The 72,089-nt window shown below is 35.7% G+C and overlaps 3 protein-coding genes and 2 non-coding genes across 6 annotated transcripts; 4 read left to right on the forward strand and 1 right to left on the reverse strand.

Moving 5' to 3' along the window:
- Positions 1–608: 608 nt before the first annotated feature.
- LOC107915786 (ras-related protein RABC2a) lies at positions 609–5,454 on the forward strand. Of its 2 annotated transcripts, XM_041103486.1 has the most exons (7): positions 609–933; positions 1,793–1,861; positions 2,693–2,758; positions 3,054–3,175; positions 3,299–3,427; positions 3,538–3,670; positions 5,102–5,454. In XM_041103486.1, the coding sequence occupies exons 1-6, from the start codon at positions 777–779 to the stop codon at positions 3,649–3,651; spliced, it is 657 nt and encodes a 218-aa protein (XP_040959420.1). In that variant the 5' UTR covers positions 609–776; the 3' UTR covers positions 3,652–3,670; positions 5,102–5,454. The 2 variants fall into 2 exon arrangements, with proteins under 2 accessions (XP_040959420.1, XP_040959419.1); XM_041103485.1 differs by lacking the exon at positions 5,102–5,454 and having other exon boundaries at positions 3,538–4,038.
- Positions 5,455–5,874: 420 nt separating this feature from the next.
- Positions 5,875–5,948, forward strand: TRNAI-AAU (transfer RNA isoleucine (anticodon AAU)). The gene has a single exon. It is a non-coding gene; the product is annotated as a tRNA-Ile (tRNA).
- A 5,637-nt stretch (positions 5,949–11,585) lies between these two features.
- Positions 11,586–12,269, forward strand: LOC107915587 (centrosomal protein of 135 kDa-like). The gene has a single exon (XM_016844723.2). The coding sequence runs from the start codon at positions 11,586–11,588 to the stop codon at positions 12,267–12,269; it is 684 nt and encodes a 227-aa protein (XP_016700212.2).
- Positions 12,270–27,821: 15,552 nt separating this feature from the next.
- Positions 27,822–27,895, forward strand: TRNAI-AAU (transfer RNA isoleucine (anticodon AAU)). The gene has a single exon. It is a non-coding gene; the product is annotated as a tRNA-Ile (tRNA).
- Positions 27,896–48,120: 20,225 nt separating this feature from the next.
- LOC107915788 (zinc finger protein ZAT5) lies at positions 48,121–49,703 on the reverse strand. Its single transcript, XM_016844974.2, has one exon. It carries the CDS (start codon positions 49,613–49,615, stop codon positions 48,353–48,355), a length of 1,263 nt encoding a protein of 420 aa, XP_016700463.2. The 5' UTR covers positions 49,616–49,703; the 3' UTR covers positions 48,121–48,352.
- Between the last annotated feature and the right edge of the window lie 22,386 nt (positions 49,704–72,089).

Below are 72,089 nucleotides of genomic sequence, written 5' to 3' on the forward strand. Positions count from 1 at the left end.
TAAATTTAGTCCCTGGAAAGGGTTTTGAGAAAAAAAAAACTATGAAGAGTTCCGTTGAGACAAGCAAAATTTAACCGAGGTGAAGACAAAATTATTAAATGCCAAAAATCCGGCCACAGATTTTTTTTTTTTTTAAATTAAGTGATATTTGCAAAGCAATCTAAATGGGGAGCCCACATATTACACCTGCGAGGGGGGAGCGTGGAACAATGACAACCCGGAAAATCATGCTTTACCTAAATCAATTTTATTATATATATTATAAAAATTTATAAAACAGATTAAAGTCTAAATTGATGTCTAATTTTAAAATAATCCATATTTTATATATGCTTTAACATTTACATTTAGCCGACGATGATATTGTAAAGGTAAGAAAATGTGCGTTTGAGTGCGTTGAAGCATATTATTCTTTTATTTAAGGAATGATATTTGATACATAGGTCATGAAGAAATTGATAAGTATTATAAACGGGTATAATAATTAAAAAATAAATATTTAAAAATAATATTTTTTTTGTTTAAAAAAAATCCGTACTTAAAAAAATAAGCAAAAGAAAAAACAAAATTATATATTTGAAAGAAAAGAAGAACAAAATTATTAAGAAACACTCCCCGCCAACCCCACCATTGTCTCTATCTATTGTCTACTACTACCTGAGGAAATTTCCTTATTTCATTCAAAATATTTTTACTTTCTTTTTTCTGGTTGTTGATTATCAGAGAAGAACAAAAGGAGATTAAGTTTTTTATTTGTTGTACCTGAGAAAAAAAAAATGTTGGGTTCTTCTTCTTCTTCTTCAAAGGGAGGAGGGAACAACAACTGTGACTATTCATTTAAGATATTATTGATTGGTGATTCTGGAGTTGGCAAAAGTAGTTTACTTGTTACTTTCATCTCTAACTTTGTTCATGATCTTTCTCCCACCATAGGTAACTCCTCTACTCTCTCTTTCGACTCCTTTATTTTGTATTTTTGCCATCATTTTGTATTTTGCTTGTTGGTTTTTGCCTTTGGAATTCACACCCAGAATTTGCTTTGAATTTTTCAAAACTTTTTTTGACAATAATTTTAGAAAGGGTTGTTTTTATGTATTGGGTTGGGAAAGGATTGAGGAAAAGGGATTAAAAGGAATACTTTTTTTTGTTTTTCAATTGTTTAGGGAGTTAAGATGAGGGAAAAACAATGAACCAACCAACTTCCTTTCATTTAAGCTAAAATTCTTTCCAAGTAGTTATGTTAATTGTTAAGTTTAGCCTTATATTATTCAGGAAATAGGTTCAATGGTTTAGGTTTCATCATTTTCGAATGGACTAAACAGAAATTTCTTCATTTTTTGGGGGTCAAAGTGCAATTTTACCGTATATTAACTTAAATTTTCATTATCTATAAAAGGACTAAATTGCATGATTTTTGTTTTGGGGAATTCGTCCCTGGCTCTAGCTTAATTAGCAATGATGGAACAGTGAACAGATAATAGCATAGGCAATTGTAAATTTGTAACTGAGTAGATAATTGTAAATTTTAGGCATGGAAATTAATTCAATTATCCTTGGAGCAAATTTTTGCACTTAGGTTTGGACTCTGGGGCCCCTTCTTTGTCGTAGCAGAAAAAAGGTTTGAAAGGAAATGCATGGCTTGGTAGTGGTAAGAGGAAACTAACATGGGAAAAGCAATGCCTTTTCTTTGTATTTTGTGTTCATCATCTTGTCCCATGCATTAGAAATATCTCTGTTTCTATCTTCAGCTTTTATGTCATATTTTTATTGAGTTCTTTTGAATGTTTTCAAGGGGTGGATTTCAAAATCAAGATGGTCACAATTGGTGGGAAAAGATTGAAACTTACAATCTGGGACACAGGTAAAATTGATATGATAAAGCCAACACTTTGCAACTAGTTCTTACTTGGACCTATATTTTTTCTGCTGTTACCCTTGTGTATATTGTTAGTTGCACGGGTGGTTTGCATGCGATAGGCTTGGAGTTGATGCTACTGATTTGTTTTGCTGAACTCCTCTGGAGTCTTCATTGAGAGAAAGAAAGTGGGGTTTGTAATGGTTTCGTCCTTGTTAGAACACGGAATAAAGGTTTAAGAATGTGTTTGAGTATTTACTTTCGGAAGTTAAGGCCGAACATATTGCTGAATGATACTAGTAGGATAGCAAATGTCCCTTAAAGAGTGATAAAATCTAATGAATGCTTCTAAGGTGGCCAAAGAAAGCTTATTAAGTTGCATGAAAAAGGACATCCAGGCCTACAATTTCTGAAACTGATGTACTTGTTATCCAGTGAAAGAGCAAGCATACCATCCCCTAAAATATGCAGTCATCAATGCTATCTTCACTCCCATGAGCAGAAGATCAGTCGCGTATGCTTCAGCAGTAATTGCATCGGGATTATTGCATCCTCACAACATTTACAGCAGTACCAAAATTTATTTTCTTCCCGATAACAAGTACATCAGAAGCTTAGCCTTTAAGCTCGGATATATCTTCCGTACTTTCCATTAGAAGAAAAAGAATCATCTGACATGATCCTTGTTGTTCGGTATAATTTTATTTCTTAGAGTAACCTAATGATGGAGAAGTTCTTCCAGATTTTGTTCTACATCACTTCTTTTGCTACGGAATCAGAGCTCGCAACTTACATGCACCTAGTTCTCATTTTAATTGTATCTTTTACCTATTGCAGCTGGTCAGGAGAGATTTGGAACATTAACTAGCTCGTACTATAGGGGTGCACACGGGATTATCCTTGGTATGTCCTTGCAAATTTAAAACATTTAGTCCTGAATATTTGTTACTGATTTTATTTTGCTGAATATATGTCAATGGATGATACTTCGTAGTTTATGCATTGGGCAAACTACAAGAACTTTGAACCATTCTTTATGTGGTATTTGTCATTACGATTATGCATGCCGGGGATCTTTAATCATCATATGGTCGAAATAGATGTATTACTAATATTTGTGAGGGCTATTATGATGCCATTCCTGCTTGCATAGCTAAATTACGGGAACTTAAACCCTTTTTTCTTTGTTATTTTGAAGTATATGACGTGACTCGGCGTGAAACCTTCACCAACTTATCTGAAGTTTGGGCAAAGGAAGTCGAGCTCTACTCCACTAATCAAGAGTGTATCAAAGTTCTGGTTGGCAACAAAGTTGACAGGGTAAGCCCTATAAAATTGTTAATCATCGGAATAAGGCAGTGCTTGGTTATTCTTTTACTAGGTAAAAGATGCTTAATCGAATATATATCTTGTTCTTATGAAATAGAAATGTGCCATTTTCAGGACAGTGAAAGGGCTGTAACTCAAGAAGAGGGTATGGCTCTTGCGCAGCAGCTTAAATGTTCTTTTCTCGAATGCAGTGCTAGAACCAGAGCAAATGTGCATCAATGCTTTAAAGATCTCGTTTTAAAGGTAATTACCTGATGGAGAACTATTATATACGATGATGCTCACCGAGCAATTTCGAGTCCATGTTGGAAGCTTGGTTGTGACCTATGCTAATGCATTCTATCGGTTCACAGATTCTCGAGGTACCTACTTTATTGGAGAAAGGATCGACGGCGGTCAAGAAACAGATTTTGCAGCAGAAACAAGTACGGAAACCACCCGAAAGCAATACCTGCTGCTTTCAATGAACATTCTTCAACACTGGAGGTATAATCATACACAATAATATTACACCACTACATATAGAAAGTTCCACAACAGATGTTAATAGTCGCAACAAAGTTATTCCCGGACGCACCGATCGGACATCCGATCGTATGTTATAGATATAAAGATAGTTTCGTCGGAGACATCTTCATTTCTTCATTCGTAATTTTTCAAAATGTAGGGAGATGAGGTTTCATCTTAGGTTAAGGTAAATTTTTGTTTTACCATATGTTTTTTTTTTTATTATCTTATGCTTATTGTTATTATTTTTTGAAAATTAATGTTTGTTTGAGAATTTTCAAGGAGTGTTTGTGTGAGGGTTTATTAGAGAATTTACATTAAAAAGAAGATTACGTATAATCTTTCAATATCATCTACCCCCACACGACTTACATTCATTAAATATTTATTTATTTATTTTTATACCATATTTAGAGATGGGGGTAACATGGTTCGGATTTATGCCAAAGTAATAAACTAATTTGTCAAATTATGGTTAAAAGATTATAGTCCATATATGGGTATTGTCTATTTTTTCATATTATGCCCCTTATCCTATCTTGGAGATGAAAGTGGAGAGAATGTTTGTTATATAAAGTAAGAGCTTGATATGAATATCTCTCGTCCTATCCCTTAGGATTAGTAATAGGGCTTGCTCACGAAGTTATTTCATGCTTCACTTGTCTATTTTTAGAATTTACAAATTTTTGAATAAAAGTATTGAGTTATTTGTTTTGGAGATATTTGTACGAGTTAGAGCCTTAAACATGAAAATCAATTGAATTTAAGGTGAAAGACTTAAAAGAATGTTTACTTGAGGATCAAGTAAAGACATTGGATTATAGCGAGACTCTTATGGAATTATGTCGAGATAATCTTATGTCGAATTTTAGTTTTACTTTATAGAAAAGTGATTAGACCATAACTTTTATGTAAGCAAAACTTAAGTATTATCTAAGTTAAAGATATTCCAAGAGATCGAGAGAGCACAAATTTATTCAAGTTAGAAACGTTTTATATATGCATTGTTTTTATAAGCAATCAAGAGAATATCTTGTATTGCAAAACTGAACTTTTGAGGGGAAGCTTAGTGGAGAGTGATCTAGTCTTTATACAACGGTAAAATTGCTAAATTGGCGAGAGTTAACTCGATGTTAGGATATAAATCATTGGTTGTACTATGAGAAAAATAGTTGATCATTGTTCTGGATAAGGCCCAGCAGACGTATACTGAGATCAAACTACATAAATAATCTTAATATTTATCTTTACATTTATACATTTTTAGTTTTGTGGTTAAAACTGTGGCTATAGTTCCAAGCACTATTTTAGTTAATATTTTATTTGCTAAGCAAGTACCCCTCCTTTTTACCGGACTTATAAAACCTTGATAGGAAGTGGTTTAATGACGACTTCGGCAATAATGTGCAGAGTTGGTAGGAATGTTATGGAGAGTCTTATTGGAATAGGAAGGGACCTTCAAGTGGAATCTGATTGAACTTGACGTTGAGGCTTGACTTGTTGGTGGCCCATGTGAGAATTGAGGAGCACATAAGAATCTTTAATCGAGGGAATCCTATTTTAGGCGAGCTAATGATTGACCTGATGAGGGTTGGTTCCATAGTTTTTCCTCTCTTATATGTATTATAGTTTTTATAGTGACAAAGTTTTCAGAATTGGGTCTTTAGTCGAATTGATTAGGATATCAATTTTTAATTTTATTAGTTCGTCTAATTTATTTAAATAAATTATTGCAAATAAAAAAATTGATTCATGAATTAATTATTTTAACCCCTTTGTTTGAATCGATGTTTTACTGATTTCTACTTTAATTGATCCGATCGATGAGTCCAGTTTAATTATGAAAACATTGTAAAAGACAATGTTGAAATGTTTTTCTAAGAAGTAATTTAAGAATTGTTGATTCAACTAAACCGTCCATTTAAAATATTTAAATTCTAAAATATTTTCGTAAACATTTGTAATTTTGATGATTTTTTTATCAAAGATACATAATAAATTCAAACATTATCCATTGAAAACTAAAACACATAAACAGAACAGAATAATTTATTTTTGAAAAAGTTATTAATTTGATAACAGCAAACAAAATATATAATATCAAATTATTTAACAATTGTACATGCATGGTTCTCTTATTCCTAGTGTACTAATTTAATTATATGTTTGATGTAAAGCGTGTTGGCCTATTAGCTCAGTTGGTTAGAGCGTCGTGCTAATAACGCGAAGGTCGCAGGTTCGAAACCTGCATGGGCCATTTTTTACTTATTTCAACTCATTTACGGAAACGGTGTCGTTTTTTCTTCATTCCAGAGCTCCGTTTAAGGCCGGGCTCTGGTTGCACGCAAATCCAATCTATACTTTTTTGAAGTTCGTCTATTTTAGTTTCATAATGTTTTTTTTTTTAATTTTATTTTTTCAAATTCTCATTAAACATTTGACAACTTTTAATAACCTCAATTAGACTCTTCAAATATTTGCGTAAATTTTAATTAAACTTTTAAATTTCTTGAATATTTTAATTAAATCTATCAAAATTTTTAAAAATTATTATTAAAATTCTCAAACTCTTAAAATTTAATGTGAAGATCCATCAGTGAGTATGACTCCAACCTTTGTAAGGCTAATAGCATGCCCTAATCTTAGATTGAGATACCATCTTCTCACCTAAACTTTTCGAGAACAAAAAAATTTATAAATAATTATCATAACTACCTCGCACGTATCTATAAAAAAAAATAAAATTTCACCTTTTTTTTATAAATAATTAAATATGATATTTATATTTTTTATTATGATATCAAAATTTTTTATTTATATAAAGGACACAAAAACCTTATATTTTTCCTTAAATTTATGATTAACCCAACAAATAAATTTGACAAGTTTTTAAACAGAAATAAAAACTTATAAACTTTTGAAAATAAAAAACTACGTTTTCAAAAAACTAATACAATAATCGATTGAGCCTTAGTTTGATTAGAATTTGCATTGTTGTCAGTGTAGGTAGATGTGGGTTCGAGTTAGTTAAAGCGTATTATCCTTCTATTTAATGGTTGGGGAGGGGCTATGGACAATTTTAGGCATTGTATAAGAAAAAAACCGATATGATAAGAACCTATAATGAGATTAATGTTAAAAAAAAAGAGTTGGTATGATGAATGATATCGAATTTAATTACATTTTATACTATCTATTTCTGAATATTTATCAAATACATGTTGAAATAGGAATAAATAAAAGATTATCTAGAAAAAGAATAAATACTTAAAAAATTCATATAACATAAATTAAGATATTAAGGTTAGAATTTTATATCCTTAAATTGTCCTTTCTTTTTTTCTCAAATTTGATTCCACCTCCCTCAAAATTCGGATTTCAACTTCTGTTCAAGTTGGTCCATATATATAAATGGATAAAACGCAAATGAAAAAAAAATTAATTATCAAAAAAGAAAAAAAATATTTTTAAATTTGGATGGATAACTTGGTAAATGTCACATGAAACCTCAATTATTAGGAATTATAGAGTTAACTGTATCAAACATCTCTAGACTATGATTCTTATTTTAAATTGATCTTCAAACTTTAAAACATTCTAATTATATCTTTTAAACTATCGATGTTATACTAATAAAGGCCTTCAATTATTAAAACCATTAATTTAGCCTTTAAATAACATATCATATATTATGTGACATAATTTAAAATAAAAATTTAAAGAAAAGTAAAACAGAGTATGTAATAAGCCCAATCTACCCAGGCCCGCATGCAAAAATAAAGACCCAATTTTTTACAAACCCAATACCCAAATAGCCTAATAGACCCAACATTTAACCCTAGCCCAATAACTAAATAGCCCAATGCTTAAATAAAAAACAGAAAACCCTACTAGCAGCAAGTAGCGCCGCAAGCCCCCGCCTTCAGCGCCTCCAGCAGCATCCGGACGCCGCAAGTTTCGGCCTCCACGCATGCCAAACTCTCCACGCACCTGCAAACACGAACTCAGAGATTCCATTAGCGAAAATATAGTGTAAAACAAATAAGTTTTAGGTTATATAAAGCCGTTTGATTTTGTAAAAAGAGAGACAAAGAAATCAAAAGGAGAACTGAGAATACAAGTTTTTTTAGGTGAATCGCACCACTTTTTTTTTCTTTTGCATTTTACGTTTTTTATTGTTTTTGTATAACTAAAAGTAGAAAAAAGAGAAAAGGGGGTTACCCTCGTTTTGAATCTGCTCAAGGGCAGTTAAAAGCCCGTCGTGTCGCCTTTCCGATCACCATTCTCGGTGAAATCGCGGCGGAGGCGCATGGCGGCGGCGGCGCGAGGACGCTAAGGGTGAAACCCTAGTAGAGCAAAAAAGGGGGGGGAATTTATTTATTTTATTTATTTTATTTTTTTTTCATTCTGTTAAAATGGTTTTAGAAAGAAAAATCTGTTTTAAATAACAGATCGAAACGGCGCCGTTTTGAATGGCCAGACCCGTGCGGTGACCCGACCCGGAGGGGAGGATTCGCGCGTTCTGACGTCAGAGGGGGAATTTGCGCGATCAGTCCTCCCTCTTTTGCGCCATGTTTTATTAAACCAATTTTTGTTTTTTTTTAAGTTTAGCCCAAATGTTTCTGTTTCTGTTCACTTTAGTCTATGCCAATGCACAACGTTTTGGGAAGTTGGGTTATTGCCAATCTGGTCCCCCATGTCATTCGCGTGTGGCACTTTCATCCCTAATTTTATTTTTAATCCCCTTTGCTACCCGCTAACTCAATTTTAATCACAATGTGACCTTTCTTTTTTACTCAATTTATTACCCTTTTGTATTATTATTTTATTATTACTATTTTTTTGTTTTATTCCCGTTATTAATGTGTACATTAAGTTTCATTTGTCTTCTTACATATGTATATTACTTTTTAATATATATATCTATACATATATTGGTTTTTTTAAACATGCGCATTTTATATATAATTTTCTTTTTTTTCCTTTCATATTTTTTAGAAAACATATATTTTGTGAATTTCATTTTCAAAAATGTTTTTTTCGTAAAATACATGCATGCGCATTTGTTTTATAAAATATATACATGAATATATTTATACATATGTTTTTCCTTCTATCCTTATTTTATTTACTTTTTTTATATACTTTATATTATATATGCACTTATACGTTTTATTCTGTAAATATATATATATGTATTTTTTATATACTTTTATTTTATTTTTAATACATGTTTTTGTTTGTTTTATTGGGTATATTTCATTCCTTCCATTTGCATGAATACTCGTATATGTGTTAGATATATGTGTACATATGTTTGCAACTTTATTGTTATATTGTATTTGTATATATATATTTGCAAATATCTATCCGTGTATGTTGAAAATTAAAGGATCTGTATCATATTGTATATTAGCTCTTTATCATACCCTTTTGAAAATATATTTTGGTTTTAACCCTTCATCAAAGTTATTTTCTTGATTTAAAGGTTTTTTTTGATTAAAAGCATTTTTGGAAGTTTGGGATTTTCGAGGGAAATTGAGCCCTAACGTATTGGGTTCTGATTTTCTTTGTCAATCCTAAATGACCGAGAATATTTTTATTCAAAATGCATAAAAATCATTTTTGGGAACTTAACTTGTGGTGCCCTAACGTATTGGGTGTGGCATGTTACTTTCTCGAAATGAAGATTTTCGTATAAAATAAAAGTGATACTCAATTTTGGGGAATTATGAGGAATTGTACCATAACGTATTGGGACTCGATTTCTCTACATGACTTGAACAATTGGTTATCCTTTTGCAAATTTCATCATTCAAGCTTATTTTAAAATCTTTTTAACTTTCGACACTAAAACATCAAATAATCAATTTGGTACCGATTTTGGATGTTACGAGGGTGCTAACCCTTCCTCGTGCGTAACAGACTTCCGAACTCGTTTTCTCAAAATTCATAGACCAACATAATTTTTAAGGTGAGCCGATCACACCTTAATAAAGGATCGGTGGGGACTCCAGTTTTATTTAAAAAAAAAGTCAACTAAATTTTTTGTTTAAAAAAAACAGTTTCGACAGCTTGGCGACTCTGCTGGGGACTTTGAGAGTCGAGCCATAAACTGATTATGTTTGTCTTTGTGTCGAAAATCAAAAGTTTTAAAAATTCACGAGTTCGCTTCGCATTCATCGTTTTTTTCATTTTAATGTTGGCAACTTTGCATTTGCATTTTGCATTTTACCCTTTAAGTGGGAGCAAGAAACTAGTCCTTCGTGAGGTTTTCATCTCTGTGCAGGGTAGTGGACTGCTTCCGAGATACATTCGTACCTATGTCTTCGTGAGATTTTCATCTCCGTGCAACCATAGGGAAATGTGTCCCCCTGAACCGAACTCGATCCACATGAGCCTATAATGGGTGAGGATCGAGGAATCTGCTGGTTCGGGTACCCTTACTCTAGAAACCAAGCCTCATATAGTGAGCTTTAGGAACTTGACCTAGGTAGAACTATCCCAAAACCCTAGTGGATTCCTGATTAAGTGTTTCTTACTATTTCATGTTTGTATTTGATTATATTTCTATATGTGATACTGACTTGGGTTTCTTTTGTTTTGATTGCATGGCATCATTATTGCATAGCATTTCATCCTAAAAGGGTATTAGTTCATATTCGGTTGCTAAATAGAAAGCTTATCATGGAAAAAGAGTTTCTTGATAAGGTGGAAGATAATGCGGCTGTCCAAACTTGGTCTGAGACAATGCAGCAAGAGAAAGGCGATAGTTTGGCCGAGGGATATGTGTCAGAGTTATGAGACTTCACTCGTGTTAGCGTGACTCAGAATAACTTACAGGAATTAAAGGAAATTTGGGACCGGTGGAATGATGAGATTAAGCAGCTTTTTTACTCTAGCTATGGAGACCTACCTTACTTGCTCGACGTAAAAGTGGATAAGCACCTGTTCCGTGCCTTAGCCCAGTTTTGGAACCCTGCTTATAGCTGTTTCACCTTTGGAAGTGTTGATTTAGTGCCTACAGTGGAGGAATACACGGCATCGCTTCGTTGTTCAAAAATTCAAGTGGTCAAAGCCTATTCAAGAGCTGCTAATGTTCCAACCTTTTTGAAGAAACTGATGAATATTACAGGGATGAGTGAGCAATGGGTCGCAGCACGAATCAAACAAAAGGGAAATAGTAAGTGCATTCCTTGGAGGAACTTGAAAGATTTAATTCTGGCACACCCGGATACGAGGAAGAGGGTTGATGTCTTTGCCTTGGGTATTTACGGTTTAGTTGTCTTTCCTAAAGCTTTGGGGACATTTTGATGAAGCAGTCACTGACCTTTTTGACCGTCTTGACAAGGGGATTACACCGGTCCCAACAATTCTGGCAGAAACCTTCAGATCTCTGAATGGATGTCGAAGAGTAGGTGAGGGTAGATTCATTGGATGCACGCAGCTCCTTTTAGCATGGTTTCATAGTCACTTTTGGAAGGTGGATAAGGTTTCCTATCGGGTATTTTCTGAAAATTATTCGCCCTTGAAGGAAATAGTGGTATTACCGAGGCAGGATGATATCTCGGAGCAAAAATGGATGGCAACTCTTCAGAATCTTCAAGAGGGGGATATTGAATGGAGAGCTCTTTAGATGCAGTCAGATGAGATCTTATATAGGTGTGGAGATTTTGACTGGGTCCATTTACTTGGGATTTGGGGGGCTATTGGCTATGCACCGTTATTGGTACTGAGACAGTATAGGTTAAGGCAGTTCGTACCAACAACCCATGGATTAGCTCAGTGTGAATTCTCGTATAAGTGTGATGGTTACAAGAAGAATATACGAGAAATGAGTAATGCTTGGAGCTAGACTCACCGATTGAAGAGGTTGGTAGTAGGTCCATCAACGATGCCTGAATATATCGAGTGGCTTAATAGAAGGATTAATGATAACATACCTGTACCAGGTCAAAGAGACAGACAATTTGTGGAAAAGCGTGTACATATGGTCCCTTCTGAGTTAGAAATTATAAAGCAAGACTTTGAAAGAAGAAATTCTGAGCTTGAGAAGAAGATAGAGCAAATGGAAGAGGAGAAGATGAATTTAAGGCTGGACATAGATGTTCAGAAACTGGAAATCGAAGGCCTGAGAAAAGGGAAGCGCAAAGTCGAGGAAGACCTGAACAGCTTGAAGACGGATTATAAGAGATTACGTTTGTCAATGAGAACTGCTGGGTTGGGAAAAACCTCAGAGCAGTGGCGTCAAGAGGTTCAAGAAGAAAAGGCCAAGGCTGATAGGTGGGAAAAGAGATTTCAGGAGGCTCAAAAGCAAAATAAGTCATTTGAGAGGAGTTTGTCAGAAAGCCAGAATGAAAGAGATAAACTAAGGGCTAGAGTGGCCGAACTCGAGAAGATTGTTTATCAATACCGAAATCAAAATTCAGTGGCGGAACTGCAAGCAAGTTTAAGTAGGATCGAGCAAATGAAGAAAACTATAGAGGAATTAAAGATAGCATCGCAAAACTATGAAGCCAGGATTGAGCATTTGGAAGCAAACGAAGATCATCAAAGTGAACAGCTTCACTATCTCTAGGGTCTAGTTGCAAGAAGGGATCACATTATAGGAGAAGTTGTGGTTCAGATTCAAGGGGTAGCTGAGCACCTGCAGACTTTGGCAATACAGGCTGATATACTAAGTGTGAAGTACGAATCGGAATCAGATCAGGGGCAGAAGTTGGCATCATTACTTAGGGAGATTAAAGTTCTAAGTATTAGGGCAAGGCCTTATTTATAGCCATTTTATGTAAAGAAAATTTTTCTCTAGTAAAGTTTTCTGAGTGGAATTGAATTATAATTAACGTCTTTTTTGCATTCACCTCATGCATCGTATCATATGCATTAGCATCGCATCATATGCATTAAAGACCTTTATTAAATCCTAATAAGTTAAAATCATTGCTCAGTTAACCTGGAAACCAACCAACCAACCCGACACCGATACGGAACTCGAGCAAAGACAAAAGATATGGATCAGAGATTAGAAAAGCTCGAACAGTACTAGAAAGAGATGCAGGACCGGCTTCAGCTACAAATGCAATAGCGGTTAGACAAGATGAAACAAGAGATGTTTGAGAAGATGTGAGAATCCCAAGAAGATATAGTGGCAAAGTTAACCCAACTGATAACTAAGGGAGGTGATAAAGGAAAGGGCCCCATGGCAAATGTCGATGAGGGAACTGATGATGAATTTTTTTACCCTCCAGGTTTCACTCCTCCACATATGCGAGCCCAAGCTGAGTACCCGTGCAAATCTACTGTCACTATCATGCCTTAGCAGCTTCGGGCTGGTATTTCGAACCTCCAAACTAGGCCAGGTTCTAATCCCGAAAATAATCCTATTAAATCTACCATTCCTGACTTTGATGAAGTGCTTGAGAAGGAAAGAGTGAAGGAGGAGTTACCGAGACAGTTAGAGGAAAGATGCAAGTGGCTCAAGGAGAAGTTCAAGGCAATGGAGGTCACTGAGAGTTGTCGAGGCATTGACGCAAAAGAGCTGAGTTTAGTGCCAGATTTAGTACTCCCTCATAAGTTTAAGATGCCTGAATTCGAAAAGTACAATGGGACAAGCTGCCAGAAGCTCACATCACTATGTTCTATAGACGAATGGCGGGATATGTTAACAACGACCAACTCCTGATACACTGTTTCCAAGACAGCCTTGTAGGGGCAGCATCCAAATGGTACAATCAGTTGAGTGGTACCACGGTTGGTTCATGAAGGGACCTGGCACAATCGTTCATGAAACAATATAGTCATGTGACAGACATGGCTCCTGATAGAATCACCCTTCAAAACATGGAGAAGAAGCCGAGTGAAAGCTTCAGGCAGTACGCACAGAGATGGACGGAGGTTGCGGTCCAGGTTCAGCTGCCGCTCTTGGAAAAGGAAATGACCATATTGTTCATTAACACCCTGAAGGCACCGTTCATTACACATATGTTAGGAAGTGCCACAAAAAGCTTTCTTGACATAGTTATGAATGGTGAGATGATTGAGAACGCCATCAGGAGTGGGAAGATTGATGCGGGAGAGAGTAACAGAAGACCGACCTCAAAGAGGAAGGAAAACAAGATGAACAACGCGGGCATGTACAACAAGGGTTACTCGAAGTCAGTAACAGTGAGTCAGCCAGGAAAGGTGTCTGCCAATCAGCAAAGCTCGTCGAGACAGGAGGTCGATACAAGGCGAAATACTGAGAGGCCCCAATTCACACCAATTCCTATGTTGTACAGGGAACTATACTGAAATTTGTTCGACGCACACGTAGTTTCCCCTTTCTATCTGAAGCCCTTGTAACCCCCGTATCCCAAATGGTACGATGCGAATGCAGAGTGCGACTATCATGCGGGAATAACAGGGCATTCTATAGAAAACTGTACGGCCTTTAAGAAGTTGGTTGAAAAGCTCATTGGTATGGGTGTCGTTAAGTTTAATGACTCGACCAAGGTAGAAAACCCATTACCGAATCACACTGATGGTGGGGTAAATATGGTGGGTGAAGACAGAAGAATCAAGGCAGACATTGCGGATGTAAGAACTCCTTTGAGATTGGTCTGGAAGGAGATGGAGAAAAGGGGACTAATCGTCTCAGAAAAAAGTTGTGAAAAGAGGGAGAACTACTGTGAGTTCCACCATGAAGTGGGGCATGAAATCCAGGAGTGTACGGGGTTCAGAGCCCTGATACAAGGTATGATGGATAATAGGGAGGTGGAATTCTGTGAAGGAGTTCAAGAGGAGAGTTATGTATGCGCATCAGAGTTGGCATTGGGAGTCTCGAAGGCTAACCGTCCTGTGGTCATCATCTCACGACCTCAGAACAGTGAGATTGGGGCACGAATAACACCAAAAGTAATCATTCAAAAACCAACTGTGTTTGCATATAAGGATAACAAGAGGGTTCCTTAGAATTACGATTGTAATGTGACAATCCCGGGGAAGGAGGATGTAATCAATAAAGAGGAACAGGATGAAGGAAGGCACCACGAACAGATGAAAGCACGAGTAGAGCCAATAAGAAAAGAAACTTCAGTTGAAAAGAAGAAGAATGTGGTTGAACCCGAATTGTTGGTCAATGAACCAATCAAAGAGGAAGAAGCTAGAGAGTTCTTGAAGTTCATAAAGCATAGCGAGTATAGCGTTGTGGAACAGTTGCAAAAAACAACCAGCTCGCTTATCTGTGCTAGCTTTACTCCTGAACTCGGAGGGACATCGGAATGCACTACTGAAGGTGCTAAATGAAACTTATGTGGCCGACGATATCTCTATTAACAAGTTGGATAGACTGGTCGGCAATATAAGCGTTGATAACTTCATTTCTTTCAGCGACGATGAAATACCACCTAGGGGTATGGGATCTACTAGAGCTTTATACATCACTGCAAGGTGTAAAGGGTGCATATTACTAGGGGTTCTAGTAGACAATGGATCAGCATTAAATGTATTGCCCCTATCCACGCTCAACAGGCTACCTATGGATAGTTCGCATATGAAATCGTGTCAGAACGTGGTTCGAGCATTTTATGGTACTGAGAGGAGGGTCATGGGAAGAATTGACATTCCCTTGTTAGTTGGCCCAACTATTTATGAGGTGGACTTCTTAGTTATGGACATCAAGCCTTCTTACAGTTTCCTATTAGAAAGGCCATAGATTCATTCAGCAGGTGCGGTACCGTCATCGTTACATCAAAAACTGAGGCTGGTGTCAGAAGGCAGGGTTGTGACGATAGATGTTGAAGAAGATATCATTGCATCTGTGACCAATGATGCGCCTTATCTAGAAACGAGCGATGATGCAATCGAATACTCTTTCTGTTCCTTGGAGTTCGTAAATGCAACATTCATCCATGGGGGAAACAAGATCCCTATGCCGAAAATATCAAGGACCACAGAGATGGGTCTGCAGTTGACTGTTGGAAAAGGAGCTTTGCCGAGAAGAGGATTGGGGAAGTATCTTCAGGGCCGAGTTGAAACTCCAGTGTTGAAAGATAAGCAGGACCGTTTCGGCTTAGGATATAAGCCAGATGCTAGGCAGAAGAGGATAGAGCAGGAAAAGAAGCAAGAGAGAAGAAAGGCTCGTTTGACAGGTGATGAAGTCAAATGGGAACCCATGACCTTTCCACACCTATCTAAGACTTTTGTATCGGGAGGATTCGTCTATCAAGGAATGCTAGGAGTCAGAAGTATTAACACGGAGTTAGAGAGTATTCATGCCGTGTACGAAGAAGTGACAGGAGGAAGAACTTTGCCGGATATTCGTCCTTACGAGCTGGGAAGGGCGCTAAACAACTGGACTACAGAAGAAATACCTGTAGTTTTTAGGATTTCCTCAGAGTAATGTCCAGAACACCCTTATTGCTTTTTAGCCTAGAAGTAATAAGGATTCCTTTGTGAAATAGGCTCATGTCCAGAAAATCGTTATTTTAATAAAGTTCATGTTTGCAGTCATTTTTGGAGCAAATCTTTCTTTCCATAAGAGCAGTTATTTTAAGTTTCTCTCGAACTACACTTGCATTTCATTCATGACCATATTGCACCAAACAAATTCCTGAATCCATATTGTTTTTCGTAACAGGTCCTACGATATCAATGATACGAATGTCACTCTTACGAATTTAGAGTGTCCTTTTAAACGAAACATGTGTTTAGAGGGATCACATGTTTTTGAGGATGACGAAGACTGTGGTTTGTCTCCTGACTTGTTGAAAATGGTAGAAAGGACTGAGAAGCAAATCCTACCTTACAGGGAATCAATAGAAATTGTGAGCTTGGAGGAAGGAAAAGAGGTGAAGATCGAATCGGATATCTCTGCAAAGACAAGCCAAGACCTCATCGAATTACTCCGAGAGTTCAAGGACGTGTTTGCATGGTCATACCAGGATATGCCAGGGTTGAGTACCGACATTGTAGTCCATCGTCTCCCTATAAGAGAAGATTGCAAGCCAGTGCAGCAAAAGCTCAGAAGGATGAGGCCTGATATTGTGTTGAAGATAAATGAGGAGGTCCAAAAGCAGTATGATGCCGGATTTCTGCAAGAAGTCAAGTATTCTGAGTGGGTGGCTAACATCGTACCAGTTCCAAAGAAAGATGGAAAAGTATGAATGTGTGTGGATTATCGGGATTTGAACAAGGCTAGTCCAAAGGATAATTTCCCATTGCCCCACATCGACACATTGGTAGATAATACTGCGGACTTTTTACTGTTTTCCTTCATGGATGGTTTTTCTGGGTATAATCAGATAAAGATGCATCCTGAAGACATGAGAAAGACTACGTTCATTACGTTATGGGGGACGTTTTGTTATAAAGTGATGCCGTTTGGATTAAAGAATGTAGGAGTGACATACCAAAGAGCCATGGTAGTCTTGTTCCATGACATAATGCACAGGGAAATCGAGGTTTACGTTGATGATATGATCGCGAAATCTAGAACGGAGAGCGAACATGTGCGGGAAGTTATTCTTAAGATTGAGAAAGTTCCAGCTCAAGCTTAATCCAGCGAAGTGCACTTTTGGGGCCAGGTCAGGAAAGTTGCTAGGCTTCATAGTCAGTGAAAAGGGAATCGAGATTGAACCAGACAAAGTCAAGGCAATACGAGATTTACCTCCACCTCGCACTCAGAAAGAAGTTCGAGGTTTGCTCGGAAGACTGAATTACATCGCTAGGTTCATTTCACAACTAACTGAGAAATGTGACCCTATATTTCGTCTTCTGAAGAAACATTATCCTGGTACTTGGGATGAAGAATGCGAAGAAGCTTTTAACAGGGTGAAGTAGTATTTGTCTAACACTCAAGTGCTGTCACCACCTAGCCTGGATAGGCCGTTGATATTGTATCTGACAGTATTTGATAATTCCATGGGGTGTGTGCTGGGCCAACATGTTGAAACGGAGAGAAAAGAAAGGGCGATATATTATCTCAGCAAGAAATTCACTGACTGTGAAATGAGATATTCGCCTATTGAAAAGTTATGTTGTGCCTTGATTTGGACAACCCGAAGATTAAGGCAGTACGTGTTATACTATACGACTTGGCTAATCTCAAAGTTAGACCCGTTAAAGTATATGATGGAGTCAACTGCTTTGAGTGGGAGGATGACCCGATGACAGATCTTACTGTCTGAATTCGATATTGTCTACGTGAGCCAAAAGGCTGTGAAAGGGAGTCAATTGCTGACTTTCTAGCTAGTAGAGCTCTGGATGACTACGAGCCATTGAGTTTTGATTTTCCAAATGAATATTTGATGTGTATAGCGGCTATGGAAGAAAATTCACAAGAAGGTTACAATTGGAGGCTAAACTTTGATGGAGCCTCAAATGCTGTGGGCAATAGAATTGGGGCAGTCCTAGTGTCCCTGAATGGTGATCATTATCTTTTCACTTGCAGACTGGATTTTGATTGTACAAACAACATGGCAGAATACGAAGCATGCATCATGGGTATTCGTGCAGCTATAGAGCGAGGAATCAAAGTGCTAGAGGTCTATGGAGATTCAGCATTGGTGATATATCAGCTCAGGGGTGAATGGGAAACGAAAGATCCCAAATTAATCAGTTATCGAAAGTTGGTCCTCGAATTGATTAAGGAGTTTGAGGACATCACTTTTTGCTATCTCCCACGATATGAGAACCAGATGGCTGATGCACTGGCTACTTTAGCCGCCATGATCAAGGTGAACAGACATGGGAATATGAAGCCAATCCAAATGAGTATCTATGAAGACCCGGCTCATTGTTACAATATTGAAGAAGGAGAAATCGATGATAGTCCTTGGTATCAAGATATACTACGGTATGTAAAAAATCGTGAGTATCCTGGCCAGGCAACGGAGAATGAAAAGAGAACTCTAAGAAGACTAGCCATTGATTACATCTTAGATGGGGAGATCTTATACAAGAGGGTAAAGGATCAAGTTCTGCTAAGATGTGTGTACGCCGTGGAAGCAAAGAAAATCTTGGAGGAAGTTCATGAGTGCATCTGTGGAACGCATGCTAGTGGTTTCACAATGGCCAGACAGATTATGAGATTCGGGTACTACTGGTCCACCATGGAAGGGGATTGCATCAATTATTCTAAAAAGTGCCATAAATGTCAAATCTATGGTGATAAAATGCATGCACCTCCTTCACCTCTTCATGTCATGACTTCTCCATGGCCTTTCTCCATGTGGGGTATGGATGTTATCGGGCCAATATCGCCAAAGGCTTCAAATGGACATCGTTTCATATTTGTGGTTATTGACTACTTCACCAAATGGGTAGAAGCTGCTTTGTATGCCAACGTTACAAAGTCATCAGTTAGTAAGTTCTTGAAAAGAGAGATCATATGTCGGTATGGAATGCCTGGAAGAATTATATCCGACAATACGTTGAATTTGAACAACAGCTCAATAGCAGAGGTCTGCAGTCAATTCAATATCAGACATCACAATTCGTCACCGTATCGCCCGGAAATGAATGGTGCAGTAGAAGCGGCCAATAAAAATATAAAGAAGATTGTAGGGAAGATGATTGAGACTTACAGGGACTGGCACGAGAAATTACCGTTTGCCCTCATTGCTTATTGAACGTCAATCAAGACCTCCACCGGGGCAACGCTTTTCTCCTTAGTTTATGGCATGGAGGCAGTCTTGCCCATCGAAGTTGAAATCCCTTCTTTCCGGGTTTTGACTGAGCTACAATTGGATGAAGCAGAATGGGTTCAATCTCGATACGATCAGTTGAACTTGATAGAGGGAAAAAGGCTAAAGGCTATTCAGCATGGTCAGATGTACCAGAAAAGAATGATGCGAGCCTACAACAAGAAGGTCCGTTCCAGAGAATTTCACGAGGGGACCTGGTGTTGAGAAAAATTCTTCCTCTACAAAAAGATTTTAGGGGGATATGGATGCCGAATTGGGAAGGTCCTTATGTTGTAAAAAAGGCCTTTTCTGGAGGAGCCCTGATCCTGGCTGAAATGGATGGAAGAAACTTGCATAATCTAGTAAATTCAGATTCGGTCAAGAGATACTTTACCTGAAGAGGGGAAGGAACCAAAGTGAAAACCCGCAAAGGGCGCTTTGATTTCAAAAACAAAAAAAAAATTTGGAGAGGCTAAGGTGAAAACCCGCAAAGGGCACCTTAAGACCAAAGGGGATTTGAGTTGAAAACCTAAAAAGGGCGGCTCAAATTTTGATTTTCACGTGGTAGTCTTGTTGTACCTAAATCGACAGAAAGGAATAGACGACATCTTGGGGCATCAATAAAATACTGTGAATCTCCTAAACACGTGTTGAATTCAGAAGGGTCCTCGAAAAGCTGTATAAAGAAATTCAAGCAGAGATATCTGGGGCACCTATTCATAGCATTTGTGTTGAATTCGTTGTTTTAAAATATTTCATTCTTTTTCAATATAAATGTCCCCAGACAATTCCTCTATCATTGACAATTCATTGCGAGTTGTGCTCCCAAATTCATTTTGTTTTATTCATCGTTATGATCTTTTCGCAAGCATGTTGCATTAGAATGACGATTAATGGACTAGTAAAACTTTCACAAGGGAAGTTTTTCATATTACTCTAGAAATTTTTAAATAGCTCAGGAACCTGAAACAGGACCATTGTTTAGACCTTCACCGGGTTGAAAGATTGGAGATATCTAGGAGTCAAGAGTCAAGATTAGAATTTTCAAGTTTTGACGAAGCATTATTGTCACAAAAAAAACCTTAATGAGCAATAATGACTTTAAACATTCAATATTCATTTTTTATGGCATAACATCCAAATGTCATTCATACATGCCTAGTTAGGAGCATTTGATTCATTCTGATCATAACATCCTAATCATTAGGCATAATTAGGCTCATAAAGTGAATCATACAGGTCATGTTTCACAGAGAGCAGATTGGTGAAATCATAGAGCCTTATCTCCCTGAGCAGCAGTGGAACAGATTGAAGCTACGACAGTGGATCTAGTTTCCCTGATATTGCAATTAAAAAGATTGAAGCCACAACGGCGGATCTTACTTCCTTAGCAGTGCAGTGGAACAGATTGAAGCTACGACGGCAGATCTGGTTTCCCTGATATTGCAATTAAAAAGATTGAAGCCACAACGGTGGATCTTACTTCCTTAGCAGTGCAGCGGAATAGATTGAAGCTACGACAGCGGATCTAGTTTCCCTGATATTGCAATTAAAAAGATTGAAGCCATAACGGCGGATCTTACTTCCTTAGCAGTGCACTGGAACAGATTGAAGCTACGACGGTGGATCTGGTTTCCCTGATATTGCAATTAAAAAGATTGAAGCCACAACGGCAGATTTTACTTCCTTAGCAGTGCAGTGGAACAGATTGAAGCTACAACGGCGGATCTGGTTTCCCTGATATTGCAATTAAAAATATTGAAGCCACAACGGCGGATCTTACTTCCTTAGCAGTGCAGTAGAACAGATTGAAGCTACGACGACGAATCTGGTTTCCCTGATATTGCAATTAAAAAGATTGAAGCCACAACGGCAGATCTTACTTCCCTGACGGTGCGGTAGAACAGATTGAAGCTACGACGGCGGATCTGGTTTCCCCGACATTGCAGTTAAACAAATTGAAAATTTCAGCTCTTATCTCCCTAAGCAGTAGTGGAGCAGATCGAAGATGGCGGATTTTACCTCCCTGAGGTTATAGTGGAGTATATTGAAGCCAGTAATTCTATCTCCCCGGTCGGCAGTGGAATCGATCGAAGAAAGCAGATCTTGTCTTCATGTATTGGCGTGAAGTAGATCGAAGAAAACAGATCTTGTCTTCCCATACTGGTGGTGAAGTAGATCGAAGATACAAGTCTTATCTCCCTGAAGTTACAGTGGAGCAGACAGAAGTAACAAATCCTATCTCCTTGAAGTTGCAATGGAGTGGACTAAGACCGCAGATCTCATCTCTCTGAAGTTGTAGTAGAGCAGATTGCGTCAAGATTTATCCTTAAATTGTAGCAGAACAAGTTGAAGCTATAGGACTTATCTCCCTGAAGTTGCAGTGGAGTAGATCAAAGATAGCAAATTTTGTTCATTTGAGAAGCTACAACATACGAATCCTATCTCCCTGACATTACAATGGAGTAGATTGAAGCATTAGTTCCTATACCTCTGAAGATGCAGTAGGAAGGAATGATGCTACTTGAAGAAATGAAGCATTGAAGAAGTTGAAGCTTAGTAAGACCGGGCACAATTGGGCTTTTCAGTCTTTGCTCTGTTCCCGTTACACGACAACAAGCAAAGAGGGGCAGCTGTAATAAGCCCAATCTACCCGGGCTCGCATGCAAAAATAAAGACCCAATTTTTTACAAACCCAATACCAAATAGCCTAATAGACCCAACATTTAACCCTAGCCCAATAACTAAATAGCCCAATGCTTAAATAAAAAATAGAAAACCCTACTAGCAGCAAGTAGCGCCGCAAGCCCCCGCCTTCAGCGCCTCCAGCAGCATCCGGACGCTGCAAATTTCGGCCTCCACGCATGCCAAACTCTCCACGCACCTGCAAACACGGACTCAGAGAGTCCATTAGCGAAAATATAGTGTAAAACAAATAAGTTTTAGGCTATATAAAGCCGTTTGATTTTGTAAAAAGAGAGACAAAGAAATCAAAAGGAGAACTGAGAATACAAGTTTTTTTAGGTGAATCGCACCACTTTTTTTTTCTTTTGCATTTTACGTTTTTTATTGTTTTTGTATAACTAAAAGTAGAAAAAAGAGAAAAGGGGGTTACCCTCGTTTTGAATTTGCTCAAGGGCAGTTAAAAGCCCGTCGTGTCGCCTTTCCGATCACCATTCCCTGTGAAATCGCGGCGGAGGCACGTGGCGGCGGCAACGCGAGGACGCTAAGGGTGAAACCCTAGCAGAGCAAAAAAAGGGGGAATTTATTTATTTTATTTATTTTCTTTTTTTTTTCATTCTGTTAAAATGGTTTTAGAAAGAAAAATCTGTTTTAAATAACAGATCGAAACGACGCCGTTTTGAATGGCCAGACCCGCGCGATGACCCGACCCGGAGGGGAGGATCCGAGCGTTCTTACGTCAGAGGGGGAATTTGCGCGATCAGTCCTCCCTCTTTTGCGCCATGTTTTATTAAACCAATTTTTGTTTTTTTTAAGTTTAGCCCAAATGTTTCTGTTTCTGTTCACTTTAGTCTATGCCAATGCACAGCGTTTTGGGAAGTTGGGTTATTGCCAATCTGATCCCCTATGTCATTCGCGTGTGGCACTTTCATCCCTAATTTTGTTTTTAATCCCATTTGCTACCCGCTAACTCAATTTTAATCACAATGTGACCTTTCTTTTTTACTCAATTTATTACCCTTTTGTATTATTATTTTATTATTACTATTTTTTTGTTTTATTCCCGTTATTAATGTGTACATTAAGTTTCATTTGTCTTCTTACGTATGTATATTACTTTATAATATATATCTATACATATATTGGTTTTTTTAAACATGCGCATTTTATATATAATTTTCTTTTTTTTCCTTTCATATTTTTTACAAAACATATATTTTGTGAATTTCATTTTCAAAAATTTTTTTTTTTCGTAAAATACATGCATGCGCATTTGTTTTATAAAATATATACATGAATATATTTATACATATGTTTTTCCTTATATCCTTATTTTATTTACTTTTTTATATACTTTATATTATATATGCACTTATACGTTTTATTCTGCAAATATATATATGTATTTTTTATATACTTTTATTTTATTTTTAATACATGTTTTTGTTTGTTTTATTGGGTATATTTCATTCCTTCCATTTGCATGAATACTCGTATATGTGTTAGATATATGTATACATATGTTTGCAACTTTATTGTTATATTGTATTTGTATATATATATTTGCAAATATTTATCCGTGTATGTTGAAAATTAAAGGATCTGTATCATATTGTATATTAGCTCTTTAACATACCCTTTTGAAAATATATTTTGGCTTTAACCCTTCATCAAAATTATTTTCTTGATTTAAAGGTTTTTTTTTGAATAAAAGCATTTTTGGAAGTTTGGGATTTTCGAGGGAAATTGAGCCCTAACGTATTGAGTTCTGATTTTCTTTGTCAATCCTAAATGACCGAGAATATTTTTATTCAAAATGCATAAAAATCATTTTTGGGAACTTAACTTGTGGTGCCCTAACGTATTGGGTGTGGCATGTTACTTTCTCGAAATGAAGATTTTCGTATAAAATAAAAGTGATACTCAAGTTTGGGGAATTATGAGGAATTGTACCCTAACGTATTGGGACTCGATTTCTCTACATGACTTGAACAATTGGTTATCCTTTTGCAAATTTCATCATTCAAGCTTATTTTAAATTCTTTTTAACTTTCGACACAAAAACATCAAATAATCAATTTGGTACCGATTTTGGACGTTACGAGGGTGCTAACCCTTCCTCGTGCGTAACAGACTTCCGAACTCGTTTTCTCAAAATTCGTAGACCAACATAATTTTTAAGGTGAGCCGATCACACCTTAATAAAGGATCGGTGGCGACTCCAGTTTTATTTTTAAAAAAAAGACGACAACTAAATTTTTTGTTTTTAAAAAAAATAATTTCGACAGCTTGGCGACTCTCCTGGGGACTTTGAGAGTCGAGCCATAAACTGATTATGTTTGTCTTTGTGTCGAAAATCAAAAGTTTTAAAAATTTACGAGTTCCCTTCGCATTCATCGTTTTTTTCATTTTGATGTTGGCAACTTTGCATTTGCTTTTTGCATTTTACCCTTTAAGTGGGAGCAAGAAACTAGTCCTTCGTGAGGTTTTCATCTCTGTGCAGGGTAGTGGACTGCTTCCGGGATACATCCGTACCCATGTCTTCGTGAGATTTTCATCTCCGTGCAGCCATAGGGAAATGTGTCCCCCTGAACCGAACTCGATCCACATGAGCCTATAATGGGTGAGGATCGAGGAATCTACTGGTTTGGGTACCTTTAATCTAGAAAACAAGCATCATATAGTGAGCTTTAGGAACTTGACCTAGGTAGAACTATCCCAAAACCCTAGTGGATTCCTGATTAAGTGTTTCTTGCTATTTCATGTTTGTATTTGATTATATTTCTCTATGTGATACTGACTTGGGTTTCTTTTGTTTTGATTGCATGACATCATTATTGCATAGCATTTCATCCTAAAAGGGCGTTAGTTCATATTCGGTTGCTAAATAGAAAGCTTATCATGGAAAAAGGGTTTCTTGATAAGGTGGAAGATAATGCGGCTGTCCAAACTTGGTCTGAGACAATGCAGCAAGAGAAAGGCGATAGTTTGGCCGAGGGATATGTGTCAGAGTTATGGGACTTCACTCGTGTTAGCGTGACTCAGAATAACTTACAGGAATTAAAGGAAATTTGGGACCAGTGGAATGATAAGATTAAGCAGCTTTTCTACTCTAGCTATGGAGACCTACCTTACTTGCTCGACATAAAGGTGGATAAGCACCTGTTCCGTGCCTTAACCCAATTTTGGAACCCTGCTTATAGCTGTTTCACCTTTGGAAGTGTTGATTTAGTGCCTACAGTGGAGGAATACACGGCATTGCTTCGTTGTTCGAAAATTCAAGTGGACAAAGCCTATTCAAGAGTTGCTAATGTTCCAACCTTTTTGAAGAAACTGATGAATATTACAGGGATGAGTGAGCAATGGGTCACAGCACGAATCAAACAAAAGAGAGATAGTAAGTGCATTCCTTGGAGGAACCTGAAAGATTTAATTCTGGCACACCCGGATACGAGGAAGAGGGTTGATGTCTTTTCCTTAGGTATTTACGGTTTAGTTGTCTTTCCTAAAGCTTTGGGACATATTGATGAAGTAGTCACTGACCTTTTTGACCGTCTTGACAAGGGGGTTACACCGGTCCCAGCAATTCTGGCAGAAACCTTCAGATCTCTGAATGAATGTCGAAGAGTAGGTGAGGGTAGATTCATTGGATGCACGTAGCTCCTTTTAGCATGGTTTCATAGTCACTTTTGGAAGGTGGATAAGGTTTCCTATCGGGTTTTTTCTGAAAATTATTCGCCCTTGAAGGAAATAGTGGTATTACCGAGGCAGGATGATATCTCGGAGGAAAAATGGATGGCAACTCTTCAGAATCTTCAAGAGGGGGATATTGAATGGAGAGCTCTTTGGATGCTGTCAGATGAGATCTTATATAGGTGTGGAGATTTTGATGAGTCCCTTTACTTGGGATTTGGGGGGCTATTGGCTATGCACCGTTATTGGTACTGAGACAGTATAGGTCAAGGCAGTTCGTACCAACAACCCATGGATTAGCTCAGTGTGAATTCTCGTATAAGTGTGATGGTTACAAGAAGAATATACGAGAAATGAGTAATGCTTGGAGCTAGACTCGCCGATTGAAGAGGTTGGCAGTAGGTCCATCAACGACGCCTGAATATATCGAGTGGCTTAATAGAAGGATTAATGATAACATACCTGTACCAGGTCAAGGAGACAGACAATTTGTGGAAAAGCGTGTACATATGGTCCCTTCTGAGTTAGAAATTATAAAGCAAGATTTTGAAAGAAGAAATTTTGAGCTTGAGAAGAAGATAGAGCAAATGGAAGAGGAGAAGATGAATTTAAGGCTGGACATAGATGTTCAGAAACTGGAAACCGAAGGCTTAAGAAAAGGGAAGCGCAAAGTCGAGGAAGACCTGAACAGCTTGAAGACGGATTATAAGAGATTACGTTTGTCAATGAGAAATTTATTGTTATATTGTATTTGTATATATATATTTGCAAATATTTATTCGTGTATGTTGAAAATTAAAGGATCTGTATCATATTGTATATTAGCTCTTTAACATACTCTTTTGAAAATATATTTTGGTTTTAACCCTTAATCAAAGTTATTTTCTTGATTTAAAGGTTTTTTTGAATAAAAGCATTTTTGGAAGTTTGGAATTTTTGAGGGAAATTGAGCCCTAACGTATTGGGTTCTGATTTTCTTTGTCAATCTTAAATGACCGAGAATATTTTTATTCAAAATGCATAAAAATCATTTTTGGGAACTTAACTTGTGGTGCCCTAACGTATTGGGTGTGGCATGTTACTTTCTCGAAATGAAGATTTTCGTATAAAATAAAAGTGATACTCAAGTTTGGGGAATTATGAGGAATTGTACCCTAACGTATTGGGACTCGATTCTTTACATGACTTGAACAATTGGTTATCCTTTTGCAAATTTCATCATTCAAGCTTATTTTAAATTCTTTTTAACTTTCGACACAAAAACATCAAATAATCAATTTGGTACCGATTTTGGGCGTTACGAGGGTGTTAACCCTTCCTCGTGCGTAACAGATTTTCGAACTTGTTTTCTCAAAATTCGTAGACCAACATAATTTTTAAGGTGAGTCGATCACACCTTAATAAAGGATCGGTGGCGACTCCAGTTTTATTTTAAAAAAAAAGTCGACAACTAAATTTTTTGTTTTAAAAAAAACAGTTTCGACAGTGTAGCATAAGTTTTAAAAGTCTCTATCACATGAATGAAACAGTTTTTGGTTTACACACAATAAAATTTTGAATCGAGGACACGTTATTGCTCCAAGGAATTCTCCTTCAGTTAATTGGATTTATTTGCATACTGATTGAGTATAGGTGTTGCATTTGTAGGGGGAGTGATACGGAATCATCAACAGAACTGGATTTTGGTTTTAACCATTCTCTAAGGATGTGTTCAATTTTTTATGCCGAGTTGTGGGGTATATTTGATGGGCCAATTTTTCTACAAGATCGAGGTTTAAATAGCATATTGATTCACACGGATAGCCTTGAGGTAGTTCACACTTTGCAGAGGAGTAATACAACTAGTTCGAGCTCCACAATGGTTAGGAGGATCCACTAGAAACTATGAAGTTTTGTGATTTTAATAATGAAATATAATTTTGATAACTTAACAATGAAACTAGAAAATTTAATGTTTAGGGCCAATTTAAAATGAAAGTTATAATTTGGGGATGTTTGGTAGACTTGAAATTAAATATAAAAGTTGATCAATAGCTCCTAAGGAAAATGCAGAACTAAAATAAATCATTATTATTTTGAAAACAGATAGCAACGGCCTATTAGCTCAGTTGGTTAGAGCGTCGTGCTAATAACGCGAAGGTCGCAGGTTCGAGACTTGCATGGGCCACTTTGTTTGAAATTTTAAACTCATTTTCTAGACGGTGTCGCTTCTTTCAGAGCTCATTTTCGAAGTTCCTGTATTTATTTTGTCCTATTTATTTATTTGGAATATAGAACACGAAAATCTTTTAGTGACCAAACATTGGGTATTTTTTAAACAAAAATTTTGAAATAAAAATATTTTCTATTTTCTCTCTTGTTCTAAAAAAAGTGTAAAATGAAATTGAGCATTTAATCACAGATAATTTATGAGTATTGTTATTTTATTTTTCCTTTAATTAATTCAATTATTTGCAAAATTTATTCAATTATTGATTGTTTAGTAGATTGGGTTAAATAAATTTGTGATATTCTTTAGTTTATTTATTTTGAATATAAAGTTTAATATTTTAAAATAAAAAAATGGATAGAGTTTATATTATATTTTAAAATAAAAAAAATGGATAGAGTTTATATTAACTAAATTTGTACTGACGTGTAAAGTTGATTCATGTGCATATTATTGAGGACATACTTTTTTAATATAAATATTAACATTTTTTATTTATATTTGATAATTATTTAATTTAGGGCCAAGCGCGCATGCGCACACACACACAAGAAAAACAGAAAATCGATTCAAATCGTAATGTTGGATTCACTTTTATCAAATTCAGTTTGACCATTATTTAAATTTATTTGCTTTAGTTCCAATTTTTGGTTGTTATGATAAAAAACTGCTATTATTCAAACTAAATTGAATTTTATTTTATTTTCTAATTTTAATTAATTTATAATTTTTATAATATAAAAATAAATATTTTATATAAATCAATGATAATAATTTATAGAAAAAGTACCTAATTTTTATTAAAAAACCTAATGGACTAGATCCAACCGATATGATTTCGATTTGTTTTGATTTTTTTTGGGTGAAAGAAGAAAAAAAGTTACAAAGAACTACTTAGATAAATACACAAGCTTCCATGGTGGCGTTTCAAAAAATTGAAGGTCATCAATATAATCAACTGTCATTTTCGCTAGCCTATCAATATTTTTGTTGAGTTCTCTGGAAACATGATGAATCAACTAATGCACCATCTTAGCTATTAGCAGTCGGATTCTTCTGACCAAAACTGAATTCGAACCCTTTGAAGACTTGCTTTGTTAAGCTTGTACTGTCTTTTGACTGTCTGAAAAATTTATCAGCCTGTCGAATCCTCTATCTAGTGTAGTCATCAGACCCCCATAATTCCACGTCTAAGATAGAACAAATTCCAATAAACCGGTTATATCCAAGAATCCAACTCCCGTATTTGTCTCGTAACCCCCCTAATTGTGGTAACCCCAAAATTCTTTTTTATTGCACTATCAGTGTTTAATTGAATCCAATTCTCAGATGAAGGTTTGATTTTTTAAAAGTAAAAAAATTGCAAGATAATTGTAATTTTTTTCAAAACAGATTTGAACTAAACTGTTATCACTTAATTTAATTTTTAGACTTGTTAAAAGATAAAGCTTTTAAGATAAAATAATTTCACATAATATTTTACCTTTTTATTTGTTAGAAAATTAACCCATTTGATGAAATTGTTTTAATGTAATAAATTTTATCAATTATAAATGAAATAAATTTTGGTTAAAATGCCAAAAGTCCCTACACTTTTTTATTAAAAAAATTGGCCCCTCTGTTTAATTTGCATTAAAATAAATAATATCAAAGATAAAATAACTTTTTTAACCCTTAATATTTATATTTTTTACAATTTCATCCTTATCCTTTACAAGTATATTTTTTTTCTGATTTTAAATAAAAAATATAATTTAAAAAAGTATATATATTTTTAAAAATACAATAATATATGAAAAAACTCTTTAAAATTCAAAAATAAAAAAATAAAAAGTTTTTTAATATTTTAAAATATAAAAATTTAATGTTATCTAAATTGGATCGGACCGATTGGATCAAGAATCAACTGGAGTATTGGTCTAGTGAGAGGTAAGATACTAGTTGACCCGTGAATCGATACGAACTGGTTGAACTAGGTTAAAAAACTAGTTGAATCACTTTTTATAATTTTTAATATTTTTATTTTGGTTTTTAAATAATTTTTTTTTGATTTGAACCAATCAAACTGGTCGTTTTGGGAATCAATTGATCAGACTAGTTAAAAATCGATTCAATTGTTGTTTCAACCGATTTTTTAGTTCAGTCGAACCAGTCCATACCGGTTCGCTAGTCAATCGATTTTTTACCTCTCATTGAACTGATACCCTAGCCGATTCTCGATATGATTGGCTGGTTTGGTCCAGTTTAGATAATATTGAATTTTGAAATATTTTTTTATATATTTAAAGTTATTATTTTTATATATTTTTAAAATTTTAAAGAGTTTTTTGTTTTTATAATTTTTAAAAAAGTTATAATCTTTTTAATCTTTATGTTTTTTATTTAAAATATGAGAAAAAATAATTTTTAAACTTTTTTATGTATTTTGAAAGACTAATAATCAAAGTGGTAAAAAGCTATAAATGTTGGGGGATAAAAAAATTATTTTACCTTTGATGCCGGTAACTTTAATGGCAAAATTAGATTGAGGGACTAAAATTTTTAAATAAAAAAATATCGAGATTCAATATCTCAAAATTAAAATATAGAGATCAAATTTTAAAATTTAAAAAATTATAAACCATTTTAACATATTTAAACCTTGATTAACATGCATCCCTGAAGTAGATAAGTGAGTTCTGAGTTACATGATGGATGGGGGAAATCAGTTGAGAATAGATTTACTCTTAAATGCTGATACATTTACCAGAAATATTTATGTAAAAATATATTTATAAAATTAAATGACTTGATGATTTAAGAGATTTGTGTATTGTGTGTATTTGTAAGATAAAAATACATGTTAATAATATAATATATCTTATATAGGATTTAAATAGTAATTTTTTATTTCAGGGGTAAGGCTGCTTCCTATCTCTTTAAATTCGCCTCTATTTATTTTAGTTATTTTTCAATTGAGTTGTTGCCTAGTTGTATTGTAACATAAATTCGGGGAGCTTAAATATAGGTAGGTGTAGAGAAAATTAAAAATTTATAATTATTCATTTTCTATAAAAATACTTACAATGTCATAAAATAAATGTGTTTTTTCGTTCTTTCTTTTACATTCATTATAAGTATAACTATATTGATGAACTCAACAGTTAGATTATTTTAAAAAGATAAAAATAAACTCCAAATCTTTATATTTTTCGTATATTTAGAATTTAGGCTATTTACTTTTCGGATTTAAAAAAATATAAGTTTAATTGTTAACACCATTAAAATTCTTTTGTTAACTTCAGGTTCATTACGATGCCTTTTGTTTCGTTACATGGCTAATAAGTAAATTTTTTTTAAAAAATTTCAAAATTGCTTACCAACAAATTTAATAAAAAAATTAGTCCGAGTTAACATTTGTGCCTGAATTTTAAAATTTTAAAAATAGAAGAACAAAATTCTTGAAACTAAAGATAAATGGATTAAATTCACAATGATAAAAAAAATAAAAAACTTAAAATATATTTTAACCTTAAAAAAATCACACAAAAAGTTATAAAAACTTGTAATTTTTCATACGTATAAGTGAATTTCTCCTGTATATTTTACCACCTCCACTATGATTTTTATTGTAGTTACTGTTCAATGAACCAAATCATGTGAATGTACGTACTATAAATGCAATAACTGACATGCATGAGAATAGCATAGGCCATCCCATCATATGCATACATGTATGCAAATACATGTACTCAGCCAATGTATACTAATCAACTCACCCAAAATTTATTGAATTATTCAAGGCATATGGTACTCGAAAAAGGTGATAATGAGAGAGGGGAAATGGGTTTACATGGGATAGTGGCATGAATTAGTGGAAAAATGTGTGCCTCGTTATAATTGCTACGTATGAAGTCATACAATGTGTTTGCTTCAAGTGGAAGGCAAGGGTTGAATACAACTTTTTTTTTTAATAAAACAGATAAAATATATTAACTACACATGAATTCTCTGAATAAGATTACCACTTTCTTGAAATCTCCTTAAATATCTTCAGATCTTGGTTTGTATCAAAGGCTATTTTGGTCAAGCAGTTAACAATTTTATTAAAGTCCTTAAGAGAGTGTTGTATGACCCAAAGTCCTGCATTTTGCAGAAGATGATGATTACGTCTAATAAGGGCAGAGTTCAAACTTGTCAAAGAAGAATCCTAATGGTCCTAATTGCCTCCAAGCTACCTATTTGAATCATCACTTCAACATATCGCTTGTCTTGGATGACGACCAATCCTTCAAGAATACCCCACAATTCAACATCAAAGATTGAACATTCGCCCAAGTATAACACTCTAGAATAACGTATTTTTATGCATTAATTATGTATTTATTCTGAGTATGATCGTCCTAATTTGAGCTATTTATGATCTTTTATCTCATAAGGACTAAATTTGAGGCAAAAGCAAAATTAAGGGCCAAAAGCGTGAATTTAGAGATAAAATGGGCCAATGTGCGACACAAGGAAAAGTTGGTGCCAAAAGTGTAAGCATGGAGGACACAAGGGTTGAAATGCAAAAAGAAGAGATTTTATTCTATTAAACTCTATTTTAATTATATTAGGATAATTAATATTGAGATAATTATTAAGGATTATTTTTAGGATTTTATTTTATTTATCTTTATTTATCTTCAATTAAATGTATTTATCTTTTATGAATTTAAGTAGGATTAGACTATCTCCCCTAGCACTATAAATAGGGGGTAAAGTGACTCAAAAGAGATCCCATCTCTCTCCTTAAAAGTCTAGGCTTTTGTTCTTCTCATATTTCATTTCAATAAAATCTCTATTTTTATTTTTTTTATTTTTTTCTACCACAACCATGAGCCACTAAACCCATCTAGCCAAAGGTCGTTGAAAATCCCCAAAAGGGTTCATGAGGCTTAGAATACGTACTTAGCCTTCTGAACGAGTATTCATCGTTTCTCCGCACTACGGGGCTGACGTTTCCGTCCATGTCCCTTAAGAAGTAAGCTTTTCAACATATGCAAATGCGACCGCTTTGTATGTTTTGGGAAGGTTGCATAGTCGGTTCGTTAGCTTACTGCGTCAGAGGTTGGCGAGCCTAAGAGACAAAATGGCGTGGGATTTGCCATTGAGAAGCGTTGATCTAGCATAAGACGATCCCACAGAAGTGATTGTTGGCTAGAGTTAGGTTCCACCAAATCGTAAGTCTAAATCCTTGGAGCTGGTGGTCGTAGGCGTCCTCTTCCACTATAACTGGCTTATTCGATTTGGGAAGGATCATCTAAAAGTCGAGGATTGAACCCAAGGCGGAACGAGACAACTAGAGGATGGAATCTCCTATAAGAATTTCCTTTCTCTCAACTCGATTTTTAATTTCTCGAATTTTCGATTCAATATTCTTAATTCTGTTTTTATTTTATTTTTCATTTCTAGATCCAAACATTTAATTCAATTATTTTCTTATTTTTTTTCAGGAACCAGGTTTTCTTGGGCAAGATTCTGCCTGGGATTTCACAGAACAAGATATTGTGCAAATCCAGTCCCTGATGATTTGACCCTACTTCCCTTTTACTATTCCTTTTCATTATTTATTAGGGATAGGATATTTTTGGTGCTTTCAACGATCGCATCAAATTTTGGCGATGTTGCCGGGGACTAGCAATGTAATAATCTTGTTTTTTTGTTTTTTATGACCAGATCTGCTCTAGGTACTCTTGCGTTCGATTCAGAAATTGAGAAGACTGTTAGAGCCAATCGTAAGGAGACAAAGTTACGAAAAAAGTAATCAGCGGTGGTTGGAACTCAAAGTAACCCACCGCCAGAAATCGAAGTCAACGACGAAGTTGAGTCTAGGGTTAACGAAAACCTTACTCGAACACTTGAAAGTGAAAAAGTAAAAGTCGACTCACCAGAAGAAGTTCTTAACGCTAGGGTTAACGAAAACCCAAATCTAGCACACCAACCAATGGCTCAAACGATTCGGCCACTGGCCGAAGCTCCGACAGAATAACCCCCATTGTGCATCGCGTATCCTACTGTGGATACTAATTTTGAGTTGAAGTCAGGTTTAATCCAATTACTGCCAACTTTTCATGGGTTGCAAAATAAAAATCCCCACAAGCATCTGAAAAAGTTTCATATGGTTTGTCTTAGCATGAAACCTCAGGGGGTAACTGAGGATCAGATTAAATTACGTGCTTTCCCTTTCTCCCTAGCAGATTCCGCTAAGAAATGGTTATTTTATTTACCCACTATATCTATTACAACTTGGGCTGATCTATCTCGTTTGTTTCTGAACAGGTTTTTTTCCAGCGTCTCGAGCAGCTGAGCTAAGAAGAGATATTGTTAGAATAAGGCAAAAAGAAACTGAGTCCCTTTACGATTATTGGGAGCGGTTTAAGAAGTTGTGTGCAAGCTGCCCACAAAATGGTATAACGGAGCAATCTCTCCTCCAATACTTTTACGAAGGTTTGAAGCCCATGGAGATGAATATGGTAGACACCGCTAGTGGAGGAGCATTGGTCAACATGACTTCCCAACAAGCGAGAGACTTGATCTCCACGATGGCTGCAAATTCTCAGCAGTTCTGAGCCAATATTGAACCCCCTAAAAGGGTTCATCAGCTAAGTAATTCAACCTTAGAGGATAAAGTTGATAGACTTACTAATATTATGAACTCTCTTATTACAGAAAAAGCAAAGACAGCCCAATTATGTGGAATATGTGCTACACCTGATCATGCAACTGATGCATGTCCCAGTTTGTATGATGATACCATAGCCTATCTGGATACTGTAGGAAATTTCCTTGGGCCGCCACAAAGGCAATACGAACCCTACGCTAATACCTACAACCGAGGGTGGAGGGACCATCCTAACTTAAGTTATGGGGCCAATCCACGAAATAACCAGCCATACCAAAATCGGTTTCCGTAACAGCCGCAAGGTTTAGGTAATTTTCTAGAAACCATAGTCAATAAGTTAGCAACTAATGTTCTTGATTTTCAACAGTAAACTCTTAATTTTCAAAAAGAGATGAAGGATTTTTAACAGAAAATCGAGGCGTCCATCAGAGAGTTAACCACATCGATCGAGAAATTAACCTATCAAGGGAAACTGTCGTCACAAACAGAACCAAACCCTAGACAAAATGCAAATACAGTAACGTTGCGAAGCGGAAAGATACTAGAACCAATTCCTGACAAGAATCTTGGCCAATAAATCGCCCAGGAAAAACCCGAGAAAGACGAACAGGTCTGACTGAAGCTTCCATTGCCTAAAATTCAACCTCCATTTCCAGAACGATTCAACCAGTGTCGAAGAGGTAAAGAGGACAAGGAAATCCTCGAAACATTTAGGAATGTTGAGATCAACATCTCGCTGTTGTACGCCATCAAGCAAATACCGCGGTATGCTAAATTTTTTAAAGAGCTTTGCACCAACAAGCGAAAATTAACAGGTAATGAAAGGGTGAATATTGGTGAGAATGTATCCGCAGTGTTACATCGGAAAATGCAGGGAAATGCAAGGATAGGGGCATGTTTGCAATACCATGTAAAATAGGCCATCTGGGAATTTAGAAGGCTATGTGTGATCTAGGGGCTTCTATAAATGTAATCCCATATTCTATTTATGAATCACTTAACACGGGTTTTTTTTAACAAAAACAGGTGTTATAATTCAATTGGCGGACATATCTGTTGTACATCCAAAAAGAGTCATTGAGGATGTTTTGGTAAAAGTTAACGAGCTTATTTTCCCTGCAGATTTTTATGTGATCAAAATAAAGGAGGATAGCACTCTTGGATTTTCAGATCTCCTGCTGGGTCGACCTTTCTTTAGTACAACCAATACTAAAATCAACGTTCGAAGTGGAACTCTCACGATGGAGTTTGATAGGGAGATTATAAAGTTTAATGTCTACGATGCCATTAGCCATCCAAGCGAAATCTTGAGCGTAAATCGTATCGACATAATTGACTCTTTTGTGGAAGAGACTTTTGAGTCAATTTATGGAGATAATTCTGAACTTGATGAATTTGAATTTGTTAATGAGTTATTATCTCCAAATTCTAAACTGTTACCTTTTGTTATACAGGCACCAGAGTTGAAGTTAGAACCCACAGGAAAGGCAAGGAAATTAGACATCCAAGAGTTAGAAGAAATTCGCAATAATGCCTACGAGAATGCTCGTATTTATAAAGACAAGACAAAGTTGTTTCACGATAAGAGAATAGCTCAGAAGCATTTTTCGGTAGGACAAAAAGTTTTACTTTATAACTCCGTGTTAAAGTTATTCCCAGGTAAGCTTCGATCACGATGGCAAGGACCTTTTATTGTTGTTGAAGTGTTCACACATAGAGCGATTGAAATAGAGAGTGAAGAATCTAGAAAGCGGTTCGTAGTCAATGACCAGCGGTTGAAGCCATTTTATGAGAATTTTCAAGCCCACACGGTTGAGAAAATCCATTTGGAACCACCATAGAACCAATAACGGTGTCGAGCTAACGACGTTAAACAAGTGCTTGTTGGGAGGCAACCCAATTTTTATTTTTATTATTTTTATTATTTTCTTTGTTTACTTTATTTATTACTTTATTTTATTTTATTATTTATTACTTATTTGGATATTAATAAATTTTTCTTCTTTTGTTAGATAAAATAGAGCGAAAATGCGAAGAAAACCGTTGAGCAACGCTTAGAGCGCATTGAGGGCCGGCTTGAAACCTTTGGCCAGTAACTGACCGAGCTCATTGCCATTATATGCGATCGACAATAACAACACGAGGAGTTTTTCTAAACTTTTCTACCTATTTATTTCTTTTCGTCCACATTGAGGACAATGTGCTTTTAGTAGGGGGAGGTACTCTTCGTTATTACTGTAATTTTCTGCTGTGATTTTGGTTGTTGTTACTGTTGCTGTGATTATTTTTGGCTGGTGTTGCTGCTTGAGGCTCCATTTTTTCCATATTTATCTGCCTCTTTTCATGCTCAAGATTTTTGCCAAAAATTGCCTACTGTTTGACCTACAAGCATGATTCTTGTTTTCTGAGGAAATTACGGATTTTCCATAATTGATGTCATCTCCACTATTTTATTCTTATTAGGCTAAAAATAATTGTGATTCATAGAGTTAATTTTATCTTGCTTTTCGTAAAATTGATCAAGTTTAATACAAAGTGGACACTTAATATGTTTGCATGCTAAAATATGTTCATGACTATTAAGGTAATTACTGAAACTTATTTTTGACACTTGATTTTTTTTCTAAAGTCCTCACAAAAATGAAAATCTCACGAAGACATAGGTACGGATGTATCCCGAAAGCAGTCCACTACCCTGCACAGAGATGAAAACCTCACGAAGGACTAGTTTCTTGCTCCCACTTAAAGGGTAAAATGCAAAATGCAAATGCAAAGTTGCCAACATCAAAATGAAAAAAACGATGAATGCGAAGGGAACTCGTGAATTTTTAAAACTTTTGATTTTCGACACAAAGACAAACATAATCAGTTTATGGCTCAACTCTCAAAGTCCCTAGCGGAGTCGCCAAGCTGTCGAAATTGTTTTTTTTTAAAACAAAAAATTTAGTTGTCGACTTTTTTTTAAAAAATAAAACTGGAGTCGCCACCGATCCATATGTCTTCGTGAGATTTTCACTTGATTTTTCATATGCATTTTTGACTAATTTTTATAAAACTTTGGAGTGATATTTCTTTTATGGCAGAATCTAACTTTCACAGTAGATATGAACCATACTTGAGGGCAAGCATGGGCTAAGTAGGGGGAATTTGATAACACTCTAGAATAACATATTTTTATGTATTAATTATGTATTTATTCTGAGTATGATCTTGCTAATTTGAGCTATTTATGATCTTTTATCTAATAGGGACTAAATTTGAGGCAAAAGCAAAATTAAGGGCCAAAAGCGTGAATTTAGAGATAAAATGGGCCAATGTGCGACACAAGGAAAAACTGGTGCCAAAAGTGCAAGCATGGAGAACACAAGGGTTGAAATGCAAAAAGAAGAGATTTTATTCTATGAAACTCTATTTTAATTATATTAGGATAATTAATATTGAGATAATTATTAAGGATTATTTTTAGGATTTTATTTTATTTATCTTCAATTAAATGTATTTATCTTTTATGAATTTAAGTAGGATTAGACTATGTCCCCAGCACTATAAATAGGGGGTGAAGTGACTTAAAAGAGATCCCATCTTTTTCTGTAAACACTCTCTCCCCAAAAGTCTAGGCTTTTGTTCTTCTCATATTTCATTTCAATAAAATCTCTATTTTTATTTTTTTTATTTTTTTCTACCACAACCATGAGCCACTAAACCCATCTAGCCAAAGGTTGTTGAAAATCCCCAAAAGGGCTTATGAGGCTTCAAATCCGTACTTAGCCTTCTCAACGAGTATTCATCGTTTCTCTGCACTATGGGGCTGACGCTTTCGCCCAGGTCCCTTAAAAAGTAAGCTTTTCAACGTATGCAAAGGCGGCCGCTCTGTATGTTTTGGGAAGGTTGCACAGTCGATTCGTTAGCTTACTGCGTTAGAGGTTGGCGAGCCTAAGAGACAAAATGGCATGGGATTTGCCATTGAGAAGCGTTGATCTAGCATAAGACAATCCCACAGAAGCGATTGTTGGCTAGAGTCAGGTTCCACCAAATCGTAAGTCTAAATCCTTGGAGCTGGTGGTCGTAGGCGTCCTCTTCCACTATAACTGACTTATTCGATTTGGGAAGGATCATCTAAAAGCCGAGGATTGAACCCAAGGCGGAACGTGACAACTGGAGGCTGGAATCTCCCATAAGATTTTTCTTTCTCTTAACTCTATTTTTAATTTCTCGAATTTTTGATTCAATATTCTGAATTCTGTTTTTGTTTTATTTTTCGTTTCCAGATCCAAACCTTTAATTCTATTATTTTCTTATTTTTTTTCAGGAACACAGGTTTTCTTAGGCAAGATTCTGCCTGAGATTTCACGGAACAAGATATTGTGCAAATCCAGTCCCTGAGGATTTGACCCTACTTCCATTTTACTATTCTTTTTCATTATTTATTAGGGATAGGATATTTTTGTTGCTTTCAACGATCACATCAATCCATTATATCGCAAAATCCACTCTCCATTTGCATTTCTTATGACTCCCCTCGCTGCAACAATTCTAGAAACTACCTGAACCACCTATCAGTACAATGACTGATCTAATTTTTCGGTACCTGGGCTACTGACCTTGGTTCGTCCTGTCTAGACACGTCCTCCCTGTAAAAAGAAACAAACTATTTTGCCCAAGTATATGATAGCTTGACTATCTCACCTATATTCCAAGAGACGCCCTGAAAAAACAAAAGGTTCCGATTCTTCTAAATTCACCAGGAAAGTAAACCAAATAAACTCGACCAATTTACCTCATCAGCAACTAGTTTAGCAGGACTCTGCAAATTAGAATTTATTCACTGAAGAAGGTCACATGCAAAGAAACACCCAATGGCTCCATCCGGAAGGACTTGCATCCAAATTTCTTTAGATGTCGAGCAGTCACTGATAACATGCAATATATCTTCGAATGATGTCCACATATACCACAAGAGCTGTCATACGCTATACCCCTCTTAACACGCTCTAGATTAGTAAGCAAACACTGTTTTAAAACAAGCCATATGAAGAATCTAACTTTTTGGGGTCCCTGAAATTTCCACAGTACATTCCACTGCGCTTCCCTTGGCTTCCACAACCTTTCTCTTGGCATTAGACATTTGAGCGACCAAAATACCTCATTTATGATGAAGCTGGGGTACAATTTAGTCTCTAAATTGGATGCCTTGTGGGTTTGAGTTCTTTAGTCCAAATATGGTATGAAGGAGGCTTTATCGGATAATATCTCGCGAGGGAGATGCTCCTTTCTATAGAGGGCCATTCTAAGGTTTGGACCTTAATTCGAGAAAATTTGCTTTAGTCTGTTTAAAATGCGAACAATATAAGATGTTCGAGAGACCTGTGAATTCCGAATATATGACCTTTGTTTCATCGAATACCTACCCATGCTAACATTAATTTGGGCTGTCTACTTAGTGAAATGATCAATGAGGAGGGTTCTTGGAATCTGGATCTTTTTCGTCTTTCGCTACGGAAAGAAATAATTAGACATATTGTGGGTATTCCCCCACCTCATATGTCTGCAAGTCTTGATAGGATTATTTGGGCTCGGACTTCAAATGGTTGAATACAAATCTTATGCCCATTGATAGTTAAATTGGTTGTAGTGTAAGTTTATTTAGTTGTAAGGTTATTATATATGATGATTGGTTAAATTGAAAAAAATTGATCGAATCGATAGAATTAACTATTTATTAACTTCTACTCATTAGTGATTATAAATTTACTCATTTAAGATATTTGTTTTGAAAGAATTATATAAATCAAATCGTTTAATTATATCATCTAAAATTAAAATACTAAAATGAAATGATTTTTTACCTACAAATTAATATGGATAATAATCCTTTAAATCTATCATTTAAAATAAAACAAAATATAAATAATATTATATTTTATAGTTAAAAATTAATCTTTTAAACTAATTTTTAAAATAATATTATGTAAATGTTGATTGAGTCTTAGCTTGATTGGCATGAGTATTGTTGTCGATGTAGGAAGATGTGGGTTTGGGTACGTTGAAGTGTATTATCCTCCTATTTATAGGTTAGAGAGGGATTATAGGTAATTTTAAGCATTATGTCAAAAAAGAGTAAGTATAATCAAAATCTATAATAAGAGAATAGTCTTGTGAATATTATGTGCAAGGAGGCGGGGCACCTCAATAGAACAGAGGATTTTTATTCGCAACAGATTTACTCATTTCTGATTTCCCCATTTTAATCATTCTACTTTTTTGAGTACACTTTATCTTTCTACTCTAAAAATTTTAAAATAAGATCAAAACAAGGTTTTTCTTTGTTTTAAAAAAAATTATGGTTGGATTAATTTTTAATAAAAAATAATTATTTGTTATATTTGATTAAGTTTGAAAGCTAATTTCATTATTTAAAAAGGAAATTACTGTATAATATTTTTTGGAATTCTTTTGAGTTAATTTTACTATTGAGGTATTTTAGAGAGTTAGTAATAGTGAATTATATGTAAAGATAAAATGATTATATGAATATGATATATTACATAATTTTTCTTCTTTTTTAATAAGAGTATGTCACTTCAATATTTTCATCCTAAATTTCAGCAGATTATGTTGAATTTGATTTTTTTTCAAGATGAAAATGCTGAAAGTGATATGCTCTTATTTGAAAGAAATACAAATAATTCTTCTCGTAAAGATAATTAAGAGTTTCTTTATTTTTTTTAATTTTTTTTTGTTTTTACCTTTGTATGAATTGTGAATGTAATGACCCAAATTTGCCCGGCCCGATACAGATATTAAAATCCAAATATAACAATAAAAAAATTTTAAAAGTCCAATAAAATCAATCCAGTTTACAAACCAAAATAAATTAAACCTAAACCCAAGTTACCAGTCCAAAATTAGACCCAAATACAACCCTAGCCCGAATGCCCACTAGCCTTAACCACAAATCAGAAAACCCTAACAGCTTGCAGCAAGCCATCGCGCCGCAATCAGGCTTTGCCCTCTCACGTGCGCCATCGCCTCCATTCCACGCGCCTCCAACTGGTCTTCGCGCCGTGCCACGTCACTGTACGGCCTCCGTACACCTGCAGAAAACCAACAGCACACAAAAAAGCAGGAAAAAAAGAAAACAACAAAAATAGCGAAAAAGGACAGATTTTGGATTTTTTCCTTCTTTTTATTATTTTGTATTTCTTCGGTATATAAACCGATGGCAAATAGAATAGAGAACAGAGGCTTACTGTATAAAAAAAACGAAATCAATACACAAGAAAAAGTTTTCTTTTTTCCTTTTTTGATTGTGTTCTTTTTTTCTTTTTCGATTGCTCTTCCTTCTTCTTTCTGTTTTGTTATTTACCACACATATAAGCATATATATAGAGCAAATAAAAGAAAAAAAAGGGGGAGTTAGAACTCATACCTGGTAACGCCTTTGGATCTGCGCGAGGAGGAGCTAAAAAGCCCCTAGGGGTGCAGCTCCAATCATCGTTGACGGTGTAATTGCGGTGAGAGCGACGGAGCCCCCGAGCGGCGCGAAAGCTAGGGTCAGAAACCCTAGCAAAGAGTTTAGGCTTTTTATTATTATTTATTTTATGTTGATGTAAATGTTTTTTTACAGAAAATTTAGTTTAAATAATAACCCGGAACGACGCTGTTTTGAGGCTTGCGACCCGTACGGTGACCCGACTCGAGGGAAGGATCCGCGCGTCTTTGCTCAACGGTCTATTTGCACAATAGGCCCCTCTGTATTCGGTGTCGTTTCAATTCAGTTTTCTTCTGTTTTTTTTTTAATTTATACTGTGCATTTAATTTCGATTGCATTTAAGCCCTCTATTAAGTGACATCGTTTTCACTGTTTGGACTTGAATGTCTGAACCTTTGCGTTTAATTTTCGTTTCGGTCCCTTAGATTTGACTCAATTAATAATTTAGTTCGTTTTTTTAATTCTAGTTGTAACTTATTATTTATTTATTTATTGTTAGATATATTTAATTATTATTTTGACATGGTTATTTCTAACATTATTTTAATATTTAAATTTAATATTGTTTTTTAAGCTTATTATTAGTATAATTTTAAAATATAATATTATTTAAATTGTTAATTATATTATTTAAAGTTATCATACATTAGTTTTTTATTCACTATATGTTTTTTTTAGTATAGTAGTATTTAATTTATCATTTGTTAATATACATATTTTTGAAGACTCGATATAATTTTATACTTATTTTGATGTTTTCTCTTTGTTTTTAAATTTACCTTGTTAATATGTTGTATATCAAATACTTATGGGATAATATATTTTTATATATAATGCTATTATTCATATACACATAAATTATTAAACATTTAAAAAAAAAGTATATGTTAATGTTATGATATTAGATATTATTATTAAGATTATTAATTTCAAGTGTTTTTAATATGTTTATATATGTATTTTAAAATCGATTTTATTTATATGTAATTTGTTTTTTACTTACTTATGTATATAACTACCTCATTTTATATATATATATGTATGTATTGTGTTTTTATATGGTTATGCTATTCATGTTAAATTAATAAACACATATTATTTGTTTCAAATTCATTTCAAAATACTATCATACAATGTTGTTATTCTTTTATTTCAAGTTTATTTTGGAGTTCATGGGTAAAACTTTTTAGAATTTTTGTATTTAGGATTCGTTAAGTGTAATTCCTCTTTTATTATTTTGAGTCTATTTTTATGATGTTTGCTCATTAATTTCTTTGATGTTTGGTTGTCAAGAATGGCATTTGTATAATGTGTTTAGAATTTCTGTTGTTGTTCATCTTTGTATTTACCTTTCGCTTACTTGCTAATTCTTAGTATATGTTTGGATTATATAGTATCTTTTACGTCATACATCATTATTCAATCATGATACATTTGTAAAAATTGTGTTCTATTAAAGCACTACAATCATTCTATTTTATAATTTTCAAAACCTGGTTTTCATAGTTCTCGAGATAATTGTGCCCTAACTTATTGGGCTTCAATTCTTCCCGATAAATTTAAATAGCCAAGTGTATATTTTGTTAAAACCATGAAATTTTAAAATAAAGCTTTTAAAACTTCAAAATATTGGATCCTAACTTACTGGATATGTCATTTTGTTATTTCATTTTTAAAATAAAGGCAATATTCAGTGTTTAGAAATTTCGAGAAATTGAACCCTAACTTATTGGATTCTGATTTCTCGATTGACCTAAATAACCAAATAACCTTATCAAAACATCTGAATTTTTTAAAATTTAAAAAAAAAGAAGGGACGAATCTAACTTCAAAGATTAAACTGTTGCACTCTAACTCACTAAGTGTGGCAGTTTATTTCTTTCAAATGGATACGTCTTATCATCCAATTCAATTACTTAGGTTTTTTCCTGGGATCGTATTTGAAAACCTTTTCAAAATTTAGAAATTAAGACATTAAACAATCGATTCGGTACCAATTTTGGGCGTCACGAGGGTGTTAACCCTTCCTTGTGCGTAACTGACTCCTGAACCTATTTTTCTCAAATCTCGTAGACCAAAATCGTTTTAAGGTGAGCCGATCACACCCCAATAAAAGATCAGTGACGATTCCCATTTCATTTTCAAAGTCGATACCCATTTTTCAAATACATAAAAATGGTTTCGGCAGTGAATGCTTTTCTGTTGTCACTATCCAATGCTTAATACACTCAATTATGTTATCTTTGTAATTTATAATCAACTTAAATGATGATGCATTTTTTGTTGTAGTTTATTCTGATTAATATTGGATATGAATGTTATTAACTTTGACATTTTGTATGTAGGTGTGACACGTGTGCAAAATATTACAATACAAGTCAAAAAATGAATTGTCGTAGAATTAGTAATAAATTGATGTGATCAATTGAATGAGTGGTTGGATTCGTCAGGGGAGTTAGTGGTTTGGTTTAAACGACCTATGTAGTCGAAGTTATTGACTTGAGTTGAGTTTTTCTAATTCGCAACGTTACCGAGTAATTAAAACTTGGAAGTTGCTTCACTTGGTAAGAGTTAGCTTGTCAGGTTGTTCCTACAATTAATTTGATACTATAGAAGAATTGAAGGTAAGGCTATTCTTTGATTTCTATAACGTCTTATTATCGAGTGGAATGAAATATATAATTCGTATTTGAATTTAATTATAAAAATTTTATAAAAAAAACAAAATTACTATTTTTACTATTTTTTTAAATAATGAAGTAGACTATTTGCATTGGTTTGATGCTTTGGTTGTCCACAAAATAACCTTTGTACAATCCCCAATAGAAAAGGTCATTGTTCCTAAAACAAGAGAGATGTGTTGAATGACTTTCATCACTTCATTAGCTCCCTTTTCATTTCCTCCTTTAATTATTTCACCAAACGTTCATTCATTATCATTGTAATGTTGCAATCCGTCTCATATATTATGTTTCAAGCAACATGGACTTTTGCTAATGAAAAATGAGCTCACTCAAACCTCAAGAAAGGCAAGCTTCTTAACATATGTATGAAGGCACATCCCAAACCAGCTGCTGTCTCCCTCATGAATGCTGATACCCTATTCATATATTTTTAATTTTTTGAAAAGAGTTATGTTGTATGTAAGCTATGAATAGGATGGACTAGATCGGTTTTCAAATTTTTAAATTAAGTCAATTTTTATTTGTGGGTTTGGGTAAGTTTTTGGTTCAAGTCATTTTGGGTTTAAGTTGTTTGGGACTTGGGTTATTCATATTTAGATTTACCATGTGCTATGCAACTTGTCAATTGGGTAGGGTAGATTGGTTTCAATGTGGGTTGAGACAAATCATGTTTCAAAATATTTGAATTGTTTTGGATTTAGATCATTTGGGTTTAGGTAGTTTCATGTTCGCGTTTGTTAGGATTTGGGTCACTCGGGTTTACTAGTTGAATTTTTTGAGTTTGAGTCATTTTGGTTTTATCATTCATGTTTGACACTTAGGTTTGACCATTTGGGTTAGTGTAAGTTGTTTTATCTAGTCATTTTGGGTTTGAATTATTTTAGGTTTAGGTTTAGTGTTGAAATCATTTTAGGTTCAGATATTTTTTGTTCGGATAAAATTGATACCCATGCACAGAGATAGATACATGGGGTATTTTTTTTGAACATGAAGAATTGAACCTACTTGTGTAATATTATCTGGTAATTAGTCTAATTACTCCAAGTGGTTGATGTTAAATGTCTGCTTTTGTCTTCGAGGAGGAGCTAGACACGTTGGGGGCATTGTAGTAAGTTAATAACTAACCCCAAAGTTCTCTTTCTACCATACAAATGAACATGACATTCTTATACTATGCATGTGAATGCTACACATGTAAGGATAGTGATACACCAATCATTCATTAAAGTATTTTTAATTTGCAACCAATGATCGTTACTTAAGATATCTTCAATTTTTGCTATTTTCCCAGTGTTTAGTTAAACTAACTATGCATAAAATCATGCAATTTTATTTTATCTTTTAAATAATATTATTATAAGTTTAGATTATATTTTCTATTTTTAGTACTATGTCTAGAAAAATCCAGTCTCTCCTAACCTATAAATAGGAGGATAATGCGCTTCAGCACACTCAAACCTCCATCGTCTTGCATTGACAACAATATCCATACCAATCGAGTTAAGACTCAATCGGCTATTTTATTTTATATTTATCTTACTGATTTACTCTATTAATTTACTAAACATGGCATCATAAACTGAGATCCAAAATTCATTTAGTCAAACGCCTTAAAACAATTTCTAAATCTCTAATTGTATTAAAATCATAACAAGAATTGACTTGCTAATATTATTCTAAATTAAACATGTAAGCTTTAAAACAGCTTGGCACATTATTATTCTCTAAACCTCACAACTTGCATCTTATTTATTTAGCTAAAATAATTGACCACTCAACGCTCATAAAATTAGCACAGTTAATCATTAGCAGCCTCACAATATTATTGCATTCCTTTGTGAGGTAGACACACACCAAACTCTTACTTAAGAACAGCTAATGATATGCTTAAAAACAAATCATAGCTATCATAATAATAAAAAGGGGGTTTACAAGGCTATTTGTCTTCTTCAATTAAACCTAATTGTTTGGATATAATCGCCAACTTTCTCTTGCTTCTTACCACACAAGTTTAGTTGGGTTTTTGTTAGGATAAATTATGGTTTTGGTCCGTTTATTATACTTAAATTTGAGATTTAACCCTTCCAGAGGTGTAGATAAGTAGATAAGAGGACAAGCAGTGGCATTGACCCCCTAAAAATAGTAAATATGTTTTTTGGTTCCTTTGAAGTTTATGAAATTACAAGTTAGTATGATGGTAAAATTGCATTTTACCCCCAAAATATTTATAATTCATCTTTGACCCCCTTAAAGCAATTTTCTAGCTTCACACCTGATCCTTTACATAATTTAGTGCATTTACTTTCATAGTGTTATTTGCTAGTTCAAGTAAGTAATACCATTTAATTATTCTAATTAAAATTTTTTTCTTGAGAACACCCATTTCAATTCATTATGCCAAGATGAGTCTTTTTAAGAAAAATCCACAGAAGTATCTTAATTGAAATAGTTAACGGTGTTATCCAATTGAACTAATTAATGATCTTATAGAAATAGAGAGACTATAAATTATGCCAAATTAAAGTAAAAGAACCAGATCCGAAACCATAGTAGAAGGGCCAAAACCATAAATTAAACCAATTTCTCAAAAAGTACTTCCAAAACTATGAAATCAAACTAGGGTCTTTGATTTATATGGTTAATTAGTAGGCAATGGTATTTTAGGCATGAACCAATATCTAAATTGCACTAGAGAATACTTCAAAGATTAAAATTTTAAGATGCTTCAATGGTGATTTCGAAATCATGATCATATTCATGAAATATTGAACCAAAAAAAATTACGGAAAAAGAAAAACACAAAAACAAAAATAAGAAAAGGGATATTTGATGTTAATTGATAATAAAAAAGATTGTTCTAGATCCGAATTTCCTTAATAAGAACTAAGCTTGGTGTTGGTGTTGGTGTTGGGTGATTAGTTGTTATTGAGTATACAAGTAGCTAACAAGAAGAGGTGGAAGAAGCAAAGAATAGGAACAAAAATAGTAAAGTAGGAACGTGTATTAGAAGCATATAATATTATCTTATATTATATTATATTTGTGGATTCATTTGAGAAGATCCTTTCTGGCATTTTTTTTTTCTATTTTTTTCACCACCACCCAACATGAGAGTGAGAGGAAGAGAGAGAGAGAGAGAGAGAGAGAGAGAGAGAGAGAGAGAGAGAGAGAGAGAGAGGCATTGTAGTAAATGAAAAAGAAAATAAAACTATGAAAATTAAGCAAAATTGGTTGTGGTGGTGACAAATCCAAGCCTAAACTCTCTCTCTCTCTCTCTCTAGTGTTTAACACATTGTAAAAGAAGAATTGAAAACAGAGAATAAAAAAAAAGAATACCCATCATAAAACTTTACATATATATATATATCACATTATTCATTGCTTTTCATCAAAGAATTCAAGTTTTCATATGATTGTCATTTGATCAATTAAGGACAAAAGAATCAAAAGAATCTTATAAAATGTTGAATAAATATAAAAAAAATAATCAAAAACACCCAATTCAGCTTTGGATGATATAATCATTTGTATAATATAAACGAGGCATAAGTAAAAAAAATAAGAGTTAAAAAAAATTGGGATTCTTTAACCTTGTTTTAGTAATGACAATCCACCAAAGTGGGGGCGGAGAACACAAGAGCTGATTGTTGTTGCTGCTGCTGTTGCTGTTGCTGCTGCTGCTGCTGCTGCTGCTGTTGTTGTTGCTTGGAAGCAAAGGAGAATTTCGGTTCCCGATGATCGACATCATCGGAGGCCGGAAGATTGAGATCCAAGTCCAAAGACAAAACATTCTTCGGTTTCTTAGGTTGCTGAGGTTGTTCCAATGGCGTTGCCACTTTCAACGACAACGCAGTGTTAGCAGCAACAGCACTATTACTACCACCTCCTATGGACCCTCTGTGCCTTCTCATATGTCCTCCCAAGGCTTGTCCCGATGTAAACTCCGACCCACAAATGGAGCATTCATGGACCTTATTAGGCTTACCATTATTATTATTGTTGTTGTCTTTGTTGCTATTCCCATACAAAACCCTATTGTTAATGTTATGATTGTTGTAGTTGTTGGTGTTGCTCAATTGAAGGGAAAGAGATGAAACGTTGTTAGTCTTCATGAATTGTTGTTGTTGGTGTTGCCCTTCTTCTTCATCCGATAACCCTATCGTCGTCGTTCCCGCCGTGAATTGTCGTATTTTCTCGTCAACCGTAGCTGCCGCTTTCGGTTTCTTATGACTGGCACGATGACCGCCGAGGGCTTGGAACGAAGGGAACGTCCGGTTGCACGTTTTGCACTCGTAAACGTAGTACCCAGCCTTACCGTTCCCGTTGGAAGCGGCTTCCATGAACCTTCTGCTGTTGAATTTGTTGTAAACAACCCCGGGGTCATGTTGTTGATGCGGATGATGATCGTCGGGTTGTTGCAATAACTTGGGGGGAGGCTCCCTAGATTGGCCTTGAGCCAATAGGATCAAACAATTAGCCATGTCTTCTTCTTCCTCGGTGGTGCTATCTTGGTAATTATCGGAGGAAGAAGAAAGTGACAAATATTCACCATAGTTGTTGTTGTTGTTCTCCATGTTCACAACATTATCGCCATTGAAAATAGAATTGTTTGAAGCAATGGCAAAAGGGATAGGAGATTGAGGCCTTAAACGCTTGGTTCGCTTACCTTTAACGATGATGTTGTTGGTTTGGTCTTTAGACCCCACTGGGACTTCCTCAGGTGCTTCCATTATCTTCCCCAACACACCCAAATATAAAAAAACAATGAAACAAATAGGGGGAGAAAGATAGAGAGGAAGCAAAGGAGAGGGAAGTGGGGTGCAATATATAACCAAAAGGAAAGAAAGAAAAAAGGACATATATGATAAAAAAGAAGAGAGAGAAAGAAATGGGCTTTTAGGGTCAGTTTTGGAGTCAAAATGGGGGAGACCCCAATGGAATAGTAAAAAGAAAAAAAGAGAGGAGTAAATAAGTAAGGCCAGATTTTGTTGAGCTGACAAAGGATTAAATGAGGCAAAACCAAACCAAGGGATGTAACTGAAAAAGAGGCAAAATTAGAAGAGTTGTGGGGAGGGTTTGATGAACGTAGAAGTCCCGTTTCACACTCTCTTTCTCACACTTTGCCAACGCACTTCACCATTAACATTTTAATTAACGTCAACAAATATTATAAATATTGTTGTATATTTCAAGTATAGCAACAATTATTGGTTCTGTATCCATATCATCCCATGCTTTGCTACACGATATAAGCGTGCTTCCACTTACCTTTTGCTCTCTTAATTACATTTATAAACCATATGGTCCTTTCCTTTAGTTTGAGTGAGAGAATTTGTTGAGATCCAGATTTCATCCCCCCGGGTCAAAACTGTAAATCAACCCTTCCTATCATTAGTTTTCTTCAGGGGCTAAACTGCAACTTTCCAACAATTACCTTTCTCCTTGGTTTAATGGCACTATTGAGATCAACACAACTTTGAGATCTTACTCTACATAAATACTCTATGTAGATTTTCAGTTTAAATTTTACTCTAATTTAAGACTAATCATGTTAAAATGGATGAAATTGAATTATAAATGTTTGAAGTGACAAAAATGTAATTCTTATATATAATTAAAAAGCTAAAAAGGATTATATTGAATAATTAAAATTTAAAGAGATTAAAAAGGTATTATACCTTTTAGCCGGGGGGTTAATGTCTCCGCCCTCTTTGGTTTCTCCCCTATTTGTATTTTTACTATACATGTTCATAGGCTCGAATTTTGGAAGGATTTGGCAAATGGCAAAAATATTAGGCCTTTTTAAAATATGGCCTGGGTTTGAGCTTCAACATTCAAGACTTGAGCCCGACTTATTTTTATGTTATTTTTATATATTATGTAATGTATAACACATAAAAAAATTAAATCTATAATCCTTCTATAATGTAAGCCTTAAAAAATGTTAAGATGAATATATATAAAATTTTAGTAAACAAGAAATATATAAAACTATTAAATATTAAATTAAAAATAATATAAAAATATATTTATTTTTATTGTTTTAAAATATGGGTAGGCCTAAAATGGGTTTCAGTTAATTATTTACAAATATAGGTGGACTTAAACAAAATTTTAAGCTCATATTTCGGACCGAATCGAACTTGAACAAATATAAAATATGCTAATATTATACCTAGACCCGACCCATGAACACCTCTAACTTGCACATGTTGTACTTATAATTTAAAAGAAAAAAAAAGCCAATTTGGGTATTAATAAAAATAACAAATTAAATTAAATTGGTAAATTTTGATTTTTGTTAGTAATGAGATTTGGATATTTAGTTTTTTAAATACATATTAAAAGGTTGGACCATTATTAAGTCAAATGTATATTTAATGTCAAAATGGTCATTTAATAAGTTTTAAATTGAAGTGGTCCAAAAAGAAAAAGAAAAAAAAACAGAAATGGTAATAGAATGTGTCACACCGGTATGAGTAGAATTTTTTTTACTTGCAATAAACTTGATATAACAATCACAAGGGCTTGCCTTTCCCTCATCACAATGCTATATGGCTAACATAGGTCTAAAACAATAAGATAGTTACGTAATGTAAGCATTGGGACACAACTCAAAACAACTTATTATACTTTAGCATCACATTTTACCCGTTATATATCACTCCCCATACCATCCATATCATGGTTCATCATTGTGAACCCTTCATAACATAAACTAAAATTGCCTCGGTTCTAATTATATTTGTCTTTTTTTATACAATATTTAGAATATAGTCCCTCCTCAACTTATAAATAAGAGGATAATGTATCTCGGCGCACTCTCATTAAATAGAAAGTTAATGAAAAGAAAAAGAATAAAGTAAAACAAAAAAGGTTTTTAAATTGATTATTGATCGATTTATTTGGCAATAACAAAAGGATTCCTAATTACTAGGAATCCGCGTCGCTCTCACTCAAAGTGCATACCCGTATGGATATCAATATATCACTCGCGCTTTTGTTTGTTACAACCCAGCTTCGAATCTAAAATCTAAATAGAAAATAGCTTGAATGAAATCATAAGACTATCTATGTTGTATACTTTTTTTTTAATTTCCTGGGATTGTAGTTCAATTGGTCAGAGCATCGCCGTCAAGGCAGAAGCTGCGGGTTCGCGCCCCGTCAGTCCCGACGGATAAAATTTTTAAAATACATCAATTGATCCCTCCATTTTCTGTCAAAGGGGATACAAATGACTGAATTTCATTCCTAACGATATCTTTTATCTTTTTTTCTTTTTTTTTCTTTCTCTTTTTTGTTGTGGTTTATTTGGAAACTATTTGTAAACGGTGAAAGTGGAAAAGCAGTCACATGATACATCATCAGATAATTGTACAAGGAAGGCGGTAACTTATCAAAAAGAAAGGGTAGAAAAGAATATATATATATAAATAAAAGAAAGGAATTCCCATACCAATCGAGCAATGTGTTTTTGAATGAATAAAATTTTGGGTTGTAAAGTAAAACATATGCTAGATCTGTTTAATAAAAATAATAATGTAATTTTAGTCCAAAGCTAAAAATTTTGACCTTTTTACTTGGGTTAAAATCTAAAATTAAAAAACATAAATTGGTTTGAAAAGCTACCTACTTATCATTGCTTTTGAATTGAAAATCACTTTTTAACTTCGATGGTAAACAAAACATTATTTATGGCTTGAGTGACTCGCTCAATCTAGTAGGTATGACTCACTTTAGGTCGGGTTTGGATAATTTTCTTTTTCATCTCAAGTTGATTTGAATATAAATTAAATGATTTGAAATTTTTTATTTATGCTTAACTGTAAAAATATATAAATATTAATACAAAATCGTATTTAAAAAAAAAACAAACTAAATAGACTGATCGACTTGAACTTAAAACTTTCATTTTAAGATCAAGCCATGATTCGGTGGGATGGAAGAAAGTTTGATAAGCAAATTAACTTTGGCTCAACGAATGTGTGTATGGTGAGAAGATTGGAGTGGAGTGCAAGCCTGGAACCCCCACGGAATCCACCCTGCTATCCCTCCCTTCTCTTTCTTTGCTTCTTTACTTATTTTTTCTTCCATCTCTTTCTTTTGTTGGCATGCTTCATGCTTTCTTTTCATTACATCTAATTCCTTTCTAAAAAGTAAAATAATAAAACAAGAATGAAGCTATTCACTAAATTTGTTTATCCATCCGGTTAAATTAAGTTGTATATATGCCTAAATTCGACTCGATAGTAAGGGTGAACAAAAAATTTATTCAAGTTGATTTAATCAATTTTGCTGGTAGTCTTCGGCTAAGACTATTTGATTAAATTGGTTATGATGATTAATTTGATTTTGTAGACGATTAAAATAGATTATGACGGTATTATATATGGATTTTTATAATAAATTCAACTGAATTAATTTGCTTTTAATATATATTATATAATATGATAAATAAAATTTTTAATTAAACCCAAACCAACTTCTCTTGGTATTTTATTTTTCATATTTGAAAGGAAGCGAGAGAAAAAAGAAAAAGAAAAAAACGATTTAGCTGACTGAATCGATCGATATTAATGTCAATGTTGGATTAGTTAAGACGTAAGCTAGTCAGAGTGCAGTTAAAGTATGGGTCGTTTCTTTTCGATTCCTTTAACCAAATAGACCAACCCGAGCAACTATTCTCCCCTACCCAATTACCCCTTTCTTTAGTATTCATATATTATAAAGTATATATTATAAAAATATTAACAAAATATTTTTATATTAATATTTATATTTTAATTGAATTTAAATAAAAATATGTACTTTATTTAATTTGAATCCCAACTAAATAAGATGAACCCGTAAAAGTAAAATTTTTTATTCAAACCTAGTCTTAATTAAATTTATCGGGTCAAGATGGCTGTCTAGCCCTTGATTAGGTTTATTACTGGCGAACCAATTCTAAAAGAATTAGTATTTTATTGATGGATAAAGTAATATATGGTAGGATTTAAATTATAATCCCAAGCTGAGTAAGTTTAAATAGTAAGATTTGTTTGGAGTAATGGTTAGAACTTCCATCTGGCATTTAGATGATATGGGTTCAAATATTGTTATGCCTCTTTCCCTCTCCAATATTATAATAATAATAATAATAATAATAAAGCTTATTGTATCATTTAATACTTGATTTGACATTTTTTTGTAATGTACGTGGTACTTGTGTATCGAAAGGTAACAATTTTAATTTTTTAGTGTTTAATTCGAGTTTTAGGGTTGATCTGATGAAAGTTAATTAAAAAAATTAATATTATTCCCTTTAAGTATCAAATTGAACCAAAAACTAAAACAGATACGATTATTAAAAAATGTCAAAGAACCCTAAATTGCAAAACAACCATTAATTCGTGTCGAATGCGACCACAATTTATTTATGAAACCCTCTTTAATTTAAGTTTTTAATGTCTAAAAAAAATTAGCTTTATTTATTTATTTTTAATTTATAAGTAGGAAACTACCAATATCATAGAATTTGCTCCTCCGTTACTTTAATTACACAAACAGCTTGTAAGTGAATAAAAAATTACTAAAAAAATTGCAGAATAAAAAATTTTGAAAGTTAAATCCATGTATTGGCCTATGAAAAGATGTTCATCGTTTCAGATGAGATCTCAATTAAAATCGTGTTAGTCAGATTGTTATTAAAATTTTACGTAATTTATCAAAAAATTTTTTTTAAAGGTTTAAGTGTATCTGATGAGTGTTTTATATGATCCACACATCATGTTGTATTATTTTTGTCAAATGGCATTAAATATTTATTTATTATTTAATTGAAGTAGTTAATTATATTTTATTCTTTTATTATGATTATAGAGGAAATTTAGCTTTTATTTTGGTCATTAAAATACTAATAATTAAAAGGCTGCTTGAATCGGCCAAAAGCCAATCATTAGCGGTCAGTACTTTAACTTGGATAGCAATGCATTGGTTAAAGATAATTAATTATTAACTTTTTTTTTAATTTTTTAATATTTATAGAGATTTTCTATTATATTTATGGAACTCTTTTTAGTGTGCATTTATTTATAGAACTTAAAAAATGTTTATTATTTTTAGTAACTATTAAAATTTTTATTTTAAGTACTTAAAAGAAATTATAATTTAGGTACTCGTGTTATATAGTTCTTTTATTTTGGTCACTTCTGTTAAAAATTCTAACAAAAATATGACATGTAAACCAACTATTGGATCTCACATTACCCAATTTATTATGCCATAATTGTTGCATACCACTTTAAAGAACGCTTAATACTAATTATTAACCAAAATAAAAGAAAAAACAATAATTAAATAGTTGAAAACCCCCAAACATCTGAACGCTTCCTCAAAATTACCTTAAAATTTGAATGAAAAAAACCAAAGCATTTTATGATTTTCCATCTTCTTCATCTTGGATCTCACAAGACTGATAAAAAGAACAATTTAATACATATACAAAGGGAAATTCGATGATAAACAATCAAAGTGATTTTTTGTATGGATCTAATAGCAATAAAGAAATAATTATTGAGAAAGAAAGAAACCTGGATGAGCCAAAGAGCATCGGTAGTGACAACGATGCCCCACATGATAGTGGCTTGAACGTCGGTGAGCTATAGACGTTGCCCAAGCTTAAGGAACTTGAACAAGGCCCTTTCTCCGGCCATTCCTGAAATCCCCACATCTGATTTGAAAATGAAACCCTAGCCTCAATTCCTTCCTCTTCACTTTAATCCCCAATTCCGATTTGAAAATGAAACCCTAACCCAAATTCCTTCGTCTTCCCTTCCCGATCCCTTCCTCTTCACTGCTGCATTTGAAGCTAACACCAGAGACTCACAGATGCAAATATCCCAATTTTTAAGGTTATACCTCATTTAAATTAAATTAAAAGTTCGGGGACTAAAATGATAAATTTTTAATGAATAACAATGACATGAACTGTTACTTTAATTACATGGAAAATAAAAATTTAAAAGAAAAATACATGTGAGCTTGTTGTTTGTGATTTTAACAGGAGTGGCCAAAATGAAAGAACTATGTAACGCGAGTGCCTAAATTGCAAATTTTTATTTTGGGTGACTGAAATGAGAACTTTTGATAGTTGAGTAACTATATGTGTAGTTTACCCATAAATTAAAAGCATGGACCTAATCGAACATGCTAAAATTTTCTAATCAGAACCTACTTGCATAAACAATAAAACATTAGGGGCTGAATCTGGAATTAACCCATTATTCATTTCCCCAAAGGCCTTGTCTATGGTCCCGTGGACAGGTCTCACCATGCCAATACTCAATACACTCTTTTTATATGTAGTTATATATGTATGTGTCTGCGTGCAAATCAAACTAACCATGTGCAGCAAAGTAGCACCAACTAATTAACTAATAACAAGAGGGACAAGGACATAATAGTGCACATTATGTTTGAATAAATTGTGGAGATATCATATGGATATGAACGAAGATATAGAGATATACTTAGTGGCAGATCACCACCCCCAATTGCTTTACTTCATTTTCCCATAATTTCCTTGAAGCTAATGTCACCCATTAGGTTTGGTGCTAGTATTGGATTTTTTAGATGAATGGAATTTATAGAATTTTTAAGTTAGTGAAATGATACATCTTTTTGTTGGGGTTTCTAAATTAAGCTAATTTTTTTTACTGAAGTGGCTGATGATGGTTAAATTCAGATGAAAAATATGCATGGAAAAAATATACTATTAACTTGAGGTAGATCCATAACAAATCTGTCATAGTACTACTGTACATCAATTTTTATTTTTTTAAATTATAACATGATGGACCCAACTTTCATTTGTGGAATTGAAAATTGATTGGACCGATTAATATATAATCACAAAAATAATACTTATCCCTAAGATATGTTATGTATAAAATAATAAATAGTATACTTATCATGTTATCAATATCAAGGTGGACTATCTCCATAACCTAAGTCATTGTTAATGTGTGAAATTGGTGAGATAATTCCAAGGAAAGACATGCTATAATTGAATTAAGACACCAATATATATATATATATGGTTTTAAAATTTAATAAGTAATAAAAAAAACTATAATAATATACACAAATTGAATGTGGTTTAAGTTGTGGGGGCATGAAGAAAAGAGAAAATGGAAGGATAAAGGAGGGCAAATTCTTGGGCATGAGTGTTGCAGGCCCATTTACCCGGTGGCCCGCTACCTAAACCTAACCCGGAGCCCAAAACAAGACCCAACTAGCCAAACCTAGCGCCGCATCCCTCCCTCTGCCGTCTGCCAGGTCCCATCGCCACCCACCGTGCCTAGCCTCATCAACACCTGCAAAATGGCAGAGAAAGTCGGAGCACACAATGGATAATACAAAGAACGCAACTAAAATACTATGTAAAGGGGATATAAAAGAAAAGCAATATCTTTGTAAATGAAAACACGGCATTTTCGAATTGAAAAGAAGAAAAAGGAGATCAAAAAGGTTGACTCCCGTTTTGCTCTGTTCTGGTTTCTTATTCACTTTAGTCTTCATTTATTACTCTTTTTTCTCTGCAACTGTTCAATAAAACAAACGGAACTAAAAGGGAAAGGAAGTACCTTTTGCTTCGACGGGCTAGCGACGGAGCCCCACCCTCGCCGTCGTTGGATTCAAACCGAAAGGGGCATCTCATCCCTCTTCCTTTTGATCTTGTGGCTGAGAAGGCTTAGCCTTCGGGGACGCTTCAAAAAGAGAAGGCAAATGGGCCGTTCTCGCGTAACTCCGGCCACTGGCCTTGGAGGCGGAGACGGTGGCCTGGGTTTAGGGGCTGTGGCAGAGGGAGAGAACCAGAGGGTGTCTCTGTTTTTTTAAAAACGATGTAGGTTTTAGTTTTTTTTTTTTTCTTTCCTGTTATTTTTATAAGACCCGAAAACCCGTCCTTAATGGGTCTAAGATCCGCGCGTTCAGGCTCGGAGGGACTATTTGCACATCCGGTCCCTCCGCTCATGCAATATGGCGCGATCTGGTCCCATTCAAATTTTTAAATTTGGCCACTTGCTTTTTATGCGTTTCGATTTAGTCCAGTGCGGAGCACATGCGCATAAGGTTGGGGAAAATTGCTCAATCGATCCCCCTTCTTCTGCGCGCATCGAAATCGATCTTGTGGCCTTATCTTATTTTGATTTCTCCCCTGGTATTTTGTTTTGTTTTTAGTTTAATCCTATCATTTTATTTATTATTGAGTTTATTATTATTATTATTATCATTATTATTATTATTTCTTCCTATTTATTTTTATTTATTTTATTTAAACCTTTGGTACGTATATATATATGCATATATTTGCATGACATACATGCATTATTCTTATAATATATATATACTTATATATTTTCATACATTTTATAACTTATGTACATACTATAGATCTATATACATGTTTTCATTCTTATAAATATATACATATTTATATATAATCTTTATAGTTTAAAATATACTTTTTATATATTTTTAAAATCCACATATATACACCTTTTCAATATATTTTTAACATGTATATAAATTAATGTATTTATTTGTACACATATGTATATTTTCATATTTTAAAACTTTAATTTGTACATATATATTTTTCTCTTTTACTTTACAATATGTATACACTTACTTTTTATATGTATCTCTTTATTTTCGTATTCCATTAGTTTTATACATCTACATATATGTACATGTTTTTTATATATACGTATATTAATTTATTTTATTAAAATATACTTTATATATTTTATTAATTCATGTATACACATATTTTAGCTCATGTCTATATATATCTTTTTATACTTAATTGTATTTGCTATTTATTTATTTCATTTTTGTCATTATTTTGAATGGATGATTTAAATTTATTCGTTTTTTATATTGTGTTATTTTGTATGTTGTAAATTTGATCGTTCAAATTAATTGCTATTGTTTGCATCGTTTTTATATTTTCATGTTCATTATGATCTTGCTATGCATAAATAATGTAATTTGCTTTCACTATGATTTTGTGCTTTATTTTTACTCGATATAACAAAATTTATTTTTTCAAAAAATAACATTTCGTGTTCGGAATCGAGAAAATCGTGCCCTAACTTACTGGGTTTCGTTTTTCTCGATAAATCTAAATGCACGAATCTTTTCAAGCTCAAATTTTAAATGATCCCGGGATCTTAAAAAGAGTCGCGTCCTAACTTACTGGTCGTGATCTCATTTTAAATCCGAGATGGCTAAAATATCTTTTAAATAAGCATTTTTTATTCGCGTATCGGGAGTTTGAGACATTGTATTCTAACTCACTGGATATGATTCTCTTCCTTGATTAACGTGAAATATACTTCTTTTTCCAAAACTTTAATGCTAGGATCGTATTTTTTTTAATTCTTTCAAGTTCTCAATTTTCGACATCAAGACATTAGATAATCAACTAGGTACCAATTTCTGGGCGTTACGAGGGTGCTAACCCTTCCTCGTACGTAACCGACTCCCGAACCCGTTTCCTAAATTTCGTAGACCAAAACCGTTGTTTTAATAAGATCAAATTATTTATTAAAAACAACCTCTTTCCAAGGTGACCCAATCACACCCCAAAAAGGATTGGTGGCGACTCCCGTTTTTTTCGTTTTCATCAAAACCCAAGTCGACCCCGTTTTCATCAAAATGGTGTCAACAGCTTGGCGACTCCACTGGGGACACCAAATAAGAGAGTCAAGCCATGAGTTGATTATTTCTTGCCTTTTTGTCGAAAGTTGAAAATTTGGTTTAAATATACGATCCTCTCATTGCATTTCATTTGTTTTGAGTTATAGTTTTTATCATGTTTTGTATTCTAAATTTTTATATCTTTCTGCATTGCATTGCATGACCGTTGGTCACACCTTTTTAAGTGGGAGTGAGAAACTACGCCTTCGTGAGGTTTTCACCTCCGCATGGGATAGTGAATCGCTTCCGGGATACATCCGTACCTATGTCTTCGTGAGATTTTCATCTCCGCATGGCCATAGGGAAATGTATCCCCCTGAATGAACTTGGTCCGTATGAGCCTATAATGGGTGAGGATCGAGGAATCTGCTGGTTCAGGTACCCAACTTTAGAGCCAAACCACATGTAATGAGCCATAGGAACTGACCTAAGTAGAGCTACTCCAATTTTTAGTGCTTACCTAAATGAGTGCTGTATTTATTTGTCGCTTATTTTAAATCTTATTCTGTGTTTAATGCTAATTTACTTTGTTTATGATTGCATGGCATCTTCATTCTAAAAGAGGTGTCGATTTACATTCAGTTTCTCAGTAGAAAGCTTATCATGGAAAAGGGGTTTGTTGATAAAGTAGAGGATAATGCGGCTGTGCGAATATGGGCTGAAACGACACACGGGAGAAAGGCGATAGTCTTACCGAAGGGTACGTGTCAGAATTGTGGGATTTTACCCGTATCAGTGTAATCCAGAATGACCTTCGAGAAATGAAAGAAGTCTGGGATCAATGGGATGTCGAGGCCAAGCAGCTGTTCTATTGTAACTACGGTGACCTACCTTATCTGCTTAGTGTCAAAGTGGACAAGTATTTATTCCGAGCCCTCGCTCAGTTTTGGAATCCTGCCTACAGTTGTTTCACTTTTGGGAAGGTAGATTTAACGCCTACTGTGGAGGAGTATACGACCTTGCTTCGGTGCCCAAAGATTCAAGTCGACAAGGCTTATTCCAGAGCTGCTTGTGTCCCTCCGTTGTTAAAGAAATTAATGAACATCACTGGGATGAGCGAGCAGTGGGTCGCTGCCCGGATCCAACAGAAAGGCGACAGTAAATGTGTTCCTTGGAAAAGTTTGCGAGATTTGGTGCTTGTACATCCTGACTTGAAGAAAAGGGTCGATGTTTTCGCTTTAGGTATCTATGGACTAGTGGTTTTCCCCAAAGCTTTAGGACACATAGACGAGGCTGTATCTGATTTGTTTGATCGGCTTAGTAAAGGGGTGACACCGGTTCCGGCAATACTTGCTGAAACTTTTAGATCCCTGAATGCGTGTCGAAAAGCGGGGGAGGGAAGGTTTATTGGATGCGCGCAGCTCTTATTGGCATGGTTCCACAGCCACTTCTGGAAGGTCGAAAAGGTCTCCTATCGGGTATTCTCTGATAACTACTCCCCTCTAGAGAATTGGTGGCCACGCCAAGACGGGATGATATTTCAGAAGGAAAATGGATAGAGATACTCCAGAATCTCCAGGATGAAGATATTGAATGGAGGGCTCCTTGGTTAATTCCCGATGAGATATTGTACCGATGTGGAGATTTTGACTGGGTTCCGCTGCTCGGGATATGGGGAGCTATCGGATATGCTCCTCTACTCGTATCAAGACAGTATAGATCACGACAATTCATACCAGCAACGCAGGGGTTGGCTTATAGTGATTTTTCCTATAGGGAGGACAATTACAAGAAAAAGGTTCGAGAAATATCTATTGCCTGGAACCAGACTCGTCGAATGAAGATCTTAGCCGTGGGTCCGACAATTACCCCCGAGTATGGTCAGTGGCGTGATCAAAGGATCAACGACAATGTCCCGGCGTTAAATTCAGAAACTGCTCGATCTTTAGAGGAACGCTTGCAAGTTTTGCCTTCTGAGATGGAAATCATCAAACAAGAATTTGAAAAAAGGAGTTTAGAACTGGGGAAGAAGATAGAACGACTAGAGGAAGAAAAAATGCAGTTAGGACTGGATGTGGACATTCAAAGATTAGAGGCCGATAAATTGAGAAAAGGAAAGAACAAAGCAGAAGAAGATTTAGACAGCCTGAAGACAGATTACAAGAAGTTGCGCAGGTCGGTAAGAACTGCTGGCTTGGGTAAAACGCCAGAACAGTGGCGACAAGAAATTCAGGAGGAAAAGACGAGAGCTAATCAATGGGAAAAGAAATTTCAGGATACTCGGGCTCGAGAAGTCGCCTTGGGAAAGAGTCTACTAGTTTGCCAAGATGAGAAGACGGAGTTGAAGGTCCGGATAACTGAACTAGAAAGATCGCTTCACCAGTACTGTAATCGTAATGCTACGGTTGAATTAAGGGCGAGCTTAGACAAAATTGAAGAATTAAAAGGACAAATAGGAGAGCTAGAGAATGCATTGCAGAATAGTGAAATCCGGATAGAGCTTCTGGAAGAAAATAATGAGCAGTGGCAAAGACAATTCCGTCGGTCTCAAGAGCAGATTAGAGAAAGAGATTATATTATGGGAGAGGCGGTGGCTCAAGTGCGCGAAGTAGCTGATCATCTGCAGACTCTAGCGGTTCAGGCTGATCTATTAAGTTTGAAGTATGAGTCAGAGTCGGACAGGGGCCGAGAATTAGCTTGGCTTCTTAGAAAGGTTAAGGCTTTGAGCGTGAGGGCAAAGCCGTATATGTAGTCTATTTTATGTAAAGAAGCTCTTTATCTAGTAAAGTTTTCTAATGAAGTTGAATTAGAATCAGTGCCTCTTTTTCTTTGCATTCCTTTCATGCATTGCATCACATCATATGCATTAATGACCATAAAAAAAACCTAATTGAATAAAATCATTTCAGTTAACCTGGAAAACCAACAAAGTTACGGCACCCGAGCTAAGGCAAAAATTATGGACCAAAGGTTGGAGAAGCTAGAGCGACTTCAGAAAGAAATGCAAGACCAGTTGCAGGCGCAAATGAAAGAGCAAATAGAAAAGATTCAGCGTGACATGGTGCAAAAGATGGAGGAGTCCCAAAATGATCTGGTGGCTAAGATGACGCAATTATTGAAGGGAGTAGATAAGGGTAAAGGTCCTGTGATTGTTAGTGAAGAAGAAAACAATGGTGAACCACTTTATCCTCCAGGTTTCACGCCTCCACATGCGCAAGTACAGGCCGAGCTGCATTCGCGGAGACCCTCTGTGTCGGTTAGACCCCAACAGTTTCAAGGCGATGCTTCAATCCCAATGAATTTTCAACCCGGAGCGGGCTTTAATCCTGGTGATAGCCCGAATAATATTGCAGTCCCAGATCTAGACGAGATGGTTGAAAAGGACAAGGCGAAGGAGGAATTTCCAAAACAATTTGAGGAGAAATGGAAATGGATAGAAGAGAAGTTTAGGGCAATAGAAAGCATCGAAAGCTATGGAACAGATGCAAAGGATCTGAGCTTGGTTCCGGACTTGGTGCTCCCTTACAAATTTAAGATGCCGGAATTCGAGAAATACAACGGGACTAGTTGCCCAGGATCCCATATTACTATGTTTTGTAGAAGAATGACGGGGCACATTAATAATGATCAATTATTAATACATTGCTTTCAGGAAAGTCTTACGGGAGCGGCGTCAAAGTGGTACAATCAGCTGAGCCGAGCTAAAATCGCTACTTGGAGGGATTTAGCACAGGCTTTCTTGAGACAATACAATCATGTCTCAGAAATGATGCCTGATAGGATAACTCTGCAAAATTTAGAGAAAAAATCGAACGAAAGCTTCAGACAATATGCGCAGAGGTGGCGAGAGGTGGCGGTTCAGGTGCAACCACCGCTTTTGGAAAAGGAGATGACGACGCTTTTTATTAATACTTTGAAAGCCCCGTTCATCACTCACATGTTAGGAAGCGCTTCAAGAAATTTCTCAGATATAATCATGAATGGTGAAATGATTGAGCATGCCATTAGAAGTGGAAAAATAGATGGAGGAGAAAGTAATAGGAGGGCACCCCCGAGGAAAAGAGAAAATGAAGTGAATAATGTGAATACTTATGGTAGGTCAATTACCGTGAATCAGCCAAAGAAAGTGGTTGCTAATCAACAGGGATCATCAAGACAAGAGTCGGGAGCTAGGCAAACTACTGAAAAGCCCCAATTCACGCCAATCCCGATGTCATACAAGGAGTTGTATCAGACTTTATTCGATGCACATGTTGTTGCTCCTCGTTACTTGAGTCCTCTACAACCCCCGTATCCAAAATGGTATGATACGAACGCGCAATGTGATTATCATGCGGGAATTTCTGGGCACTCGATAGAAAATTTACTGCCTTCAAGAAGGTAGTAGAGGGACTTATCAATTTAGGTGTTGTCAAACTTGACGACTCACCTAACGCAAAGAATCCGTTACCTAATCACGCAGATAAGGGGGTGAATATGGTTAGCGAAGGTACGGAGAAGAAGTCAAGACTGACATTGCTGAAGTAAAAACTCCATTGAAATGGGTCTGGAAAGAAATGGCGAAAAGAGGTTTGGTTATTTCAGATCCTGAGAAAGGGCATGAGATGGGAAATTATTGTGAATTTCACCATGAAACAGGGCATGAAATCCAAGAATGTGAAGGATTCAAGGCCTTGGTTCAAAGCATGATGGATAACAAGGAGATGAGGTTTTATGAAGATGTGAAAGAAATGAGGAGCATATGCGCGACAGAGTTGGGAACAAAGGCTCCAAAAATAAATCATCCTGTGGTCATTATCTCACGCCCTAAGGGTAATGAGGTTAGGGCTCAGGTAACACCGAAAATTGTAATCCAGAAACCATCAAATTTCTCTTATAGGGATAACAAAATGGTGCCGTGGAATTACGGGTGTAATGTGACCGTTTTGGGAAAAGAAGCAGAAAGAAATCAGGAAACAGTTTTTTACACGCGCAAGGGAAAAAATATGACGCTCAAGCAGAGTCGTCCAGGGAAGAGAATTGGAAGAAAGAACAGAGGAAAGGGAAGGCAGTAGAAGTTGAACCATTGGTAAATGAACCAATAAAAGAAGAAGAGGCGAAGGAGTTTTTGAAGTTTTTGAAACACAGCGAATACAGTGTTGTGGAGCAACTGCACAAACAGCCAGCCCGCATTTCGGTATTAGCTTTACTCTTAAACTCAGAAGTACATCGGAATGCACTCTTAAAGGTGCTAAACGAAACATATGTGGCTGACGATATTTCGGTAAACAAGTTGGATCGGTTGATCAACAATATTGGTGCTGACAATTTTATCTTCTTCAATGATGATGAAATACCATCCGGAGGAAGAGGTTCTACTAAGCCCTCCACGTTACTGTCCGATGCAAAGGGTACACACTCCCGGGGGCCTTGGTTGATAATGGATCTGCACTAAATGTATTGCCTTTGTCCACTCTTAGTCGATTACCAATAGACAGTTCGCACATGAAAGCATGCCAGAGCATAGTAAGGGCATTTGATGGAACAAAAAAGGAGGTTATGGGGAGAATTGAGGTGCCATTAAGGATTGGCCCAGTCACTTATGAGGTGGATTTCTTGGTAATGGATATTAAACCCTCCTACAACTGTCTATTGGGGAGACCGTGGATACACTCAGCAGGGGCAGTACCTTCATCATTACATCAGAAGGTGAAGTTGGTATCGGAGGATCGGTTGGTAACGATAGATGCAGAGGAGGATATTATCGCAATGATGACTAGCGATGCACCTTATGTGGACATCAACGACGAGGCACTAGAATGTTCTTTTCGGTCGTTAGAATTCGTGAACGTGATGTTTATTGCGGAGGGAAATAGAATTCCAGTACCGAAAATATCCAGGACCACTGAGATGGGATTGCGGTTGATGGTAGGAAGAGGAGCCTTACCCGGGAAAGGATTGGGAAAATATCTTCAGGGAAGGATTGAGGCACCAATGCCGAAGGAAAAGTTTGATAGATTTGGTTTAGGGTACAAGCCAGACATGAAGCAGAAGAAGAAAGAAATAGAGAAGAGACAAGAGAGAAGGAGGGCGCGTTTGAATGGACATGAAGCTAAGTGTGAGCCTTTAACCTTTCCCCACATATCTACATCTTTTGTATCGGGAGGATTTATTCATTCTGAATGTGGAGTGTCCGGTAGCGGCATGGGAGGAATGTTGGAAGATGTTTATACCAACGCCATAGAAGCAACGGAAAGGAGGGCTTTGTTGGAGATCTGCCCTTATGAGCCTGGAAGCGAGCTAAACAATTGGACTGCTGAAGAAATCCCTGTAGTCTTTAGGGCTTATTCAGAGTAATGCTCAAAACATTCCTGTTGTTTGTTGGCCTAAAAAACGATATGAAATCTTTTGTGAAATAGGCGTTGGGCCTAAGTATCATTATTTTAATGAAATACGTGTCTACGTTCATCTCAATCAGTCTTTTTTTTCCTTTTTATATTTTTCATTCGGTTGATTGTCTTACAAATAATTCTTTCATTTGCAATTCTTTTGCACAAACATATTCGTAAATTTATATTCCTGGTATATTCTTTGATATGCCCTCATAGGTCTTCAGATATCAATGACATGAGTGACGCTGCCTCGAACGCGGAGCCTATTTTTGAGCAAGAAGTGTGTTTAGAGGAATCCTGCGACTTTGAAAATGACGAAGATTATGATGCATCTCCGGACTTGTTAAGAATGGTGGAACAAGAGGATAAGCATATCCTACCTCATAGGGAATTATTAGAAATAGTGAGCCTAGAGGATGGAAAGGAGGTGAAGATAGGAACTGAAATCACCGCAAAGACAAGGCAAGACCTCATTAATTTGCTCCGAGAATTCAAGGATGTTTTCGCGTGGTCGTACCAAGATATGCCTGGGCTAAGTACTAACATTGTGGTGCATCGTCTGCCCATAAAGGAGGATTGTAAACCCGTTCAACAGAAGCTCAGGAGAATGAGACCTGACATTGTGTTGAAAATAAGGGAAGAAGTCAAAAGACAATTCGACGCGGGATTCTTACAAGAGGTCAAGTATTCAGATTGGGTAGCCAACATCGTCCCCGTTCCCAAAAAAGATGGAAAGGTACGAATGTGTGTGGATTATAGGGATTTGAACAAGGCTAGTCCAAAGGACAACTTTCCACTGCCTCACATTGATACTTTGGTAGATAACACGGCAGGCTATTCATTGTTTTCTTTCATGGACGGTTTCTCTGGATACAATCAGATAAAGATGCATCCTGGAGACATGAGAAAAACCACATTCATTACCTTATGGGGAACATTCTGTTACAAGGTAATGCCCTTCGGATTGAAGAATGCGGGAGCAACGTATCAAAGAGCTATGGTGACTTTGTTTCACGACATGATGCACAAGGAGATCGAAGTCTATGTTGACGATATGATCGCGAAGTCTAGAACGGAAGAAGAGCATGTTCAGGTCTTGAAAAGGTTATTTTTGAGATTAAAGAAATTCCAGCTCAAGCTTAACCCGGCCAAATGCACGTTTGGAGCCAGATCAGGGAAGTTATTAGGCTTCATAGTTAGCAAAAAGGGGATCGAGGTTGACCCAGACAAAGTAAAAGCAATACGAGATTTACCTCCCCCGCGCACTCAGAAGGAGGTTCGAGGTTTCCTAGGGAGGCTGAATTACATTGCTCGGTTCATCTCACAACTGACAGAGAAATGTGATCCAGTATTCCGGCTCTTAAAGAAACATAATCCGGGTGAATGGGATGAAGAGTGTCAGAATGCTTTCGATAAGATAAAGCAGTACTTGGCTAATACCCCAGTCTTATCACCTCCAAGTCCAGATAGGCCATTGATATTGTATCTAACAGTGTTGGAGAATTCCATGGGATGCGTATTGGGCCAACATGATGAGACGGGAAAGAAAGAAAGGGCAATATACTACCTCAGTAAGAAATTTACCGATTGCGAAATGAGGTACTCATCAATTGAGAAGTTGTGTTGTGCTCTAATCTGGGCGACCCGAAGACTGAGGCAGTATATGTTGTATCACACGACTTGGCTGATTTCAAAGTTAGATCCTTTAAAGTATATGATGGAATCGACTGCTTTGAACGGGAGAATGGCTAGATGGCAGATCTTGCTCTCAGAATTTGATATAGTATATGTCAGTCAGAAGGCCATAAAGGGAAGTGCAATAGCCGATTTCCTAGCTAGTAGAGCCTTGGAGGACTATGAATCTTTGAACTTCGATTTTCCAAACGAGGACTTGATGTATGTGGCAAATACTGAAGAAAATCCTCAAATGGATCATGTATGGAAGCTAAATTTTGATGGAGCTTCAAATGCTACGGGTAATGGAGTTGGGGCAGTTTTGGTATCCCCAAGTGGAGATCATTATCCTGTTGCTAGCAAGTTGGACTTCGATTGTACAAATAACATGGCAGAATATGAAGCATGTATTATGGGCATTCGTGCAGCCATTGAACGGAACATCAAAGTATTGAGAGTATACGGGGATTCAGCGTTGGTGATATACCAACTCAAAGGGGAGTGGGAGACTAGAGATCCTAAGCTAATCGGTTATAGAAAACTAGTTCTTGAATTGGCTGAGGAGTTTGACGATATCACCTTCTATTACCTCCCACGGGAGGAAAACCAAATGGCTGATGCATTAGCTACTCTAGCTTCGATGATTCAGGTGAATAGACTTGAGGCAATGAGGCCTGTTCAGATGAGTATCTTGAGACCCCGGCTAATTGCTGCAATATTGAGGAGGAAGGAAAAGATGATTGTCCTTGGTATCAGAGTATCCTACAATATGTGAAGAATCAGGAATACCCTGATCAAGCGACAGAGAATGACAAAAGGACTCTGAGAAAGATAGCCATTGAATATGTCTTAGATGGAGAAGTGTTATATAAAAGAAGGAAGGATCAAGTACTGTTAAGATGTGTGGATGCTGTGGAAGCCAAGAAAATTTTGGAAGAAGTCCATGAGGGTATTTGTGGGACGCACGCCAGTGGCTTCACGATGGCCAGACAGATCATGAGATTTGGGTACTATTGGCCCACCATGGAAGGAGACTGTATTGATCATGCCAGGAAGTGCCACAAATGCCAGATTTACGGAGACAAAATACACGCGCCCCCTTCACCTCTTCACGTCATGACCTCTCCTTGGCCGTTTTCCATGTGGGGTATGGATGTTATTGGGCCAATATCACCAAAGGCTTCTAATGGGCATCGCTTCATCTTCGTAGTAATTGATTACTTTACCAAGTGGGTGGAGGCTGCTTCATATGCAAATGTCACGAAAGCAGTAGTTAGCAAATTCTTGAAGAAGGAGATTATTTGTCGATATGGAATGCCTGAGAGGATCATATCTGACAATGCGATGAACTTGAATAATAGCACAATAGCTGAAGTTTGTGGCAAATTTAAAATCAAGCATCATAACTCATCACCGTATCGTCCAAAAATGAATGGTGCAGTGGAGGCGGCCAATAAAAACATTAAAAGGATTGTGGGGAAAATGACTGAAACCTACAAGGATTGGCACGAGAAATTATCATTTGCTCTCCTTGCCTATCGAACATCTGTTAGAACTTCTACTGGGGCAACGCCTTTTTCTCTGGTTTATGGAATGGAGGCAGTATTACCCATTGAAGTTGAAATCCCTTCTCTACGGGTGTTATCTGAGCTACAGTTGGATGAAGCCGATTGGATCCAATCTCGGTACGATCAGTTGAACCTAATAGAGGAAAAGAGGCTAAGGGCTATTCACCATGGGCAAATGTACCAGAAACGAATGATGCGAGCCTATAATAAAAAGGTTCGCCCCCGAGAATTTCGTGAAGGGGACTTGGTACTAAAAAAGATTCTTCCTATGCAAAAGGATTTTAGAGGAAAATGGATGCCAAATTGGGAAGGCCCTTATGTTGTAAAGAAGGCATTTTCCGGGGGAGCTTTGATCCTATGCGAGATGGATGGCAAAAGTTTACCAAACCCTGTAAACGCAGACTCCGTCAAGAAATACTTCACTTGAAAGAAGGGGGAACCAAAGTGAAACCCGAGAAGGGCGATTTGCTTCCTAAAAAAAAAAAAAAAAAAGGGACTTTGGAGAGGCTAAGGTGAAAACCCGTAAAGGGCACTTTGAGACCAAAGAGGGCTTGAGTCGAAAACCCGAAAAGGGCGACTCAAGTATTGGGCAGGATTGGAACATCAGGACTTGAGCGGATCAAATTTTGATCGGGGGGGATATGATGATCTTCCTTTACTTGAACCACCAAGAAAGGATATGCAACGTCTTGAAGCATTGACAGAGTATTGCAGATCTCCTGAACACCTGACAAACTCAGAAGGGTCTTCGGAAAGTTTGTACAGAGAAACTCAATCTGCGATAACTGGGGCACCTAGTTCTTATGTGTATTCTTGAAAATACATTCTTTCTTCCCTTCTTTTTTGTAAAAATACACATTCTCAATACACTTCTTTGTTGCCTTTCTTCCGCCATCTTTGATGTTTTATTTGGGTTATGATCAGAACCAACTTTATTCTTTATCCATTGTTATGACCTTTTTGCAAACATGTTACATTGGAATAATGATTAAGGGACTAATAAAACGTTCACAAAGGAAGTTTTGCATATTACTCTGAAAAGTTCTAAATAATATAGGAACCTGAAACAGGACTATTGTTTAGAACACGCCAATTTTAAAGGTTGGAAATATCTAAAAAGGAAGAGTCTAAGTTAAAGACTACCTTTTCAGATTTTGTTGTCTAAACATTGATTGAACAAAATGACAAGATGTCGTGTTGGTGGCAAAGCTTCAATGAGCCAAAAAACGATGTTTACCAGACAAGAAGAAAAGGTCTTCTATGAGAAGAAAATTTTGCATTTGTGCATGAGCATTTGGTATGACACCTTGGGGATGAGATAAAGGACCAAAGAGTTTCACATTCAATGTCATTGAATTGCGATAGGAGGAGATCGAGAAAAGCCATACCTTTCCACCCTTGGGTTACAATGGGAGATTGATGGTACAAATTTTATGTCCCAGTGGATTGAACTTTGACGTGCACAGTGGGGGGCAATCAGATTAAGTGTTTCTTCGGATATGCTAACCGAGCAAGAAGGCGGTGTAGCGCGTCAGTGATAAAGCCTTAATAAGCTTTTGTGTGATGATAACCTAAGCATTAAGGAATCGTTTTCATGACATTTTGCATGTCATTCATGCACATCTAGTTAGGAGCATTTGCTTCATTTTGATAATGTCATCTTAATCATTAAGCATAATTAGGGTCATTATAAAAGGTCTTATTCCCCTGAGATTACGGTGGAACAGACCAAAGAATTGCAGATCTTATCTCCCTGAGATTACAGCGGAGCAGATTGAATATAGTAATCCTATCTCCCTGAAGTTACAATGGAGCGGATTAAAGGATCTTATCTCTCTGAAGTTACAGTAGAGCAGATCGCACCAAGTCTTATTTCCCTGAGATTACAGTGGAACAGACTAAAAATTTCAGATCTTATCTCCCTGAGGTTACAGTGGAGCAGATCGAGGCCAGAAATCCTATCTCCCTGAAGTTACAGTGGAGCGGATTAAAATAAAGGATCTTATCTCCCTGAGATTACAGCGGAGCAGATCGAAGACACTATCCTATCTCCCTGAAGTTACAGTGGAGCGGATTAAAATAAAGGATCTTATCTCTCTGAGGTTACAGCAGAGTAGATCGCATCAGGTCTTATTTCCCTGAAGATGCAGTGGAATAGAATAAAACCACAAATCTCGTCCCCATAAAGTTGCTGCAAAAGAAGATTGAAGCTACAAGTCAGATCTCCCTGAAGTGCAGTAGATCGAAGCAACAAGACACAGTGGACTAGAGTGAAGCTGCTAGAAGAAAAGCACCACGACGAGTCCAAAACAGGCGACCGGGCAAAATTGGCCTTTCTTGGTCTTTGCTCTATTCTCGTTACACGACAATGAGCAAAGAGGGGCAGCTGTTGCAGGCCCATTTACCCGGTGGCCCGCTACCTAAACCTAACCCGGAGCCCAAAACAAGACCCAACTAGCCAAACCTAGCGCCGCATCCCTCCCTCTACCGTCTGCCAGGTCCCATCGCCACCCACCGTGCCTAGCCTCATCAACACCTGCAAAATGGCAGAGAAAGTCGGAGCACACAATGGATAATACAAAGAACGCAACTAAAATACTATGTAAAGGGGATATAAAAGAAAAGCAATATCTTTGTAAATGAAAACACGGCATTTTCGAATTGAAAAGAAGAAAAAGGAGATCAAAAAGGTTGACTCCCGTTTTGCTCTGTTCTGGTTTCTTATTCACTTTAGTCTTCATTTATTACTCTTTTTTCTCTGCAACTGTTCAATAAAACAAACGGAACTAAAAGGGAAAGGAAGTACCTTTTGCTTCGACGGGCTAGCGACGGAGCCCCACCCTCGCCGTCGTTGGATTCAAACCGAAAGGGGCATCTCATCCCTCTTCCTTTTGATCTTGTGGCTGAGAAGGCTTAGCCTTCGGGGACGCTTCAAAAAGAGAAGGCAAATGGGCCGTTCTCGCGTAACTCCGGCCACTGGCCTTGGAGGCGGAGACGGTGGCCTGGGTTTAGGGGCTGTGGCAGAGGGAGAGAAC

The sequence above is a fragment of the Gossypium hirsutum genome, chromosome D10 (assembly GCF_007990345.1).
Source record: "Gossypium hirsutum isolate 1008001.06 chromosome D10, Gossypium_hirsutum_v2.1, whole genome shotgun sequence".
NCBI classification, from domain to species: domain Eukaryota; kingdom Viridiplantae; phylum Streptophyta; class Magnoliopsida; order Malvales; family Malvaceae; genus Gossypium; species Gossypium hirsutum.

Coding starts and splice junctions, on each gene's coding strand:
- LOC107915587 (XM_016844723.2), top strand. CDS start 11,586: ATGCCTGAATATATCGAGTGGCTTAATAGAAGGATTAATGATAACATA.
- LOC107915786 (XM_041103486.1), top strand. CDS start 777: ATGTTGGGTTCTTCTTCTTCTTCTTCAAAGGGAGGAGGGAACAACAAC. Junction 934..1,792: donor TGATCTTTCTCCCACCATAG/GTAACTCCTCTA, acceptor AATGTTTTCAAG/GGGTGGATTTCAAAATCAAG. Junction 3,428..3,537: donor TTAAAGATCTCGTTTTAAAG/GTAATTACCTGA, acceptor ATCGGTTCACAG/ATTCTCGAGGTACCTACTTT.
- LOC107915788 (XM_016844974.2), bottom strand. CDS start 49,615: ATGTCCTTTTTTCTTTCTTTCCTTTTGGTTATATATTGCACCCCACTT.